The sequence below is a fragment of the Aotus nancymaae genome, unplaced genomic scaffold, assembly GCF_030222135.1.
Source record: "Aotus nancymaae isolate 86718 unplaced genomic scaffold, 86718_ANA_hifiasm-v0.15.2.pri h1tg000006l, whole genome shotgun sequence".
In the NCBI taxonomy this organism is placed as follows: Eukaryota; Metazoa; Chordata; class Mammalia; order Primates; family Aotidae; genus Aotus; species Aotus nancymaae.
The window spans coordinates 94,205,146-94,277,234 of NW_026988417.1; the positions used below are offsets into that span (position 1 = coordinate 94,205,146).

The 72,089-nt window shown below is 37.1% G+C and overlaps 2 long non-coding RNA genes across 3 annotated transcripts; both read left to right on the forward strand.

The window, feature by feature from the left end:
- The first annotated feature begins 23,749 nt into the window (after positions 1-23,749).
- On the forward strand, positions 23,750-47,558 carry LOC105717549 (uncharacterized). 2 transcript variants are annotated; one of them, XR_010338287.1, is made up of 4 exons: positions 23,750-24,808; positions 33,891-34,070; positions 46,865-46,911; positions 47,281-47,558. It is a non-coding gene; the product is annotated as an uncharacterized LOC105717549 (long non-coding RNA). The 2 variants fall into 2 exon arrangements; XR_001107547.3 differs by lacking the exons at positions 46,865-46,911; positions 47,281-47,558 and adding exons at positions 35,502-35,606; positions 37,112-38,080.
- A 7,820-nt stretch (positions 47,559-55,378) lies between these two features.
- Positions 55,379-60,234, forward strand: LOC105717550 (uncharacterized). Its single transcript, XR_001107548.1, has 3 exons — positions 55,379-55,436; positions 57,667-57,757; positions 60,041-60,234. It is a non-coding gene; the product is annotated as an uncharacterized LOC105717550 (long non-coding RNA).
- The last annotated feature ends 11,855 nt before the right edge of the window (positions 60,235-72,089 follow it).

Genomic DNA, 72,089 nt, shown 5'->3' on the forward strand with positions numbered 1-72,089 from the left:
GAACAACAGCATGCAGATTTCTCAGAGAACTAAAAATAGAACTACCATTCAATCTAGCAATCTTACTATTGGATATCTACCCAAAGGGAAAGAAATCATTAGATCGGAAAGATACCAGCACTCATATGTTTATCACAACACTATTCACAATAGCAAACATATGGAATGAAACTAAGTGTTCCTTAACAGAAGACTGGATAAAGAAGATGTGGCATATATATATATACCACATAATACTACTTGAACTTAACAAATAAAATTATGTTTTGCAGCACCATGGATGGAACTGGAGACCATTATCCTAAGTAAAATAACTCAGAAACAGGAAGTCAAATATAGCATGTTCTCACTTATTCGTGGGAACTAAACAATGTGTACACAAAAACATACAGAATGGAAAATTAAATATTGGAGACTACAAAAACTGAAAGGTGGGAGGGGAGTGGGGTTTGGAAATTCACTCTTGTGTTCGGTGTTTTCTTTTCAGCTGATGAGTACACTAAACACCCAGACTTCACCACCAAGCAATATACTCATGTAAGAAACCTGCACTTGTACACCTAAATCGATAAAAATAAAATCAGTAAGGACACTAATCTTGTCACGAGGGCTCTACCTTCATGACCTCATTAGCTCCGAAAGGTCCCTTTTCCAAATGCCATCATGTTGGAATGAGGCCCCAACATCTGGGTTTTAGGGAGTCACAGTCCAGCTGGTAGCATTTACCAAATATTGCTATTTATTGCTCTACATCTTACATTTTTCCTAACATCCTAAAACTGATTTCTTCAAGCTTTCCTGTTTATTTCTGCTCCCTAAATCTAGTCTTTACTTATTTCTCATTCTCTTCCATTTCTCTGTACAGTTCATCAATGTTTGTCATCTTTTTCTTTCCTTTTAAAATTTCTCCTCTTCTTGATTTTAAGAGAAAACCAATTTTATATCACTCTCTCGCCTTTCCAACATCCCCCTTTCTCCTCTTCACTTTCAATGAGAGTTTTACAATCCCTTTGTTTTCGCTATCTTCTCTTCCTCGGAGACCCCCCGCCTGCCCACTTTTACACATGGTCACCGCACCTCCATCCAGGGCTGACCTTCAGCAGGTGGACACTCCGTTGGCCACATCTTGCGTTTATGGCCGCTGTGACTCCAGGGTTGTCATGCTGTGCCCACTGGCCACTTTGAACATCTTCTTAATACCACCCCTGATTATGATCCCAACTTCTGCGACTCTCACAATTCCAGGGCCTATATGCTCACCTGCCTTGGAAACCTTTCCGTTTGACTTACTTCAGACATGTTAAACTGAATGTGCTCAAAGCTAAAATCACTATCTCCATCCTCATTTTCACCTCACGTTTTGCCCCAAATGTTCTTAATGATATCTACATACTTCTAAATAGTAGCACTTTTTTTCAGTCACGCAGGCATATCAAGAACATTTTTAGATTTTATTATTTCTATTGACAATTTGTTTCTTTTATCCTTTGCATACTTCTCTGAAACCTTTCCTCTTTCTTTCCATTACCATTGGCATAACTGAATCCAAGCATGTTGTAACATGGACTTCACACTGATCTCCACTCATCTCATCTGTCCGACGTGCCAGAGCCACGCTGATGTTAAAGCAGCACTACTTTCAAAACACTGTTTTCTAGTCACGAATGCCACTGTGGCATGGAGTGATGACGCTTCTTAGATTATCTGTGTTAAAAGCCCAGTTTTGTTTTTGTTTTTAATTTCCAATTCTCATCTAACAATATCTTTGTAAAATACAATAAGATGAATTGTGCAAGAATGAAGAAAGCACATATAAAATACATTGCCATTTTTAAGTTCTGTGTCTCAACAGATATAAAATTACTTCATCAAACTGCTATGGAGTTTTTTACACTTTCACTCTCAATTTCTCATCATGGGCACTAATCCTTTGAAAACCAACACAGTCTGCAGACCACACGTCGAGTGGGCCACACTTCAATCACCATGACGCTGATTCTCCACCACACCTACAGTGCAGGATCAATAGAGGAATCTTAAAATATGCAGATGTCCATGCCCCTGAGAGCTAATGAATAGGATCTCTGGAAGTGCTGCCAGGCCGTGGGCATTTCAGAAAAGCTGTAAAATCGATTCTGGCTCTTAGCCAGGGCTGAGTACTACTGGCTTTGGAAAAGAGTGAAAGCTTACGATTCTCTACAATCTAGTGCCAATCTATATTTTAAATGCTATCAAAATCACTTCTTTCACATACCCCATGTTCTAGTCAGCCAGGACAGTTGGCCTTCCTAAAATATGATCGGTTCTTTCCCACCTTTGTTGTTCACTTCCTGTTTTTTTCTCTAGTTTGGAGTGTCCTTTTCACTATCTCCACCTGTTAAAATCCCGTTCTTAAGTGCCCATGTGTTGAAATGCCCTGTGTATGAAACCATTACTAATTAATTACAAACATTAATTTTACTCTCATCTAAATGTATTACTACTTTGGTACTTATGATACTTATCATAGTTTATTTGGATTATGGTTGTATAGGCATTGTGGCATGGGGGAAAAATAATTGTATTCAGGAGAACTGCATATGAGCATAGATTTTTCCTCTTTCTAACTGTGTCACCTTGGGCAAGTCCAATTCCATCTCCAGACCTGAACATTGGGAATAAAATTCTTAACCTTCCTCACAAGATAGTTATTATAAGTAAATGAAGTAATATGTGTAAAACAATATTAATACAAGGTATTATTGTATGCTTTGTTAGATTATGAGCATGTTTGAGGATAAAAGTAAGTAATATAAATCTCTACATTTCTACACACCCAGCAAAATATTTCCCATAGCAAGAATTCAGTACCAATTTTTCAACTCAGTGAATAAATGAATAAATAGCTTCCTTACATAATAAGTTTTGTAGGATGTTTCCCATGGGCCATCCCCTTCAGAATTACTTCCAGAGTTTATTTGTTGTTAATGCCTGACATGCCAGCATTAAATTTCTCCTTTGGATTAGCAGTGACTATGTTATCTAAGATAATTTTTTAAGTCATTCTGACTTATGCCTTTGTGTAAATGTCCTCATTGGAGTATTTAATCTCCTGACAAAGAAGTGTCTAGAGTCACAAAAAGACACAGAAAAGTTACTGGAGAGATGGGAAAGTGGTTTTGGGCATATCAAAGACACATTTAATTAATTTCACCTTTTTTAATGAAAGGAAGCTGACCTGATCAAATTACAACAGCTTGTCTTTATTGATAACTTACTACGTAATAGATACTTTATTAATGAATTTCCTAGAAATAGTTACCAATAACATTTGTTGATATTAGAAAGTTGACTAAGTTTAAATGACATAACCATAGAGTTATTCAACTAGTAGGTAATAGAGAAATAATTAGAACTCACGTTTGATACTAGAGTTCAAGCAGTTGATCATTAAACTCAACAGCATTTAAAGCAGACTTCAGTGAAATCCAAGGAATATTTACTGACATTCAGTAATTACTTGCCCAATAGCTAACTGGGGCTAAGGCCAAGTGTAAAAGTGTCTAGCACACAGAGTCCCTGACCTCAAAGGCTCTATATTCCAGTGACAGAAAAAGTCAAATAATCACAGGATCCAAACCAGAGTATGATGGACTTGTGCAAGAAGACTTGAGCGTGGCATTGGCTGGGAGAGGTGAGGGATGTCAGGCTTCCAGGAGAAGGCCTCATCACTGCTTGTCTTGGACAAAAGGCATCAAGAAGCCTCTTCAGCATGAGCAGAGAATTGCCAGAACAAGAGACTAAGGTGGAAAGTGTGGAGTATTCCATACCAGAAGGAATCTACAAAGGCATGGAAATGAGAGTGTCGGCTGCCTGGAGACACGTATTCAGAGATTGTGGCTGGAGGGTGTAGTTAGAGGATGTAAGAGACAGAAGACATAAGTAGAGACCAGGGAAGATTCAGAACTCACAATTATTTTAGGGCTTATTTACCCTGTGGTTTAGAAGAAAAGAGAAAGGTACAATATTATAGGTCTTGAATTAAGATAATCTGGAAAAAAAGAATGCATGCTTAATTCTTATTTGAAAGAAAGTGTAATCCAGAACTTCACTCATACTTCTCTACGCCTTTATTTTTGCAATCGCTTTCAACAAGAGCCATCTAGTCAGATACACGTTAACATTTACCGAAAAATAGATACTGGAAGCCAAGGAAAAAGTGTCATGATTAAGTTTCCTAACAAAGCTATGAAACTTGCTTTAGTTAAATTCAATCTACACCAAGATTATTGCACTAAATATTAAAAACAAAAGGATTCTAGAGATATAGCAGTTAGAACACATTTCAACTGAGCTTCCCTCCTAACTTCAATCAACTGATCAACCAATACTCCTGGGCCCATCAGCTAATTGTTCTTTAGGTGTTCATGCCCGGGAGGTATGAGCAAGGCCTCTGGGAATGGCTGAGGCTGCTTGTTGGTGTTGTCCCCCAAAATCAATGTGGGGCAAAATGCAGATACAAGGGGAAAGATGCCAGGAAGAGAGAGAGACAGACAGAAATAAACAGACAGAGGGAGGTAGATCAAAAGTCTTGTAGGGTTGAGAAATCTTTGACAAAACATGTGGACTTAACAGCCTCCCTTAGTCATTCACTCTTCTAGCCTCTCACAGCACTCAGGGCTGGTGGACCGGATCCTGGACAGGCTACCCCTTCCCGGTGGGGCTTCATCTTAAGAGTTCAAAGTACAGCCCCTATCAAAAGGACTGTCTGGAGGAATGCCATTGGATGAGAGGGATCTTACAGTGCCTGCGCTCTGTGCATTTTATCTTATCCCTACTTTTTTCCTTAAACTTACCCAAGACTGGCACAAATTCATCCCTTACACCTTTATGACCTGAAATAAAGAAACAAGATGAAATAGTCACTGTGTATCCTATAAATGAGAATTATCAGAGCAGGTAGACTAAGAATTTTATAAATGAATGATAAGTATAGTTAAGACAATAATCTAAGTAATCATAAAATAGAGTATAGGGAAAATATTACATAAGAAAATGTAATTTTTGATATAAAGAATACAATAGATGGAATAAATATTTTGATGGTTACAGCTGAAGAGTAAATAAGTGAGTTAAAGATTGAATTAAGGAATTCCTTGAGGGAATAAAGAAAGAGAAAACATAATAGAAAAACTGAAAGATATAGAGAGTAGAATAAATATCAATACCTGGATGAGTCCCAAAAGGAGAGAAAAGTAAAAAGATAAGGGAAAAAATGTGGAGAATTAATAGACATTTTTTAGGATTAAAGAAACTTAAAAGACTTCAAATTGACAGAGTTTATGAGGGAAAACAGGAAAGAATAAGAAAAATTTGCGTTTAACTATTATAATGGGAATTGAGATTTCAAAGGCAAAAAATTTAAAGAATGTCAGCAAGAAATATCATCTGCAAATAAACAATCAGATTAGCAGACTTCTCAGTGGTAAACTAATTATACTAAGAAAATTTAGGATTTTTTTAATGCATTAAAAGAAAAGAACTATGAATCTCAACCATTATAACCAGACAAGTTGACTCATAAAAATGATGGCTTTATGAAAGTATTTTCATACATAAAAGACCTCAGAACTTTTACTGTAAATGGCCCTCATTTAAAACACATTTAGAAGAAAAAAACATGTTAAGAATAAATATCTTAGTAAAACTTATTTTTATGCTAGATAAGTAAAAGATGAAAAAATGTGAAAGTCTATCCACAGCAATCTAAAACTTAAGCCCTAGAAAATAATAACATAAGCACAATAATATTAGAAACAATTTAGTTGTTATTGTTAGGAAGAAGATGTAAGTACATATAAATTTAGGAAATCAATAAGGACAGAATAAAAAGTATGGGCCATAAGTGTAACAATCATAATTATAAAAATAGAAAGGTGTTACTTTTAAATCAGAAAAAGAAAATGTTATCTTACTGAAAGGAGGAAAGAAAGAGGGTGGAAAATTCTAAAGAGAGAGAATAAATAAAAAAAATTAAGATGGCAGAAAACAAGTCTTAATTAATTAATTAATTAATATTATTATTATTATTTGAGAGGAAGTCTTGCTCTGTTGCCCAGGCTGGAGTGCAGTGGTGTAATCTTGGCTCACTGCAACCTCCACCTCCCAGGTTCAAGCAATTCTCCAGCCTCACCTCCTAAGTAGCTGGGATTACAGGCACCCACCACCACACCTGGCTTATTTTCATATTTTTAGTAGAGATGGAGTTTTACCATGTTGGCCAGGCTGATCTTTAACTACTGACCTCAAGTGATCCCCCTGCCTTGGCCTCCCAAAGTGCTGGGATTACAGATGTGAGCTACCGCACCCAGCCCTTAATTTAATAATAATTATAATTTATGCTTAAATTGAAAATGTGAATTAAGTTGTCAGAAATAAGATCTAATTTAATACTAATTAACAAATTAAAACCCAGAGTAAACAGAAGAACATGACTCCCTGGATTGGATGAGAAAATATCTTGTTTGGAAGAGAAACTGAAAACAAGAATACTCAGAAAGACTGCAAATAAGAGGATGGAGAAAATATATCAAGCATTTTCTCCTAAAATTCAAGGAGTGCTGACAGACGGGAGTCAACACCACAGCAGAGCTGGGCGAGGTCAGCCGTGTTAGGGAAGGATTTAGCAGCAGCCGAAGGAGACACCTTGAGGCCAGGTCAGGGGTCCGGGACCATCCGCAGGGACAGCTTCAGCTCCATGCAAGCCGCTGGATTGGAGGGTACCAGCCCTCAGCAGCAGGAGGCCTTGAAGGCAGAGCGCTAAGAAACAAACGTGGAGGGGTTTGGAGAGGGATTGTTGTGGGTTGCGTGGGGCCCTCAGAAGTGGTCTGCTGCAGAATAACTAACACCTATTGTAACAGAGGAGTACAGATTTATAAAGTACATGACAAATGCTTAATAAAAAAAGTGGAATGAAAAATGAAGATCAGAGTGGTAGACAAAGGAAGAAAGGAGGGAAGTGGAAGGGAGGAGGGAGGAGGAAAATAAAGGCAAGAATAGGGTATCAGTAAAAATAAAATGCTTAGAATGAATTTTAAAAGAATGTATTACAATCTGTATTAATTTCTTGCTCCATCATCTGAAAGTGCCCATTTTCATGCCTTGTACAGCTGTCATCATTCCTTTCTCCTTCACATGCATTTTTGTTCTCTTACATTTGTTGAAATGCAATGTTTCATGTATTGAGTTCAATAATAAAAGCATTGTCTTGTAAGAAAAAAATCAATAAAAATAAAAATAAAATAAATAAAAGGCAAAAATCCAATGCCGTTCTGTTAGAACTATGTGTTTTGCTTTGCCTATTAAAGAACTTTATCTCTGCTTTAGAAGAGCAACCAGATTGTCTTGCCTGTTGCCAAAATATTTAAATATTTAAATTTCATGTGTAGGTAGATCTGAGATCTGAGGTGATAGGCGACTCCATTAAAAGCAAAAGAAACCAAACAAACAAAAATACTTTTATTGGATAAACAGAGCTGCTACCACGTAGCAGCTACCATGGGGTCAGTCTTAAAAAAGAAACACAAGCTTCTACTACGTACAGCCTTTCTCTTACTTCTGACAGCTCCTAGGTAGTGGCATTTTGTATGACTGGGTATTACTCTTGGCAGAAGTGACTCTGGCCTCCTTTTGCAATGGCATCTGTAGCTGAGAACCAGAGAAGAAAAAATTCATGCAGCTTTTTCTTTTCTAAGAGATAGAGCAGAGGAAAACAGATGTAAAAATTCATTCTACAGAAGTTGTCTTCCAGCAGGGGATTTCTAGAGCGTATGTTATCTTTCCTTGTTGTGAGAAATTTCCATTTGAATTCTGAAGGCGGAAGCTTATTCTGAAAGAAAACTTAAAATGTTAATACAAGAAGTCCATTCACATGGAGATACATTACTCCCTATCATTTGTGTTATTACTTTAATATTATTTTAAAGTAAACCTCTCATTTGGTATGTGGAGAAGATACTAATCTCTATCTTGTGTTGTCTTTTTGCAGCTAACATCAAGGAAATAATTAGAAATTCTGCCTTAATCAGGTTTTCATCATTGACTTTGTTAATTGAATTTTCCTTTTTTAAGAGTCCTCAAATGTTTTCAGACTAGCAACTCTGAAATCATTATTTGTATTACTGGGAGTTATTAATACTTACTTTACTGTATAATATTGCATCCAAGAATTAAGTTGCTCATCTAAAGTGAAACTTGAAAGCTAATTTAATTGCTAAGGGTTTTAATTTTTCAAAGGGAGTTGCTTCACAGCTCTATCTCATGCATGGTAGGTAGATATTCAAGTGATATTTGATAAAGACAAATGGACACAGGGAAGGAGCTTTGTCAGTCATGCGGTGCTAGGCTCTGGCCTTTTTTTAAATGAGCTAATGACTTTTGATTCGTGACCTATTTCTAATGGTAACTTGGTCTTTTCAAAGAGGATGCCACTGTCATAGTTCAGCAATATTAAGCCATCACATCATTGTGGCATGTTAAAAGCAGGTGACTCAGACTTAAATGTTAAATACCTCACAGAACGAAAGGCCAACAACTAGTTAAATAAAGAAGTTACTGCCACACAGTGCAATATAAAGATAGCATTTAGTAAGAAAATGTCTTGATGGTCAAATTCTAAAGCCCAGTTACAATATCTAGGCTAAGAATTATGAAGTGCATAGCTTTTCTAATTCAAATACCATCTCATTATGGATCACGTATTTTAATACAGATGGTGTTTTATTTGTATAAAGGCAGTGTTTTAACTCTTTATTCTAAAAGTAACCATTTTGCTTCATCTGATTTTGCAACAGCTGTCGCTGACTTCAAGGGTAGAAATGGATGTGATCTTTTTTCTGCATCTATCTGAAACGCAGGGTTTTATTAATGAGGAAGAAGTAAAAAGAAGAAAATCTGATGTTTTTGGGTTGTAAAACATCAGTGAAGAAATATGGTTATTTTTCATTTATGAAAACAGAATATTCCTGTATGATCCAGGCTATAAGTCAAGTAGACAAAATCATTTCTTTCACTTTATAAAGTTATCTTTTGGGTCTGGTGGACCAAATCTGATAGACTAAGGAATTTGATCTAAGAATGAAAATCCTTCATGATCTAGCCCCATCACCAATGTGGATTCAAGAATTATTTAACACCTCTAATCAAGGAGTTACTCTTCAAAAAATATATTTTGCATCTTCATCAATTACAAAATAACTCAATTAAGCTTATTCATTTAATGTTTTTAAAAAGTGTGATATTACATTGTGGGTTGTTACGGAGAAGTACAGAATTGTTCAAGTAGGTTCAATTGTTCAATAGATAAAATTCACCATGTGCACAATCTAATGAACAATTCATGGTAATAACTGAGAAAATCTATGATTATTCTCATGCAAAATTTATAGTGAGAGAATGATTTTCACAGGTGAATGTTAGTCAGGGATGATTTTAGGCAGGAAGTGTTTTTGACTTCTTGGAAATGTCACTTACTTCTCATCGCCTGCGCTCATTCTTAGTGGCTGCTCATTCACAGCAATTCCAGGTTGTGTAAAAACTGCTTCAGATATGATGCTAAATATAAAGGTCAAAAGGAAACAATGGCGAGCAATAACTCACCCATGACCTAGATGCAGGGAACGTACCCGTCATTCTTTTCCAGCATTCTTAGCCCTTGCATACCTTCAATCTGTCATTTGAGTTTAACATGTACCCTTTTTTAAGTCGAATTTCTCCTTTTTCCCAGCTAGCCACAATGTGTCTATTATTTCTAGCTCTGTATCAAGACAGACACGAGATAGAATTCTGACTCTGTTATGTATTTTCTATGATCAGACTTGTACATTATAAATTGTATTTTGGGAACAGCAGGCAGGAAAATAGGGGAGAGAGAACTGGAGAGAGAAAGAACAATTTTGAGATCAGTACCAAACCCTAGATAGGAGCTTAAGAGGACCTGAATTTAGACACGAGAAGTAAAGTGGAGATGGACCCAATAAATGTTGATGGAGTAGCCCACCCACACTGGGTGAACACTTAGATGTGAAGTGAGCCCCGTGTGGGTGTAAAAGCCTTACAGGCATCAGGAACCTCCACGCTTGCTGCATGCAGGCTGGGAGCATGCAGCTTCCACTTTGTAGTTCAAGGGGGCGGGAGCTGCTCCATCTCTGCCACCGTGTGTGTGTGTGCGTGTGTGTGTGTATTTACACGTGTGTGTGTGTGTGTGTTCCTGCCAACAGAAAACAGCAAAAGAAGAGTAGGCACCCTTTGTAGAGAACAGGTACAGGAAGTTGTATGCATTACTGTCGCTGACTTCAAGGGGAGAAATGGATGTGATCTTTATTCTGCGACCATCTGAAATGCAGGGTTTTATTAATGAGGAAGAAGTAGAGAACAGATATTGACAATAAGTCTCTGTTGTGAGAAGAGAGGACAATTCCCCTCACCCCCAGCTGCCTAGCAGAGCAGAAGAATGAAAAAAAATTGGATGTTTTTCATGTTCTATTGGCCAATAGTAGATGAACCTATAGATAAAGTTCACACTTTTACATATATACACAGGCATATGTAGGTAAACATAGGTGTATTTGTGTGTGTTTGTGTGTGTGAGTTTGGGGGCAATAATGTTTGCGCAAACAACCCTACACCCTACCCTCATATAGACTTGAATCACACTTTTAGAGGAAGCTATAAAGGAAGCCGAGCATTTAGGGTGTGTTACAAGTACCCAGTCAGAAAGATAATTCTCAAACCAAATGGTGCTTAAATTCTCTTTTATTTAAGCTACAATACTATTTTCTTTAAGTTGAATAGAAATGTAAAGATTTGAGAAGGAGTGCAGAACTGCCAGGGCATTACTATGAACATGAAGTGCTCCTAAGTAATATTATTTCAATAATTAAATTACTATTGAAGATATAGTTACTTATATATCTTAAAATTATTTTGACATATACCTTTTATCATTTCACAGTTTTTTTATGCTGCCCTCATTACCATTTGAAAATGCAATTTTCAAACTCATAATTAGTATACTAAATGTTCTACAAGTAAAATTATAATCTGCCAATTCTCTACTTGCAAAAATCAATTTCATATCTATTGAAACACTGGAATAAACCAAGACCTCTTATCTGTAGCTGTACCCTGTTGCATACCCTAAGATTGAGTGTTACTGTTCTAGAATTTTATGGCTTTGTTGTTTTTTGAAAAACAAATCAAATTTAGTGCTTTGAGCCATTTCCTGTACGGGGGATCATGAAGTGTGAAAAAGAAAATAGGTTTAGTGAATCTCTACTGTTAGAATCCAGCACACTTGGGGACATAGCTGAGACACATAAGTTTAGATATTTCAAGGTAGCTGTATTTGGAAATTATAGTGAAGCTTTAAGTCTTACATGGCAGTGGTAATAACCAGACAGGACTCCTGTAACATTCTTTTTCTGGGAGATAAGAATGTTAGTGAGGTCAGAGGGCAGTTCAACGATGGCATAATAAGTCATGCAGATTTTACACCAAAGCAAAGATGAAAAAAAGTGTAAAAAAGGAAGTAAGATTTTAACCCCTGGGTTTGAAAGGACTTCACCATTACTCACACTGGGGTTGCCTATTTTAGCATAAATAGCAGGTCCAATAGCATTTTTTTTTTATTATTGCATTTTAGGTTTTGGGGTACATGTGAAAAACATGCAAGGTTGTTGCATAGGTACATATGTGGCAGTGTGATTTGCTGCCTTCCTCCCCTTCACCTATATCTGGCATTTCTCCCCATGCTATCCCTCCCCAACTCCCCACCCCCCTCTATCCCCCCTCGCCCCCCCAACAGACCCCAGTGTATAGTGCTCCCCTCCCTGTGTCCATGTGTTCTCATTGTTCAACACCCACCTATGAGTGAGAATATGTGGTGTTTGATTTTCTGTTCTTGTGTCAGTTTGCTGAGAATGATGGTTTCCAGGTTCATCCATGTCCCTACAAAGGACGCGAACTCATCGTTTTTGATGGCTGCATAATATTCCATGGTGTATATGTGCCACATTTTTCCTGTCCAGTCTATCATCGATGGGCATTTGGGTTGGTTCCAGGTCTTTGCTATTGTAAACTGTGCTGCAATGAACATTCGTGTGCATGTGTCCTTATAGTAGAACGATTTATAATCCTTTGGATATATACCCAGTAATGGGATTGCTGGGTCAAATGCTATGTCTATTTCTAGGTCCTTGAGGAATCGCCACACTGTTTTCCACAATGGTTGAACTAATTTACACTCCCACCAACAGTGTAAAAGTGTTCCTATTTCTCCACATCCTCTCCAGCATCTGTTGTCTCCAGATTTTTTAATGATCGCCATTCTAACTGGCGTGAGATGGTATCTCAACGTAGTTTTGATTTGCATTTCCCTAATGACCAGTGATGATGAGCATTTTTTCATATGTTTGTTGGCCTCATGTATGTCTTCTTTTGTAAAGTACCTGTTCATATCCTTTGCTCATTTTTGAATGGGCTTGTTTGTTTTTTTCTTGTAAATCTTTTTTAGCTCGTTGTAAATTCTGGATATCAGCCCTTTGTCTGACGGGTAGGCTGCAAAAATTTTTTCCCATTCTGTTGGTTGCCGATTCACTCTATTGACTGTTTCTTTCGCCGTGCAGAAGCTGTGGAGTTTGATCAGGTCCCATTTGTCTATTTTGACTTTTGTTGCCAATGCTTTTGGTGTTTTGGTCATAAAGTCCTTGCCTACGCCTATGTCCTGAATGGTTTTGCCTAGGTTTTCTTCTAGGGTTTTTATGGTGTTAGGTCTTATGTTTAAGTCTTTAATCCATCTGGAGTCAATTTTAGTGTAAGGTGTCAGGAAGGGGTCGAGTTTCTGCTTTCTGTATATGGCTAGCCAGTTTTCCCAACACCACTTATCGAACAGGGATTCCTTTCCCCATTGCTTGTTTTTGTAGGGTTTGTCAAAGATCAGGTGGTTGTAGATATGTTGTGTCGCCTCCGATGCCTCTGTTCTGTTCCATTGGTCTATATCTCTGTTTTGGTACCAGTACCATGCTGTTTTGATTACTGTAGCCTTGTAGTAGAGTTTGATGTCCGGTAGTGTGATGCCTCCTGCTTTGTTCTTTTTGCTTAGAATTGACTTGGCTATGCGGGCTCTCTTTTGGTTCCATATGAAGTTTAAGGTGTTTTTTTCCAGTTCTGTGAAGAAGGTCATTGGTAGCTTGATGGGGATAGCGTTGAATCTGTAAATTACTTTGGGCAGTATGGCCATTTTCACAATATTGATTCTTCCTAACCTTGAACATGGAATGTTTCTCCATCTGTTTGTGTCCTCTCTTATTTCGTTGAGCAGTGGTTTGTAGTTCTCCTTGAACAGGTCCTTTACATTCCTTGTTAGTTGTATTCCTAGGTATTTTATTCTCTTTGTAGCAATTGTGAATGGCAGTTCGTTCTTGATTTGGCTCTCTTTAAGTCTGTTATTAGTGTATAGGAATGCTTGTGATTTTTGCACATTGATTTTGTATCCTGAGACTTTGCTAAAGTTGCTTATCAGTTTCAGGAGATTTTGGGCTGAGACGATGGGGTCTTCTAGATATATAATCATGTCGTCTGCAAATAGAGACAATTTGACTTCCTCCTTTCCTAATTGAATACCCTTTATTTCCTTTTCTTGCCTGATTGCTCTGGCTAGAACTTCCAGTACTATATTGAATAGGAGTGGTGAGAGAGGGCATCCTTGTCTAGTGCCTGATTTCAAAGGGAATGCTTCCAGTTTTTGCCCATTCAGTATGATATTGGCTGTTGGTTTGTCGTAAATAGCTTTTATTATTTTGAGATACGTTCCGTCGATACCTAGTTTATTGAGAGTTTTTAGCATAAAGGGCTGTTGAATTTTGTCGAAGGCCTTCTCTGCATCAATTGAGATAATCATGTGGTTTTTGTCTTTGGTTCTGTTTATGTGGTGAATTACATTTATAGATTTGCGTATACTGAACCAGCCTTGCATCCCCGGGATGAATCCTACTTGATCATGGTGGATAAGCTTTTTGATGTGCTGTTGTAATCGGCTTGCCAGTATTTTATTGAAGATTTTTGCATCTATGTTCATCATGGATATTGGCCTGTAGTTTTCTTTTCTTGTTGAGTCTCTGCCGGGTTTTGGTATTAGGATGATGTTGGTCTCATAAAATGATTTGGGAAGGATTCCCTCTTTTTGGATTATTTGGAATACTTTCAGTAGGAATGGTACCAGTTCCTCTTTGTATGTCTGGTAGAATTCGGCTGTGAACCCATCTAGGTCCAATAGCATTTGATTCTGTGGCTTATATTCCATCAATACTGGTATTAAATTACCACATTTTAAACTTCAGCAATTGCATACAAATACATGCTCTGGGTCTCTTTGGTACAAACAGTCTCAGAAAGTTTATGACTTACTATGGGGAGGAAAAGAGGAGACTTATGTTGGCTTCTAGTATCCACAGCTCTGAAGCAGAATGACTTTGTCAGCACAGATATGCTTCTTTATTGTCATCAAGACTGTTGTGGTTTCTATAGCTGCTGTGTTTATGGATTGTAAGAACAGAAAGTCACCATATTTAGAATTTACTAAGTAGTCAACGAGACCATGCAAACATTTTACATTGTCATTTCAAAAGGCAATCTGAAGGGTCTTTTTAAGATATGTCTATTTTTAAATTATCTGGATGATTTTGGTCAATAATTATATGTTAAGCTTCAAATATATAGTTCTCTTTTACCTATTTACCAATACAAATTTTGGAGGAGAGCATGAGTTCCTAGATAAGGAAGCATTTTATGAACTGTGAAATGTTATCTGGAGGAGAATAACTACCACTTTGGAGTTGATATCGGAGGAAGCCAGTGCTGTACAGTCAGAGGGCAGGGTCTGGCCCTGTGTCCTCCTGCACACAGGAAAGCGTTTGACTCTGGAACCTCAAACAATTTAGACTTTCCTATTTCAAGATTAAAAGGGAGTTGAATTCATAACATCCAAAGACTCCTTTGATCTTAAATATGATTAGAACAGGTAAATTAAGTGGAAGAACAAATAACAGTGAAGCGGGATGCTTGAACAAATATAGGAAATATTATGTAGCTATAAAAAGAAATAAAGTACTGACACATGCTACAACATGGTCAACCTCAAAAACATTATGTTAACTGAAGTAAGCCAGATGCAAAACACTACATATTGTATAATTCCTTTTATCTGAATATGTCCAGAATAAGCAAGTCTATAGAGACAGAAAGTAAATTAGGAGCTTCCCAGGACTGGGGGAATTTCTCGAAGGGTAATGGCTAAGGGACCCAGGAAGGGTCCTTCTAGGGTACGGAAATATTTTAAAACTGATCATGGCAGTAGATGCACAACTCTGTGTATACAGTAAAAGCCATTGGATGGTGCTCTTAAACAGGTGAATTGCCTGGTCTGTGAATTACATCTCAATAAAGCTGTTAAAAAATCACTTGGATTTAACTGTGCCAAGGATAGACACTGGAAGAATCAAAATTGTCCCCTTTTACTGTGATGCCAGCCTCTGGTTTAAATTGATTGGATTGTCTTTATTAACGAAGATGGCCATTAGCACAGGAAATGCAAAATAGGTAGATTCATCTCAGTTGCTTTTTTACTGCCTCTTACCAACTTTTTCAGTGCCTTTACGTGCTATAAGTGTTATTATTCTCACTAGATCTCATGTGACAATGAAGTCTGGATTGTTGGGTCTCTTCTGCTGCAGCCGTGCCCACCCATCACAACTATCAGCTGGGCTCTATGTCCACAATGAGTATCAGTAATAAAAGCTGATCTGGAGAGAAGGCGACTCACAGCTAAGCGATTGTAACAAATGTATTTGCATAACATATGCATCATCTAATGTCATTCTTACAGTTATGTGACATGATAAGAGAAGATGTTATCCCAGTACACAGAAGAAGGAATCAAGGACCAGAAAAGTTAAGTGTTTTGTCTAATGTCCAGTTGCTATTTGTTGCAAATCCTAGATCAGAATGTAGTACTATGTGGTATCAAAAACCATGCTGTTTCTTTCACATTATGCTGACTCTTTTATCAAAATGAGAGCCCTTTCAGAATGCTCTGTTCTTTTAAAATAGAGTTGTTATGTAAAACCTCCTAGTAAAAGAAATAGTCCAGAAGGCTTGAAGAGAAACTGAAACTTGAAAAATCTACCTAACAAAAGTGATAAAGCATTTTTAGTTTTGCAGAAAATCCAATACAGAGAATACAAAGTCTTTGGAAAGAAAGTTCTCATATGGATTTAAAATATGATTCAGTTTACAGAAGTCAGATGCAATTGCTATGTTGAAATATGAAATAGTGAGCCTAAATTTAAGTCTGAGTTCTTCCATTAACCACCTAAGTAAATTGTGAAGCCCATAGGAGCTTCCATTTTCTCAATAATAAAACATGAGTTTAGTTATATTTCATTCATTCATTCATTCATCAAATATATGCCCAGGTGTTCTTCTAGATGGTATGAATCTCACAGTGAAGAAGTCAGAATACATTGCTCTTGTGAGGGGCAGCTGCTGATTTTCTCTGAGCTCTGTTTCCAGCCTTCATATGCTCTGCTGTTCCTCACAGGGATGGACTTTTCTTTAGTCTCTCTTGGCCAGTGGCAGCAGGGTAAATTCTGACTATAGGAGGTACTGAGAGAAGATTAGGCAAAAGCAGGAATGGAAAAACCAAGATACTTCTCCCAGTCAACCCACCTTCATGAACCCTGCTTCTGTCAGGAAACCCACCATGACTGTCCATCTGGAAGCCCTACCTCCTTCCACTGTGTCTGTAGCCATAGGAGCAGGAACAGCTTCCCAAGCATGGTTCATGTCTGGATAACTCATGATCCCCTTTCTAATAAAAAATACACCTGTAGATCAAAAATCTTGACAAATCCTAAGCGAGAAAAACACTAAGAAAAACATATCAAGGCACATTATAATAAGATTGTTGAAAATATATTAAGAGAAACTCTTAAAAGCAGTCAGAGATAAAGAGAAACAAAAATGAGATATCCTGCTGACGTTTTATCGTAAATAATGAAAGCAAGACTGTGCCAAAAGCAACAAGAGCCAAAGTCCCTCCCAACCTAGAATTCTGTGTTCAACAAAAATATCTTTCAAAACTGAAACCATTTACTCTCATGTGATTATTAGGCATTGCATGCCTATATCAAAATATCTCATGTACCCCGTAAATATTTACACCTACTATGTACCCATAAAATTAAAAAGTAAATAAAAACATCACCTGATGTGTTATTCAGAAATTTGATTCTTTTATAATTCAAGGATAAAATTGTGGCATATATAATTTTTAATTCTAGTTGGGGAAGAAAAACTAGAAGAAACATATTAGAGCAACTTCAGTACTCTTTAGGGATTTACCCCTGTCATCTCAAAGAGTCCAGGACATTTGACCATTTCGTCTCTTCATGGAGGCGCTTCTTTTAGCACATTATAACCTTGGCATTCTCATAGTTCTTGTGTGGTACTGGGTTGTCAACACTGGATATGTTAGCTTTTCAAAGGCCTTTGATGTTTTCATGGTTGTGTAGGTACAATATTTAGGTGCTTTTTCATTGGATAGCTTTCATTTTACTCAGGTAGAGATCTGATTAATTCCAGGTTCAGCATTTAATGTCCAGTGCACACTACAACTTTGGTTCCATCTGGTGCACTGTGACAGCTTGGAGAGTTTCTGTGTTTTTGGAAAGAACTTAAGACTAGAAAAGCAAGATGGATAGTCTCAAATACTTAACAGAGACACAAGTAAAAACTTTAAAATTAGAAGTTATTTGGCCATCATTCAAAAAGAAAAACAGAAATTTTTGTTAGAATTCTTATTTAATTTTTCTGTTGTTATAAAGTTGAAGACTACATGTACATACAAAGACACTGAGATTTCTTTGTGAAGCACAATAGTATTCCTGTCAATCTTGGCATATTTCATCCTGGAATTTTACTATTATAACACCTTAAAAAGTAAAAGCTATAGTTTTAGATATGACACCTCACAATTTTGGCAATATTTGACACTATCATGTTTTCAAAGCATTTGTGAATAGTAAAGGATTAACCTCGATAACACAAAGATTTTCAACATGAATGGCCATGCTAGGTCAGTTTGTGTATCAGACAACTTTGGTTTAGAGTAGGGTGAGCACCTGTCACAAATCCTCATGCTAAGTGCTGTGAGAGGCTCTGTCCTGGACTAAAAGCTCAAATCTCCCTGCATATATTACAGTTTGTATCCTGGTATATTTAAGAAAGAATATCTTAGGTGAAAAAATTGAATATTGTAGGGGAGAGAAGAGGGAAAAAGAGATTCAGTGCAAAGTGATTTAAAACTAATTCTACTTTCATTTAACTTTTGGATTTGGGCCTTAAATCATTAGACCAAAAGAACACAGATCAGGTCGTTGTAACAAATTTAATTTGCTTCTTTGATATCTCCTCAGAGGGCTAAATGTTTATTGACTTCTTAAAAAATGCTATGTGGTTTGCCAGACTTAGCTTACAAGTTTGGTTAAAGAGAGATTGAGATGAGCATAGGAAGGGACATTGAAAGAGGCAGGGATGAAGGAAGGAATTGTAACTTACTCCTTTTATCCCAGCCATCAAAGGAAAGACACGTTGACATTATATTTTCTTTAAAAAAAATTAACCGCTGTATAGTCATTTGCATTATTGATAATTTTCAGATGATTTTAGTTGATACTTTAAATATTAAATAAAAATTGTTTGCTTACTTATTTGTATGAATATGTGCTGAAGATATCGAGTGAAGAAATTCATTAGATTCCAAATATACTTCCTTAAAGGAAATATTTCAGTGAGTAGAATAAATGTAAGTAAATATATCATTGCAAAATCATTTATATTATTTCAGACAATATGGAAATTGAGCTTACTATGTTTTTATTAGTGTGAGGCAGAGCATTACAAATTTTCCGGCTGGGCGCACTGGCTCATGCCTATAATCCCAGCACTTGGGAGGCTGAAGCAGGCAAATCATGAGGTCAAGAGATCGAGACCATCCTGGCTAACATGGTGAAACTCTGACTCCACAAAAAATATAAAAAATTTGGTGGGCGTGGTGGCATGCACCTGTAGTCCCAGCTACTCGGGAGGATGAGGCAGGAGGATCGCTTGAACCTGGGAGGCAAAGGTTGCAGTGAGCAGAGATTGCGCCACTGCACTCCAGCCTGGTGACATAGCGAGACTCCATCTCAGAAAACAGAAAACAAACAAACAAAATTTCCTCTTCTGCCATTGGATTTATTAGTTTATTCAGTTACATATGTACTGTATCTTGAGACTGATTATGACTTCATATATTTACTTTTTTTTCTGTAGACCTCCTCTGTGGACAGTATTTACTCTTGGAAGACAGAAGTTTAGCATGCTCTGTTCATACCAAAAACATGATTTCTACAGAGGTCTGGGAAATGGAAAAGGCCACAATTTTGAGATTAGTTACTTTTATTAATTACCTGTTGCCACCCCCCCCCCACACACACACGTGTGCATGCCAAACTCAATGACTTCAAACTACAGTCACTCACTATTTCTTAATTTCACAGGGTGGATGGATCTGGGCAGGACAGGGTCAGAAGCTACAGTCTTAATTGGATCAGCTCACACATGTCACCAGCTGAGTGTTAGCCGTCTGGGTTGGGTTGGGTTCCTAGGGTGTAGGTCTGTCTGTCCCGTGTGCCTTTTATCTTCCTCTGAGACCCAAAAAGTGTCTGAAGCTGAGACACAGGAGGGCAAGCAGAGATACTGTGAACCTTGTGAAGCCCACACTGTCAGTCTCATCTCATCCTGTTGGCTAAAGCAAGTCAGATTACTGGACCCAGAGTCACCTATTCTGGAAAGAATAGCAGAGACTCATGGCAAGATACAGACACAGAGAAGGATGACTAAGTGGAGTGATTGATGCAGTCTACGGAATGCCTGAAGCACTTGTAAGGCACATGTGAGGATGTATCAGCCATGAAGAGTCCTCTAATATTAAGAAAATCTACTTCCCAAACCTTTGTAACTAGATCCCAGCACTCAAGGCCTTCACTGGGCATGTCTTTGTATTTTGTCTATTTTTTTCATGCCATGTTTGGAAACAAATGTCCTATAAGCAGACTAGTCACAATATTGGATATGCCTACAGAATACATGTTATTGGGATCCTATTTGAACACTGCATTTTATCACTGTATTATAAATCTATGCATCTTATGTCCCAGTTGCTGTACTGCCATCATTTCTATACTGCCATCATTTCTATACTGCTCTCTTCACTCTCCTTACCAATTCTGCTGTAAATAGGAAGACTGAGACAGACCCAAGTGGGTGTGGTGGCTCATGTCTGTAATCCCAGCACCTTGGGAGGCTGAGTCAGGAGGATCACCTGAGGTCAGGAGTTCGAGACCAGTCTGGCCAACATGGTGAAACCTGGTGTCTACTAAAAATACAAAAATTAGCCAGACTTGGTGGTGCTTTCCTGTAGTTCCAGCTACTCAGGAGGATGATGCAGGAGAATCGCTTGAACCCAGGAGGCGGAGGTTGCAGTGGGCCAAGATCACACCATTGCACTCCAACCTGGGCAACAGAGCCAGACTCTGTCTTAAAACAAAACAAAACAGATCCAACAGTCCCATAGACGGTTGTTTTTGGATAAACATAGAAATCGAGTAGTCATTTTGTTTTCTAGACATTTCCAACAATTCATTATTTGTTCTGTTGATCTAAAGCTCCTATACACCTTTGTGAAACATCCAAACATTGATAGAGGACATCAGCACTTTAAAATTTAATTGGTTTTGCTTACCTCTGATAATCTGGAGACCTATGAGAGCTTTAAGGTTCCTGGCAAAAAACTGCATAAAAGACTTTTTTATAAGTTCTGAACAGAAATAATGCATTATTTATTATTTGAAAAACTAGGTGAGAATAAAAATGTTTAAATGATATTTATTTCCAAGGTAATTTAATTCAGTCAATAATTTGAGTAGGTTTCAGATCTTTTCTTTTAATGAGGAAAACCTGATACACATACAAAATTAATGTTCAGAAAATATTGGCCTTTTCCTTAAGGAAATTCTATTGATTGGGATTTTTCTCAAACTATTTTAGTTGTGTTTACCATTATTAACATTAAGTGACATTCACTTGGATTGAGCAGTAATAATATTTTAAAAATGTGAGACTTTTTGGTGATTTCTGATCCCAAACTTTTTATCACAGGTAGGCCTTCATGTGCTTACCTGAAAACAAAATATGCACAACTGTTGCACTGGTTTGAAAATGTTGGTGATGAAAGTTACCTAATCAGTTGTCAGTACTGTATGGAGAAACAAATCTCAGAAGAGTGTGATGATTCTCTTTTAAAATAGCTGAAAATGAATTACTATCTGCTTTTTCTTACTTTGTCCCTGTTTTGTTGTATAGTATTTTTAAAATTATTATTATTATACTTTAAGTTTTGGGGTACATGTGGAGAACGTGCAGGTTTGTTACATAGGTATACACGTGCCATGGTGATTTGCTGCACCCATCAACCCATCATCTACATTAGGTGTTTCTCCTAATGCTCTCCCTCCCCTTGCCCCCTCTATCCCCCAGTAGGCCTTGGTGTGTGATGTTCCCCTTCCTGTGTGCATGTGTTCTCATTGTTTAATTCCCACTTCGGAATGAGAACACGTGGTGTTTGGTTTTCTGTTCTTGTGTTAGTTTCCTGAGAATGATGGTTTCCAGATTCATCCATGTCCCTACAAAGAACATGAACTCATCCATTTTTATGGCTGCATAGTATTCTATGGTGTATATATGCCACATATTCTTTATCCAGTCTATCATTGATGGATATTTGGGTTGGTTCCAAGTCTTTGCTATTGTGAATAGTGCTGCAATAAACATACATGTGCATGTGTCTTTATAGTAGAATGGTTTATAATCCTTTGGTTATATACCCAGTAATGGGATTGCAGGGTTGAATGGTATTTCTGGATCTAGATCCTTGAGGAATTGCCACACTGTCTTCCACAATGGTTGAACTAATTTACATTCCCACCAGGGTGTAAAAGTGTTTCTATTTCTCCACATCCTCTCCAGCATCTGTTGTTTCCTGACTTTTTAATGATCGCCACTCTAACTGGCATGAGATGGTATCTCATTGTGATTTTGATTTGCATTTCTCTAATGACCAGTGATGATGAACTTTTTTTCATACGTCTGTTGACTGCATAAGTGTCTTCTTTTGAGAAATGTCTGTTTTTATTCTTCACCCACTTTTTGATGGGGTTGTTCTTTTTCTTGTAAATTTGTTTAAGTTCTTTGTAGATGCCAAATATTAGCCCTTTGTTAGATGGATAGATTGAAAAAATTTTCTGTCATTTTTTGGCTTCCCTGTTCACCCTGATGATAGTTTCCTTTGCTGTGCAGAAGCTGTTTAGTGTAATTAAATCCCATTTGTCAGTTTTGGCCTTTGTTTTTAGCGTTTTAGTCATGAAGTCTTTGCCCTGCCTATGTCCTGAATGGTATTGTCCTTTTCTTCTAGGGTTTTTATAGTTTTAGGCCTTACATTTAAGTCTTTAATCCATCTTGAGTTAATTTTTATATATGATGCAAGGAAGGGGTCCAGTTTCATATTTCTGCATATGGCTATCCAGTTTTCCCAAAACCATTAATAGGGAATCCTTTCCCCATTGCTTGTTTTTATCAGGTTTGTCAAAGATCAGATGGTTGTAGATGTGTGGTGTTATTTCTGAGGACTCTGTTCTGTTCCATTGGTCTATGTATCTGTTTTGATACTAGTTCCATGCTGTTTTGGTTGCTGTAGCCTTGTAGTATAGTTTGAAGTCAGGTAGTGTGATGCCTCCAGCTTTGTTCTTTTTGCTTAGGATTGTCCTGGCTATGTGGGCTCTTTTTGGTTCCATATGAAGTTTAAAGTAGCTTTTTCTAATTCTGTGAAGAAAGTCAATGGTAGTTTGATGGGTATGGCATTGAATCTATAAATTACTTTGGGCATTATGGCCATTTTCATGATATTTATTCTTCCTAACCATGACCATGGAATGTTTCTCTATCTGTTTGTGTCCTCTCTTATTTCCTTGAGGAGTGGTTTGTAGTTATCCATGAAAAGGTCCTTCACGTCCTTTGTTAGTTTTATTCCTAGCTATTTAATTCTCTTTGTAGCAGTTCTGAATGGGCGTTCACTCATATTTTGGCTCTCTGTCTCTTATTGGTGTATAGGAATGATTGTAATTTTTGCACATTGATTTTGTATACTGAGACTTTGCTGAAGTTGCTTATCAGCTTTAGGAGATTTTTGGCTGAGATGATGGGGTTTTCTAAATATATAATCATGTCATCTGCAAACAGAGACAATTTGTTTTCTTCTTTTCTTATCTGAATACCCTTTATTTCATTCTCTTGACTGATTGCCCTGGCCAGAACTTTCAATACTATGTTGAATAGGAATGGTGAGAGAGGAGCTCTTTGTCTTGTGATGGTTTTTAAAGGGAATGCTTCCAACTTTTGTCCATTCAGTATGATACTGGCTGTGGGTTTGTCATAAATAACTCTTATTATTTTGAGATACATTCCATCAATATCTAGTTTGTTGAGAGTTTTTAGCATGAAGGGCTATTGAATTTTGTTGAAGGCCTTTTCTGTACCTATTGAGAGAATCACATGGTTTTTGTCATTTGTTCTGTGTATGTGATGGAATACGTTTATTGATTTCTGTATGTTGAACCTTTGCATCCCAGGAATGAAGCCAACTTGATTGTGATGGATAAGCTTTTTGATGCGCTGCTGGGTTCTGTTTGCCAGTATTTTATTGAGGATTTTTACATCAATGTTCAGGGATATTGGACTGAAATTTTCTTTTTTTGTTGTGTCACTCACTGTCAGGTTTTGGTATCAGGATGATGCTGGCCTCATAGAAAGAGTTAGGGAGAATTCTCTCTTTTTCTATTGTTTGGAATAGTTTCAGAAGGAATGGTACCTCTTTGTACCTCTAGAAGAATTCAGCTGTGAATATTTGTGGTCCTGGACTTTTTTTGGTTGGTAGGCTATTAATTGCTGCCTCAATTTCAGACTTTGCCATTGGTCTATTCAGGGATTTGACTTCTTCCTCATTTAAACTTGGGAGGGTGTATGTGTCCAGGAATTTATCCATTTCTTCTAGATTTTCTAGTTTATTTGTGTAGAGGTGTTTATAGTATTCTCTGATGGTAGTTTATATTTCTGAGGGATCAGTGTGATATCCCCGTTATCATTTTTTACTGCATCTATTTGATTCTTCTCTCTTTACTTCTTTATTAGTCTGGCTAGCAGTCTACATATTTTGTTGATCTTTTCAAAAAACCAGCTCCTTTATTTATTGATTTTTGAAGGATTTTTTTTGTGTCTCTATCTCCTTCAGTCCTGCTTTGATCTTAGTTATTTCTTGTCTTCTGCTAGTTTTTGAATTTGCTTACTCTTTCTTCTCTAGTTTTTTTAATTGTGACGTTAGGATGTTGATTTTAGATCATTCTTGCTTTCTTCTCCTGTGGGCATTTAGTGCTACAAATTTCCCTCTACACACACTTTAAATGTGTCCCCCAGAGATTCTGGTATGTTGTGTCTTTGTTCTCACTGTTTTCAACGAACTTATTTATTTCTGCCTTAATTGGGGAGAGACATATTTAGTTGGCCTCATGCTTCTTTATTAGATCTTATTGTTTGGGAAACTGAGTGTCCTCTCTATCAAAAGGTAAGTGTTTCTGATTTATCACTTTGGCTAAGTGAATGACTATTTTATAATGTCTTGTGATCCTATTTTGTGATATTAAGTGTCTTAAAACTTTGATATTTCGTTAACTTTCTAAGAGTAAAATTTTAAGTTCTGAATTTGGTTAACTTTTCCAATATTAGGTTCCCTGATATCCAAGAGAGACATAGTAGGCTTATTCATTATGTTAGAATTATGCAGGAAGCCTTGTCAAATCTGAGGTTGTATTTAGCTTCCTTTGGGTTATATTTATATAATTGTGGTGTTAATATGTGTTCCAGGATTGTATGAGATTCTTAAAATTCTGATATTTTTAAATATGTGCTGTCAATACTAATTATAATTGTTAAGTTTTTGTATGCCACAGAAATAACCAAATTTTCTTGTCAACTGTGTCTCTACCTATGGCTGTCTCAAGACCTTTGTTATCCACAATAGTTGTTTTGCTTTCATTCTTCTCAAAAAGTGACTTACAGTCAGCCACAGGCCAAGCCTTGCTTCTTTGGAGTTCGTAAAAATGACTGTTGAATGCAGGTTTCTGGTAACTTTGGAGATTGTGCCATTGGATTACGGGGAAAATTTCTAGATCTCTAATTGAAAGACTGATGGGTTCCTAAAGATTGCTAACCCAATAGGAAGCAGAGCAGGATTTGATAGCATAGACTGAACTAATAAGGACTGAAATAATCTTTTATGATTTTTATGTTTAAAATATTGCTGATTCTTTTTGTTTTGTTTTTCAGAGTCTGGAGAATTTTTTCCTTTTGAGCTATTTATAGCCTTCAAGTATACTTTAAGTGTATTGAATAGAATATAGTTTTATAAACTGAATTTGAGGTCTATTTCTCTCTTTGCTTAATTTCTCCAGAATTTGTAAACTATTTGGGAATATTCTTAACTCGTGGCAATGTGTTTGTTTGCATAATAGCGACATGTTTTCTTTTATAATGGACCCCAGTTGGAGGAAGTGGTTATTTCTCAGGGCTTTGACTGAAATAGCCTTGTGAGAGGCTCCAGCAAAGCCAATATAGGAGGCTGTGGTGAGCTGAGATTATGCCATTGCACTCCAGCCTGGGCAACAAGAGCGAAACTTCATCTCAAAAAACAAAAAAAAAAAAAAAAGAAAAGAAAAAGAAAAAGTCTAACTGAAAAGCTGTAGGGCAGACCCTAGTTCTCTCTTATTCACAAATACTCTGCACTAAGTGTGCTAATAAAAAGTTGTAAGAATCCTATTGAATACATATATTTTTACCCTATATTTTTATGTGTTTTTTCATAAAAGGGAAACTAAAACTGTGCATACAACAGCAAAAAATATTTTGTTGCTGAGTACTGCTTCCTAGACTGTAAAAATTTTCTACTGTAATAATTTTCAATAGATTAAAATATCATCTTCTTTGACAGCTAAACAGTTTTATATTTAATTTGTTTTTAAGCAACCAGAAATGAGTGTTAAAGTTTTGGGGGTTTATTTCAATTACAAAAATAAGGCAATAACATGATGAGTCTAGTTAGCAATATTTCTCCACTTTTTAAAAAAATCATTATCTTAAAATTACTGACTTTGGAATAGTATGTGAATTAGAATGTTTTATAAACATTTCAAAAAAATGTTAGCATTAAAGACATAGTTATATGTTTGTAATTCATTCACAAAGTAGGGTTTTCTGCTTATACCCACAGAAGTCATCCTGAATAATAAGTAATATTTAAGCAACCCTCTACTGTTTTCAAAGAACTTTCAGCTTCATTTCACTGAGATTTAAAGAGGTGACTTGTTCAAAGTTACCTAAAGAACAGAATGCGGAGCCCACACTTACACCCGTATTTAAAACTCATGTTCTAAAAAAATGGTGTACAAGCTCCATAACTTTGCAAAACCTCTCCATTCTTGTGATCTTCCTCTCAAATTTTTATAAACTCAGGTTATGCCACATACATGGCAAGATTGTCCTCAGCTGTCATACATGACATGTTCTGTCTTTACTACTAAATTGGCACTTCATTACAGGTCAAGATCTCATGTGCGGGCTAGGCTGTTTCTTCAGTATCTCTCTTCTGTACCCCAAAGCCCTTAACGTCTTCAAGCTTATCATTGGCTCAATAACATTTGGCAACTGAACATAAAGAAGTGATTTATCATTCATGTAACTTATAGCATTTCAAAGTTCAAGCTAATTTGAAGTTTCTTTGATTTAGTACACAGGACTTAATGTGTGTGGGTATGTGCTTCTAAATCATCGAGGATCTCGTAACAATAAATGGTACTGAGTTTTCAGAATATATGAGAATCTGATCTAAGGAGGGTTTTCAGAGTTTTGTTGAATCAATTATCTTTCCTGAGGTTTAAATTAATGCTTTCTCTTCCCATTCACTAAAGTTCCTAAATCTGCTTCTTAAAAAATAAATGTATGTTTTTCTGCTCTAAATGTTGAAAGGCGTCCAGTATGTCCTGAAAGCACAGCATTTCATATCCTGGAGTTTCAATGACCTTTTTTTTTTCTTAATAGCTCAGTGAGACTGGAGAACAGTTACTTTTTTGGTTAATGTTAAACCGATAGCATTTTTAAACAAGAAGCTGGCAGCAAATATTATGTCAAGCTATAGTGCATTGAAGAGTGGTTTGGCCGCTTTGCAGCTCACCTCTGAAATACCAGACTTCCTTTGTCGGGCCAAGGACAGCATTAAGAAATCACACCCTAGAGGTGGAGGGGGTGCTGGGAATTTTTGCTTCAGACATAGAGTCTATTTCTCTGCACACTGCTACTTGAGCCTGACTTTCCAATCTGTTTTACAACCCGGCAGTTCTTTTGCAAAGACCTGAAGTTCCATTTTCTCATAGGCTGACAAATATGTAGATATAAATAGGTTAACATTAGAAAGCCATTTAAATGCTTTAGTGTCTCTCTGACTTTTTAAAAATTGGGACAAATTCGGGGTCTTTTCCCATACATTTTGCAATGCCTTAAGAAGACAGGAAGGTAATATTTTCCAGCAGCAACTGAAGCATCTGTGCGTACTATACTGATAACTGTGATAAACTGTAGCAGAGCCAACCCTTTCACTTAAACTCTACAGATATTTCAGTCAATCAGGACACTTCTGAAAACATTCTGTCTTGTGAGCAAAGCTCTGTATTCCATACTTTGAAAGATATGAAGTAAAGATGAGACAGTTGAGGTTATGACAACTACATACATAACTATATTTCATACATAGTGGAAAGTATTAAATTTCCTAATAGATGTACAGATAGCAGGCTTTATATGTGGAAAAGAAAAAGAGACGGCTTCCTCTTTGAAGGGGTTAAGAGATGGTGGGGGAGGGGCGAGGGCAGAGGCAGAAGATCTGGTTCAGAATTGGTTTAGATGTGGCCAGAGTAGAGGGTTTATCCCAGAGACAGACACGCAGGAGACAAACTGTGCAGAGAGAGAGATCAATTCAAAGCGATAAATCTATGGTCAGTGATCAACACTGGGGTCACAGAGTTGGGAGTTCAGAGCTGGGAAGATCAAAATGAGACCTGAGAGGATTAGAATTAGAATAATTTGGGAACGAGCAAAGACAGATACGTAACCACAAGCACTGAAAACAGTTCTTGGGACACTGGACTTGAGTACTTGGTTTGGGCTGACTCCTTGATGGGGCAGGAGGATCGTGTGGAGAAGATGTTATGTGAGCAATGAAAGCTTATGTCTAATTTTGCTCGCGCTAGTAGCTGTTTATGCCCAATTCTGCTCGCGCTAGTAGCTGTTTATGCCCAATTCTGCTCGCGCTAGTAGCTGTGTGTGTGTGTGTGTGTGTGTGTATCTATCTGTGTGAAGAAGAACTGTGTCATTTGTGCTACAGTTTATGTTTGGAATAAAGTTTTATGTGATCCAGAAAACAGCTGAAAAATTTTACATCATTCTGAATCTAAAACTCACGTTAAGTCCTACATTACCTATGTAGTTAAGTTTCAGGTTATCAACTGGATAACACAATTTCTTAATCTCACCTTTAACTGAATAAATGCGATTTTAGTGAACATAGATTTTCTAAATATATGAAGGCTATAAAGGAGGCAACTGAATAATTGGTGCACTTTGACCTTGTCCTTAGTTCTATTATCTTCCCTGTAGAAACTTTATGAGGTATATTTTACATATCATAAAAGTTCAGCCATTGCAGGTATACAGTTCAACGACCGTTTTGTAATTCTGGGAGCATTTTCTCATGCCCCATCTGAAATCCCAACTGTTTATTTACAGTTAATCCCTTTACACACTTTAATCCCCAGGCAACTATTAATCTAATATTGGTCACTAAAAGCCGAATCTACAGTCTGTGGTCTCTTCTGTCTGGCTTCTTTCACTTAGTGAATGTTGTTGTGTTCATCTGTGATACGGCATGTGCCAGCAGTTTATCCTTTTTATTATCCGATCCTATCTTATCATAGGAATATACCATAATTTTATTTATTTACCAATTGTTGGGTATTTAGGTTGTTTTCAGGTCCTGGCTGTTATGAATAATGCTGCTATAAATATTTATGTGCAAGTCTTTATGTAGATATATGTTTCTTTTCACTTGGACGGATACTTAGGAGTGGAATTGCTTGGTGATATAGTAGTTTTGTCTATAACATTTTGAGGAAATGCCAGATTATTTTCCAAGGGGGCTGAATTGGTTCTATTATCTTGAGGATGATGAAGACAATATCTGACGGATACTTAGGGGTGGAATTGCTTGGTGATATGGTAGTTTTGTCTATAACATTTTGAGGAAATGCCAGATTATTTTCCAAAGGGGCTGAATTGGTTCTATTATCTTGAGGATGATGAAGACAATATCTGCCACTGCTGCTTCTGTGTGATGTGTGCCAGGATTGAAAGTTACATATTATTCCCCATAGGTGCATCTTGAATACTTTCACTATGTTTGTGATTTCAGTTGCTGACTAGACTGGTAGTCTGCTCTTTAACAAATATACCTAATACATTTAGGGAGAAGACATCATGTGATCTACTATAAAACAGGGAAGTATCAATATTTGTTGGTATTTGGAAGCTGGGCAATTTTTGAACAATTCTAAAATCATGTATGGAGGAACTGAATTAGATGAGTGAGAAGGCATATGTCTTCCTTGGGTGGCCGATTTATTCCAGAAATGTACTGTATTTTAGAAGATGAGGAATCAACCTGATGCCTGAGAAGTATCTATGATTGGTCCCGTTCTAAGCCAATTGTAATGCAAACTTGGCAAACATCAGCTCAGTAGAACGAGTAGATGAATTCTTTGAGGTCAGAGATTGGTCCTGTTTATTGTTGTATCATTGGTGACTAGATCAAAATAAGGACACAGTGTATATTTGGTTGATTATATGCGGCATCAAATGAATAGGCACCCTACAGGCATGTTCTCAGCAGTGTCAGAGTTACATCATGGTAAGTCCAAATCAAATGGAAAGTTGCGACAACCATGTGTATCCAGATTATGGGACTGATGCTTTACAATCGCTAAAACTCTAAATGCATTCTAGCAAGGTGGACTCAGCTTTGTGCTTTAAATTAGCCATTATGGACTTTTGTCCCAAGGCTAACCTAAAGCTCTGCAGGTACTTCTATTGCAAGCAGTCACATATACTTCTCATAGAGAAACGTAAGTTAAAGATGACTCAGCAATGTGGAACTTAGAGTGCCACATATCTCTGTTGAAAGGGAAAGAAAAGAACATCCTACCTGTGTGTGTTGTATTAAATGAAACTAAATCACATTTGGATAAAGTCAGCATTTTTTTTCATGCCAGTTAAGATTTAGGCTTGGATCCTCATATCTTCTCCTTTATTAATTTTTTTAAATATTAAGGAGCTTTAATTTAATAAATATTTAATAATTTTCTCTCTTTTTCTAATTGACTTTGAAAGAAGACAGGTAAACAATGGTGAATAATTAGGGCAAAAATTTGTTATGACATTGATTTACTTCATGATTAAATCTATAAGAAATGTTAGAAAGACAGCTCATATATATACGTATATATGGGCTATATATAGGTTTTATAGATATATGGGCTATATATATATATAATATATATGAGAGAGAGAAAGAGAGAAAGTAAAAAAATGCAACCAGGAAAAATGCTGGGAAAATTGTACCAAAATGCTAACAGAAGTTGTTAGGGTCTTGCAGTTAGGAACATCTCTCTCTCTTTTTTCTTCAAATTTTATTTTAAGTTCAGGGGTACATGTGTAGGATGTGCAGGTTTGTTGCACAGGTGTGTCACGGTGGTTTGCTGCACAGATCATCCCATCTCCTAGGTATGAAGCCTGGCATCATTAGCTATCCTTCCTGCTGCTCTTCCTTTCCCCATACCCCTCCCCAGGCATTAGTATGTGTTGTTTCCCCCACGTGTCCATGTGTTCTCATCATTCAGCTCCCACTTATGAGTGACAACATGTGGTGTTTGGTTTTCTGATCCTGCATTACTTTGCTGAGGATAATGCTTCCAACTCCATCCATGTCCCTGCAAAGGACATAATCTTGTTCCTTTTTATGGCTTATGGTATTCCATGGTGTCTATGTACCATAGTTTCTTTATCTAGTCTATCACTGATGGACATTTAGGTTGATTCCATGTCTTTGCTATTGTGAATAGTGCTGCAATGAACAAACGCTTGGGTGTATCTTTATAATAGAATGATTTATATCCCTTTGAGTATATATCCAGTAGTAGGACTCCTGAGTCAAATGATATTTCTTCCTCCAGGTCTTCGAGGAGGAGTTGATACACTGTCTTCCCCTATGGTTGAACTAATTTGCACTCTAATCTACACTGTAAAAGCATTCCTTTTTCTCCACAACCTTGTCAGAATCTGTTGTTTTTTGACTTTATAATAATAATGCCATTCATTCTGACATGCATGAGATGATATCTCATTGTGGTTTTTCTCTAATGATCAGTGATGTTAAGCTTTTTTCATGTTTGTTGGCCACATGTATGTCTTCTATTGAGAAGTGTCTGTTCATGCCCTTTGCCCACTTATTTATTTATTTTTCTTGTAAATTAGTTTAAGTTCCTTATAGACTCTTGATATTAGACCTTTGTCAGATGTATATATTGCAAAATTTTTCTCCCATTCTGTAGGTTGTCTGTTCACTCTGATAACAGTTTCTTTTGCTGCACAGAAACTTTTTAATTTAATTAGATCCCATTTGTCAATTTTTGCTTTTGTTGCAATTGCTTTTGGTATTGTCTTCATGAAATCTTTGCCCATGTCTAGGTCCTGAATGGTATTCCCTAGATTTTCTTCCAGGGTTTTTATTGTTTTAGGTTTTACATTTAAGTCTTTAATTCATCTTGCATTAACTTTTGTGTATGTTGTAAGGAGGGGGTCTAGTTTCAATTTTCTGCATACGATTAACCAGCTTTCTCAGCACCATTTATTATATAGGGAGCCATTTTCCCATTGCATTTTTTTGTAAGATTTGTCAAAGATCAGATGCTTGTAGGTGTACAGTCTCATTTCTGAGTTCTCTGTTCTGCACCATTGGTTTGTGTGTCTAAGAACATCTTGTTTTCTGTTTTCCAGTTTCTGTATGTGGTTACATAAATGAAACAATAAATAATGATGAAATTAATTATTAACCCCCTAGGCTGAAAAGAAATCTTTGGAGTGTAGTGGTGTAATCATAGCTCACTGAAACACTGGCCTCAAGCAATCCTTCCATCTTGACCTTCCAAAATACTTGGATTACAAGCATGAGCCACTGTGCCTGGCCCTAGATTTTTCTTTTAGTTGTAAGTAGTATTCATTGATTGTAAAGCATGTGCCATATAGGATGCTTCCATATATCACATAATTTAATTGTATTACTATTTCCATAGCATAGATATTACTATTACTTTCATTTTAAAGAGTAGGAAATGGTGGCTTACATAATTAATTGTGCTAAGTCAGGTTAAGTAAGGAGTTAAGTATATCATTGAGTAAAACTCCAGTTCTGACCAGTTCTTAATCAGGGCATAACCTCTTAGTTCTTGTTCAGGGCTCAAAATAGGAACCTCTAATAGGAACTAAGGACTGAATAATAAACTTGAGACCTAACAAATTCAGTGTCTTGGGGAAAAATGTATTCTTTCTAGATTTTGGCTTTGAATAAACAATTTTTATATGTCTAACTGAGTTTTAGTTTAAGTTTCACATGTCTAACTGACTTGTAATTAGAATATTTAGCAACATGAAGTTAGCTTCATGGGATCAGAAGTCAGAGAAGGCAAATGTTTTTGACATGTTTCCTCATGTCTAATTTTACTTTTCTACCCCACCCAATTCTAAACTGCTATCCCATTCTTGCCTGACCTCGGAGATCACTCAGGTTTCTTGGAGACAAAATTTGCTGGCCGTATTTGTTAGTCCTGGGCAATTGTCCATCTTCCAAGTAGGAGAGTTTGGGGATATGTGCACCCTCTGTAAACAAGGAAACAGGAGAACCCTTTCCTGCTCAGTGAATTGTAAGGCCAAGTGCTCCTGTAGCCCGAATTCAAGGGCAATGGCAGCCGGATCATATGCAGCCTTTCCAGTGGGACCTTCACAGAGTGTGTGGGTAGAATTTTCTCTCTCTTTCCTGGGGACCATCTGATGCACCATGTCTGATCGTCTGAGGCCGTCCTCTAGAGCAACTCTGAATGACAGCAACAGCCTTTGTCTGACAGCAAAGAGGTTTCTCTGCACCAATGTGTTTGGCCTGGATATGAGCCCAAAACAGTTTTACACTAGAACAGTTGAATTTGTCTCAAAAAAAAAATTTGTTTGTACTGACTGATTGGAACTTGAGTGGGGGTTAGGTGAATCTTGCTAGTGGCTACGAAGTACGACAGTGGTAATATGAGTTCGATGGGTAAACAGGGAGCATAATTTAGGGAAAAAACATCTTTTCACGTGAAAGGTTAGTACTTTCCATCCTGATGAGTCCCTCCCGCTCTTTCCTTTTGAATTGATTGAGATGTTTGCTTTGGTTTTAAAACAAAAACAAAGATAAAGAGAAGAAGGCCATATAGTGTCTTTATCTCCTTATTACACAGTAGACTAGCGAAGACTGCTGAAGGAATTGAAGAAAGAACAGTGCAACTTCCATGATGCTGAAAACCATGTGTAACACAGCCCAGAGGAACCTGGACACGTTCAGCCTTGTCTAATTTAGAAAGATGAAGAGCCAAGTTGGGAGGAATAATGGCCATCGGGTCACAGTGTGGCATTGTGCGGTGAGTAGAGCACAGCCTGTCTTTCTTTCATGGGCCACACTCAGTTTTCTCCTTGAATTGTCAGAATTTCACCGAGTAAAAGGCACTCACGACCTCAATCTCCAAATTCATATTCCCTGTTTCTACTGCCCCAAAGATGTGCAATTTGTAACAATTTGCCCAATAATAAACAAATGATCTTATTGTGATGAAACAAATGGCCTTTAATCATGGAATTTTCATTGTATCTTTAATGAACATTGATTACCATCGTGATTATAATGATTGTGATTTTTTACAGAAAATTTTTAAGTAAATAGTGCTACACCTGCAGGCAGCCAGGGAAGATGTGAAATCAATCCAGCAACAAAAGTTATCTTTCTAACCTTCCGTGTTCTCAACTGCTATTTGTTTTGAAAGGGATTTTAAATGAACATTAAACATGTCACAAAACTTGCTTTTCGTGCTCAATAATTTATTTCTTGTTAGAACAGTCTTTCAGGCTAATTAAGATGAATTGTTTGTAATTAACAGAAGCCTGGCATTCATAGATTGGCTTGAAGTCTGAATTTTAAATGACTAAAAGAATAAGAACCTTGAAATTAGAAAATGATTACTCGTTCTATAGTTTGCTGCCCAAGTGAGTACCTATTCAGGAAGTAGATTACCACACATATTTAGCTTCTGTTTTCTAAAGCAATACCAATATTGAAAAGCAAATCTTAAGGGTTTAAAAAAAAATAAGTTTTTAAAGAAGATCACAGATCCAAGTTGAGTACATCTTGAACAATTAGAACATTTCTCTGAAACTGGTTAGCTGACTTCTTCCAGATATGTGTTTCTTTCCTTTTCCATCCTTTCAGATTTTCTTCATTTCTCTTCATTTCTGCACTAATGATGTTTTAGATGGGAAAGAATGTCAACGGACTGAACTTGGAGACCTGGGTTAAATCACATATTTTTTTTTTATAAAGACATAGTGTTGAGCTAGATGATCTTTTAAGGCTCCTTACAGCCCCTAAATTACAAAATTTCAACTAGTTTTTCTTCATCCTTTTGTGTTCCCTTTGTACTCTGAGTGATTCTTAGGGCCAGGTTTGCTATCTGTGAAGATCCAACCCAGTGGTTCAGAGACCAGTAACATTCAGATTCCTTGGCTCCGTCCCGGGTTCTCAAGATTAATAGGTCCAGGGCAGCCTTAGGAATCAGCATGTTGAAAGCCCATCTGTGTTGATTCTGGGGCAGATATTCTGTGGACCCATCCCTATGGACCAAACAGCTTGCTTCCTTGTTTACAAGTTTTCTGTAATAACATATCATTAAATTGCAGATTTTGCAAAACCCAGCTGGCCTTGTATTGAGCGTCATCTATTATAAGCAAAGTTTACTAAATATCATGAAAGGCAATTTTTAAAGAATTCTATTTAAGGAAGATGTCTATTTTTCTTACAGTTTTTAAATAAAGTAACATAAAAGAGTGAAGATACTGAAACAATGAATAAAGCTTCAGTTCTAACTACCAGAAAAAGTCATTTATCCATCTCTGTCTGGAGAAAGGTATGGTTCAAGACGAAGATTCTATGTGGCCTGGCCATGTTTAAGTGGAAACAGCTGAAGAACTTAATGTATAGTTAGTTAAAGCCATCAAAATTGAGAGGGAACACTTTGTTTACATCTGATCATATTATATGCTAAAGGGTTTCAGGTATCTGGAGTTGAGCTTCTTGGGTTAACTTGAGTTAGCAGAATTCTTGCTGGTAGGGGCAGCTGAGTGGTCTCACTGGCAGGAGTCCGGGGCCCGCAGTGACCTTATGTGCCTTGTCCAAGCAGACTGTCCCTTGTCCATGTGGCCGCCTTGTGTGCTGGTCTGTCCATCACTGTTTTATGTAGGAAATCCAGTACTGTCCACTTTCCTCATCTTGCCGACGTTTACTGATGGCCTAAGGAAGGGTGGTGTCCTGCGCCCTTCTCTTCTGACTTCTTTATCCATGTCTCCATTGTCTTCTTGCCCACACTTTTATTATTTATTTATAATTTTATTTATTTATTTTTTGAGATGGAGTCTCACTCTATCACCCAGACTGGAGTTCAATGGCATGATCTTGGCTCACTGCAACCTCCGCCTCCTGGGTTTAAAGTAGTTCTCCTGCCTCAGCCTCCCGAGTAGCTTGGATTACAGGTGCCTGCCAACACAGCTGGCTCATTTTTGTAGAGACTATGTTTCCCCATGTTGGCCAGGCTGGTCTTGAACTCCTGACCTCAGGTGATCCGCCTGCCTCGGCCTCCCGAAGAGTTGGGATTAAAAGCCTGAGTCACCGTGCCCAGCCATTTTCACCCTTTAAAAATCTTTACAGTAGAAATCGCTCCCTTGTTTTAGAAAGGACAGTGTCTGAGATCCACAATTTCTTCTGATCACGATGTTTTCTAGGTAATTATGGTGCTGCCTGAAAAAAAATTCTGATGAATTTCTCTCTCTCCACCTGCTACCCATGGGCCTCTTGACGTGAGAATATAAATAGTTTGGAATCCTACTTTATTAATTGTTATAATTCTAATACTTCTCAAACCCTTTAATGGGCTGTTAAATATTGTGCATCTCCATGTGTGGAAAGAGGGAGAAGTGTCATGAGTTGTATTAAAGAGATAGAATCTTTGTTTCATGGAACCTTTAGTGACATCTTGCGTAATACCAGGATCTTGTGGGGCACAGTTTTAGAAAGTTTCTCTTGGGAAAGAGAAAGAGAAAGAGAAAGAGAAATTTTCCCTTGTGTGCTTTGAGTGAATGTAAAATTGGGAAGAAAGAGGAGGCACAGGCGGAACTGGGAGGTCGTACCAGAGTATCCGGCAGAGGAATGGAGTGTGGCCAGAAAGGAAAACGGGACACTTTGGCACAAGTACTTCCAAATTTACAGTTTTCTCATCAAAATCTTTTTACATAATGGTTGCTAACCTCTTTAAATATGAGAGTCCCTCTTCCACAATAAACTTTTGAGTTTCCCCTTATGATTAAGTAATTATACTTTTTCTATGTTTTTATTGCGATACTATGTCATGATGAAAAGCTACTGTGATAAGCAGCAAGGAAATGTCACTACATACTTCCTAAGATGGCTGAAATCTACAACAGGAACACCACCAGATGCTGCTGAGGATGTGGAGCAACAGGGACTCCATTCACTACTGGTGGGAATGCAAAATGGTTCGGCCACTTGGGAAGACAGTTTGGCAATTTCTTTAAAAATGAAACGTACCCTTACAGGATTCAGCAATTGCACTCTTTGATAGTTACCCAGATGCATTAAAAACTTATGTCCACGTGAAAACCTTCACATGATGCTTACAGCAGCTTTATTCATAATTGCTCAAACTTGGAAGCAAGCGAGATGCTCCCCAGCAGGTGAATATATGAACAAACTGTGCTACGTTGGACGACGGACTAGTATTCATCAGTAAAAGGAACCTGACTATCAAGGATGACAAAATGCAGAGGATCCTTAAATAAACCTTACTTAGTGAAATCAACCAATCTGAAAAGGCTACATACTGTGTCATTGCAACTAAATGATCTTCTGAAAAAGGCAGAAAGATGATCAGTGAGTGCCGTGAATTGTAGAAGGGCAGGTTGAGTAGACAGAACACAAGGTTTTTAGGGCAATGAAAATTTCTGGATGGTACTAAAATGGTGGATATGTATCTTTATACATTTGCCAAAACTCATAGAATATACAACACCAAGAATGAACCTTAATGTGTACCACAGACACTTTGGGTAATAATGATGTGTCTCTGCAAGTTCATGGATCTAGCAAGTGTTCTGCTCTGGTTCAGCATGTTGATAATGGGGGAAGCTGCGCATGTGTGGAGGCAAAGGGTCTGTATGAACTCTCTTCACTTGCTCTAAAACTGCTCTAAAAATCAAATCTATTATATTTTAAATCATTGAAAATGGACTTACCCTATGAATCAGCAGTCACATTATTGGCCTTTTACCTGAGAGAAAGAAAATCTTCTGTACACACACAAAAAAGACACACACACACACACACACACACACGCATGCTGTACTGTGATGTTAACAATCCATTTGAGTTAATTTGTAGTCTTATTAATAGGAATAGTAGCTTGTGATTACTTTGCAAATAGTGCTTGGTGCAATTGTAGTTTGGGGGAACTCTTATGGGGTGGTGCTAGGAACCAGCAGATTGGGACCATTGTCTTATGGTTAAATGGCCTACTTTCAAGCATCGGAGATTCTACTACCAAAGTCTCTGTCTTACATAGATCAGTTTCATGCTATATAAACATTTGGAGTTGCTATACACATCTGCTGTTTGCATATTGATATTTTCAGCCAAACCCTTTAATGTGGGAGAATGATCATTGAAACTCAGCATAGACATCAGCCCCAAGCAAATATTAAACACCTTCCCTGGACACCCTATTTTTAAAACTGAGGGTGTGAAATCTGGACCGAGGCCTTTCCTTCTGCGCTTAGTTATATGTAAGTGATACACAACAGTAAAACACTAGATCTAGAAAGTTCTTTTTAATGACCCAACACATTTTTTGAAATGTTTTATTGAGATGTTTGCTGAATTTATACTTTTATTGATATTCAGACTTATATCTGCTTAATCACGTTGCAAGCAGTTAATGTATGCAGCATGCCATTTATCACTTCCCTTATCATATTTATAATAAAAGTACCCTTTTTTGAATACCTGCTATGTGGCAGGAAGTTGTGTTGGTGGTTTACATACATTCATAACAATCTCGCACTAACCCTGAAAGACAGCTGTTGTACTATTTTACAGAGGTTAAGAAATATGATGGTAATGACAGAGTTCATAAGTAACAGAACCAAAATGTGCTTTAAACCCAGGCAGATCCAATATTTAAGTTAAGGTGGTGAGCACAATGTTAAGATTACTTTTCATAGTTTTAGATAAGGGCTGTTCTTTCTGCAAATGTTTGCTTACCATTATGCCTAGTGGATAAGAGCCTAGGCTCCAGCCCAAACTGTTAGAGTTAAAATCTTATTTACAGAATTTATGTGCCTATGATCTTTGGCAAGATATCGACTTCTTTGTGTTTCTATTTCCCCATTTTAAAATGGAGATCATAATATGCTCACAGAAATGTAAGAGCCAAATGAATTAATATATATAAAGATGTTTAGATGTTTAGAACAGTCCGTGGCACATTGTAAGCACTTAATCTATATTAGCTAATATTATTGTTAAAGATTTTTTAAAATTTAGGTGGCATTACTGCAACATTTTTATTGTAGAGTGTTTATGAGTTTTCTGTGCCATTGGCTGCTGCTTGAAATTCTTGATTACTCAGTATTTTCCATTCTGTGTGAAATTCCCTGGAACTGGCAGGTCCCTGCCCTTAACTGGTTTGATTGGGTTCATCCCTGAACACCTCTAATCAGCACCTTCAGATTGCTGTCCAGCCACCATCTCTCTGATTGCAGAAATGGCACACATTTAGAAGATGCTTGAAATGAAGGCTGTGGAGCCCAAAATTTGTATTTTTGAAAATGTTATGGAGTACAAGCTACATAGCATCCTTTTATTGCAAAAATATGAGATTATTCTTATTTGCTTATTTGTAATATGGATACCTGGGATAATTTAGTGTCAGGGTTGATAAGAACTCAAAGTATTACAAAGTAGATTTAGAAGTGTATTTGCGAGTCCTATTATTCTATAAGAAAAATGCTTTAAAACCTCATGATTACTCTATGTTAGGCTATGTGCAGTGGTTTGGAATTACATTAGTTGTAGAAACATCAACTTTGTTGATATAAGATACTTTTCTTCTGAGAGGAAGACTGAAAACAGCATATGAGCGGTTAATTAGAATGAGCTGCTCTGTCTGTGATGTGCCCTGATGTTCATTCACTAGAATTGATATGATTGTATTCAGCATCTCACATGCAAAATGTAGGTACTCATTTGTGGCAAAGTCTAGTACACAAACCCATTCCTTCATTGATCTTTTAAGATCAAAATGTAAATTTCTAAAACTATGTTTTCAAGCCATGACTGTATTCTGGGTTGGAGTTTTTCTTTGATCTTAAACGCACCTTTTTGTTTTTCTAACAGTGACGTGAGAACATAAACAATGGTTGAGCTCCAACTCTATTGAGGGGGGATCAGTTATACCCAGTCTAGGTTTAATGCGACTGAAGTAAGACAAGTATATGAAATATACTTATTTTATGTCAGGCCATTAGTAGCAATATGTATGAGAGAAATTAGGATATTGGAAGTTACAAACCAGAATACTGTTTTATAGTTAAATTATACTTTATTTTAAAGAATAGAAACATACAAGTAATTTGGAGAAAATTGTTCACTGAATAGATTCCAGATACTTAGGTAAAGAGTTGCCATAAACAGGCCTTAGCCTTTTCATCTCTGTTGTATGGTGCAAAACAAATATGCCGTTAAGAGGTGTGTTTAATGGGGAAAACGATATGAAAAAAGATAATTCTTAAGCAGAAGAACAATCCACAAAACTTATCCAGTGAGGACCATCAGGAGATGCAGACGAAAATTGCTTCCCTCTGCGCTCCCCGGCCCCCTGAGGTGAGGCTTACATGAGAAAAGGAATGTGTATCTCATTAAAAATTGTAGTTTCGAACATGTTGTAAATCTTTCATTTCCCACTCAAGAATGTAGTCCTTCTGCAGCCTGACACAGAGACAGAGAAAGGAAGCAAGGTTTTTTTCTTCTTTTTCTTAAGTTAATTAAGAGTCTGCTCTAGCTCTAAAGCATTTTTATTCTTACAAAGAAAGAAAATGATGGCAAGTGTGTTTTAAAATGTAATAGATGCTTCTTCAAAGAAATGAACATAATACAGTTGCAGATAGTGTCACTACAAAATGAAAACTTTAGCTATTGCTCATCTGAGATGAGCATGGCTGGAAAATGTGAATTTAAATAAATATTCTCTTAGTACCTACAGTGTTTGTGGAAACTTTTGAATGTAGTAATTGAGTAATTTAGATAGAGTGTATTTCTATTCCATTGAACTCTAAGTTGGATAAACATGAAATGGAGATGTGTGAGGAAATGCAATGGTAGTTTTACTTAGGACTTAGTAGATGAAAGTCATCAGTAATAAACGCATCTTATAACAGCAAAATACTGTGAGACAACTGGTATAAAATATTGTGTAATAAATTCAGGAAATTAAGGTTTGTCTTTCTGAAGGTAGTTGATTGCTCTATCTGGTCATTAATGCTCATTTTAAGGTTGTCCAGCAAATGAATGAATTCACAAAGGACTGAAGGGCCCTGAAAAGAGCAATCAGCGGATTTATCCACTTTTCCTCAATTCCTCTAGGGTATCTGTAGTCTAGGCCTGCAAAGGAAAGAAACACATGTGTGGTCCAATGGGAGGAGTCAGAAGTCACTAATGATGCAAAAAGCACATTCCAATCTTTGTCAATGCCATATAAGTTAGTAATTATACTACAGTGCAATTGGAACATGTATTTTTAAAAAGTCCAAAATAATGAATGAACTCTCTGGCATCAGGCTGCAAAACTCTTCGTTATCTTTTTCCACTAGATAAACATGGAAATTGCAAACCTAAGTGTTCAGAAACTCCTGTAGTAATTTAGCAGAATAATTTTGTTTATTGATTCTAATTATTAAATGTTGGGGGCTGTATTTTGTGTGTCTTGTTTTTTAAAAATGTCATTTTTATAGTAACTCAGGTTTTTTTGTTTGTTTGTTTAACAAAGTATTGATTCTGGAACAAACTGGGAAAAAAAAACTGGCGATTCACCATAGATAGCTGGGAAACCAAAGTCTGGATTCCAGCTAAATAGGAGCAGACTAAATAGAGAACAGCCGGCGAACTACAGCCCATGAGCAAGACCCGGTCCACCGCCTAATGAATCTGTCTTTACAGATGAATGTCTGTGACTGATTTGACAACAGGGAACACTCACTTTGAACCCCAACTAAGCAAGATGTTATCACCTTTCCCTTCAAGAAAAGTTTTTGTTCTTCTCATTAGTAAATTTGCATTATGACAAAATCATAGTTAGTTTTTTCATATTCTAAATTTTGACAATACAAATTGTGAGTTTTTTTCTCCTTGTTATATATGTACACACTATCCTCAATTGTTTCTCATGACCCACAAAGCCCTAAATATTTACTGTCTGGCCTTTATGGAAAGAAACTGTCAACTTCTAGCATAGAAAAAATACTTTCCAACTCTTAACAGTTCTTACAAGTACAAAAATATGTGTATTTCCCAAGCTTACACAATAAACATTTTAGGTATATACATAGTAATACCATTCAAATGTTTACAGATATTAGTCTAAGATTATCCAAATTAAAGTTTTCTAGAACCATAGCTTTATAATTAGATATTTTACTCATGTGTTTATGCACACTTTTTTTTTTTTGAGACAGAGTTTTGTTCTTGTTGCCCAGGCTGGAGGGCAATGGCACAATCTAGGCTCACTGCAACCTCCGCCTCCCAGGTTCAAGCAATTCTCCTGTCTCAGCCTCTCAAGTAGTTGGAATTACAGGTGCATGCCACCACGCCCAGCTAATTTTTGTGTTTTTAGTAGAGTTGAGGTTTCATCATATTGGTCAGGCTGGTCTCGAACTCCCGACCTCAGGTGATCTGCCCGTTTTGGCTTCCCAACGTGCTGGAATTGCAGGCGTGAGCCACCGCGCCTGGCCTATGCACACATTTTTATCACAAAATAATATAATTGTCCCTGGGCATCCACGGTGGACTGGTTCCAGGACACCTGAAGGCACCAAATCCTGGGATGCTGAAGTCCCTGAAAGAGAAAATGATGTAATGTTTGCATTTAACCCATGCACATCCTCCTTATACTTTAAATCATCTCTAGATTACTTATAATACCAATACAATGTAAATGCTATGTAAATAGTTGTTATACTGTGTCATTTAGGAAATGACAAGAAAAAACGTCTGTACATGTTCAGTGCAGTTGCAATATTTTTCCCTCTGAATATTTTCTATACACAGTTGGTTGAATCTATGGATGTGGAGACCACAGGCACAGAGGACTGACTGCACATGCAAATTGCCTTTTAAAAAATAGAGAAGAATATAAAATAAAAGCTAATAGAGATTCCCTCAATTCCTTTTGAAACCAAATCCAACTCTCCAGAGAGACCTTCTAATAATTTCTCTTTTAAATTCTCCTGGTGTTCCCTACCATAATTGTAAATAACATACTGCTTCAGTTTATCAGCTTTAGGTACTAATTGTTGATTCTCTTCTACATAAGAGGAGAGATTTAGCTTACCTGACAGTCCCTCTTCTTAAATTAAGGAAAGCTATTTTAGTTATTATGTTAATATTATAGTAGCTTTAAATAATGTACATAAATGGTTCTTTTTTTTGACAATTTTTTTTTTTTGTCCCTTATCAGAGCTCAAGTGCTGTGCTGGGATTTTTTTTTGACAATTTTAAACATCACTTGAAGCATCAATTTAAGGGGGCCTATTCTCTACACATAACTTACATAGTTCTTTTTCTTATCTTATGTAAACTGTACCTTTACATAGGCAAGACTGATAACATTTGCATTCAGATCCATAAATTTTTGCATCCTTGTTGTGTCTTTAAGCCATCTTACCATTTAAAAATGAATATGTCACCTTCACTTTTTCTCCATATCTCTGATACAGTAATTATTTAAGGATATGGTTACAATTGAAGTTAGTCCAGTGAGACTCAATCCCAGGACTTACGTTTTGATTATTGGAGAAGAGAAGCTTTTCAGTTGTCACAGGTCTGGACTTCCAAAACCTGTATTAGATATTTATTGGACCATCTGGATCCAGCCTCCGTTTCTCTTACTGTTTGTTTCATATTATCTTTTTGCCTTTTTATTTTGTATTTGGTGAAATTTCCTGTGCTGCTTTTTTATGTATTTTTATTTTTCCAGCTGACTAGTGTGGAATTCAGCTTCAGTTACCTGACAACCTTATTTTAATTTCCAAGAATTGTTTCTTAGTCTCTGATGACTCCTTCCTCATTGCAACCTCTATTTTATGGTAACGTGTGTTCTCACATCGCTTAAGAAATTAGAATTGTTTAAGGTTCTTCATTTCTCACTTCATTGTTTCTGTGTCCAGCAGACTCCGTGGTTCTCACTGCAGTGTTGTTTCTCTTTCGTAAGCTTAGTGTTCCACAAACGTCCAATATCCTCAGAGTTGGATAGTGGGGGTCTCTCCCCGGATTCCCGCTCCGGATCATGGAGCATCACAGATAGCTCAGGGTTCAAGGTTTGCAGTACTGGAGTAGAGGCCATGCGGGGAAAGGGAAGTGAAGATGACACTTTACACAAAGAGAAGGTTCTTTTGGAGCATCCACAAGTCAGAGGGGCATTGCTGAGACAGTGGGAGCAAAGAAATTTCTCACTCTGATGTCACCTAGACCATTGGTTCCCAACCTTTTTGGCATCAGAGACCAGTTTGATGAAAGACAATTTTTCCATGAATGGGATGAGGGATGATTTCAGGATGAAAGTATTTCACCTCAGATCATCAGGCTTTAGATTCTCATAAGGAGCATACAACCTAGGTCCCTCGCATGCACAGTTCAAAAGAGGGCTCACACTCCTGTGAGAATCTAATACCGCAGCCGATCTGACAGGAACGGCGTTTAGGTGGGAATGCGCCGTTGTTCACCGCTCACCTGCTGTGTGTACCGGTCCGCCACCCAGGGAGTTGAGGACCCTTGACCTAGAAAAGGGCCTCCATTTTGATGCATTTCATATGGGGGAAGATGTGGGAGAGGATGTGGGTGTTTATGCTTCATGTGCATCTTCCAGTGGGCCAAGCTGTAGTGACAGCCAGATAGGCTGAGCTTCTAGATAGACTGTCTGCTCTCAACAGAATGACATGTTCAGGCACAATGGAATAGCTGGGCTGCACAGACCATCTTTATATACTCACAGCAGAGGGGCAGTGATTACTTTAGATAGGCCGATCCACACTATGGAGAGGCTCGATTTACTCATCCCGTAATACAAAATGACACTTCTCAATACAAAAGAAAACCAGACCACTCCAGTATACTTCAGAACCCTTGGAGTCCTGCGGCCACACTGCCCTGGCCATCTTGCTGGGGAGGAGGCCAGACTGAGGTCATTAGGATCCCTCTGTGGACCAGCTTTCATAGACTTTATACTTACAAAATACTTTGAAACATTTCCCTAACTTTCAACTTGGTGGGGATTTCCCATGCTCATTCCAGCTAAAGTGCATTTATGCATTCAGAGACCATGGCGAGTCATGTCAATTTGGAGATACCAGCAGTGACAGATGAAAGGTCAGTAAGTTCAAGATTCCAAAGTTCCAACAGCTTAACAGTTCCAAAGATTTACATACAGCTATAGTGTTCACTTAACTTTCTGGAAATTAATCTAACAATTTATACTGGTATGCACTGTTAACATTTGTCATTATTTTGACCCCAGTAAAGCATTCAGCAGTAATTTTATATACCTCATTCTCAGTCTGCAGTCAAGCCTACCTCAGCAGAATGCTGATTCTTTCCAAAACCTGTTTTAGTCATTGACATAATGGTGCTACCAAATATTATATTAAGAAGAACAAAATGGTTAATTGTATTACCAATGAAATATGTAAATAAATACACAAATGCATTAATATAATACTAATAACAATGTTTAAAATGTTAGATGAAAAATAATGGCTATGAAGGCCTTAACAACTGGCCTGATGAAGATCCTAAGATCATTCTTACATGCCGGAGAGCAAGAATCTGTAATAGAGATGACTAACTTTTATAAATAAAATATTATCCATCCCAATGTACTCAGTTAAAACACTATTTATTAAAACCAACACTAAAAAGGAATAATACCTTTAAAACAATACATACGCTGTCTAAAATGAAGTTGAAGAGAAGCTGAATAGGCCATTCATTGCATTTACTGTTCTCCCTTTTACCACATGTTTTAAAAGATAAGATTTTTCATTGAAGTCTCAGATAGTTACAGTATAGACACTATGCATAATGAAATGACCCTTGGTTTGAAAACGCATGGACAGGCTGGGCGCCGTGGCTCACGCCTATAATCCCAGCACTTTGGGAGGCCAAGGTGGGTGGATCACCTGAGGTCAGGAGCTCGAGACCAGCCTGGTCAACATGGTGAAACCCCGTCTCTACTAAAAATACAAAAATTAGCTGGGTGTGGTGGCATTCACCTGTAGTCCCAGCTACTAAGGAGGCTGAGGCACGGGAATTGCTGGAACTCAGGAGGCAGACGTTGCAATGAGCCAAGATCATTCCACTGCACTACAGCCTGGGTGACAGAATGAGACTCTGTCTCAAAAAAAAAAAAAAAAAGAAAAAAGAAAAAAAGAGAAAGAAAATGCGTGAATAAATGTGCAGCTCACCAAAAACGTATTTTGTGCTTCTCACTTAATATGTGAAATCTGACACATTCATGATACTTACTTCTTATTTTCTTTCACATCTCTAGCAGCTGTCCAGATTCCAAAACATCCTGTATTTTGTCATTTGTATGATGCCTTAAAATCTCTATAATCACTTAAAATTTTTCTTGTATATCCAGTTTTTTTTGTGCACTATTTATGACACTAATTAGACCGAGCAACATACTATGGCTTATTATTTTAAATTATGAATGCATGTTGTCTTCTGCGATTGAGTGACTTACTTTCAGGACGTTAAAATTGTTATAATCTAAGTTTGAAAGGAAAGGGAATGCTCTAATGATTATTTTCATTTTTTTCTTGACAGACTGTCAAATCATCAGGAGCCAGCATGATGACTATAAGTATATAGCAGTTGAGTATCATATGAATGCTTTCATTTTAAACATGTAATTTGTTTGGTTATATTTTGAAATTTATCTGGACAATAAAATAAAAAATAAAATCAAGACAATTTCCTGCATTTATGAGACTCTTTAAATTAAATGAATATATTTATTTTGTAATATACAATCAAATAAAATTTAGAAATGATATATTCATGATGCGATATGATCTTAAATTCCATGAGAATTATGTGATAATATTATAGAAATTATATCTTCTTCAATGAGCATTTAAAATCAATGAATATTTTCATTTATTTTGTACTTTTGCTTGGTTCTTAAAAGATCATTTAGGTATTATGCTTACTTGTTTATTTATTTTCAACTTTTATTTTAGATCCGGGGTGCTATATATGCATGGCTGTTACATGGGTATATTGAGTGATGCTGCGGTTTGATGTGCAGATGATTCCATCACCCACGTGTTGAACCTCGTATCCAAAAGTTAGTTTTTCAACCCTTCCCTCTCCTTTCCCGTCTATTAGTCCCCATTGTCTGTTGTTACCATCTTTATTTCCATGAGTATTCGATGTTTAGCTTTCACTTATAAATAAGAATATTTATAAGTGAACTGTATTTGTTTTTCTTTTCCTGCATTAATTTGCTTAGGATAATGGCCTCCAGCTGCATCTATGTTGCTGCAAAGGACACAGTTTCATTCTCTTTTATGGCTGTGTAGTATTCCATGGTGTATATGTGCCACATTTTCTTTATTAAATCCACTGTTGATTGGCACCTATGTTGACTCAATCTCTTTGCTATAAATAGTGACTCAATTAACATGCAATGTGGCTTTCTGGTAGAATAATTTATTTTCCCTTGGGTATATACTCAGTTAATGGTAGTTCTAGGGAGAATAGTAATAGTAGGTCTGCTTCAAATTCTTTGAGAACTCTCCAAATTGCTTTTCACAGTAACTGAACTAGGTTAAATTCCCACCAACCATTTATAGGTATTCCCCTTTCTTTGCAGCTTGCCCAGAATCTAGTTTTCTTTTCTTTTCTTTTTTTTTTTTTTTTAACATTTTTTTAAAAGAATACTTTAAGTTCTGGGATACATGTGCAGAATGTGCAGGTTTGTTACATAGGTATACATGTGCCATGGTGGTTTGCTGCACCCATCAACCTGTTATCTACATTAGATATTTCTCCTAATGCTCTCCCTCCCCTAGGCCCCCACCCCATTACAGGCTCTGGTGTGTGATGTTCCCCTCCCTGTGTCCATGTGTTCTCGTCGTTCAACTCCCACTTATGAGTGAGAACATGTGGTGTTTGGTTTTCTGTTTCTGTGTCAGTTTACTGAGAATGATGGTTTCCAGTTTTATCCATGTCTCTGCAAAGGACATGAACTCATGCTTTTTATGGCTGCATAATATTCTGTGGTGTATATGTGCCACATTTTCTTTATCCAGTCTATCATTGATGGACATGTGGGTTGGTTCCAAGTCTTTGTTATTGTGAACAGTGCTGCAATAAACATACGTGTGCATGTGTCTTTACAGGAGAATGATTTATATTGCATTGGCTATATATCCAGTAATGGAATTGCTGGGTCAAATGGTATTTCTGCTTCTAGATCCTTGAGGAATCGCCACACTGTCTTCCACAATGGTTGAACTAATTTTCACTCCCACCAACAGTGTAAAAGCCTTCCTGTTTCTCCACATCCTCTCCAGCTCTGTTGTTTCCTGACTTTTTAATGATCGCCATTCTAACTGGCATGAGATGGTATCTCAATGAGGTTTTCACTTGCATTTCTTTAATGACCAGTGATGATGAGTTCTTTTTCGTATGTTTGTTGGCCAAATAAATGTCTTCTTTTGAGAAATGTCTATTCATATCCTTCACCCACTGTTTGATGGCATTGTTTGTGTTTTCCTTATAATTTTTTTTTAAGTTCCTTATAGATTCTGGATATTAACCCTTTGTCTGATGGATAGGTTGCAAAAATTTTCTCCTGTTCTATAGGTTGCCTGTTCACTCTGACGATAGTTTCTTTTGTTGTGCAGAAGCTGTTTGGTTTAATTAGATCCCATTTGTCAATTTTGGCTTTTGTTGCCACTGTTTTTGGTGTTTTAGTCATGAGGACTTTGCTGATGCCTATGTCCTGAATGGTATTGCCTAGGTTTTCTTCTAGGGTTTTTATGGCTTTAGGTCTTAAGTATTTAATCTATCTTTAGTCAATTTTTGGGTAAAGTGTAAGAAAGGGGTTCAGTTTCAGTTTTCTGCATATGGCTAGCCAGTTTTCCCAACGTCATTTATTAAATAGGGAATCCTTTCCCCAATGCTTGTTTTTGTCAGGTTTGTCAAAGATCAGATGTTTGTTGATGTGTGACGCTGTTTCTGAGGCCTCTGTTCTGTTCCATTGGTCTATATATCTGTTTTGGTATCAATACACTGCTGTTTTGGTTACTGTAGACTTGTACTATAGTTTGAAGTCAAGTAGTGTTATGCCTCCAGCTTTGTTCTTTTTGCTTAAGATTGTCTTGGCTATATGGGCTCTTTTTTGGTTCCATATGAAATTTAAAGCAGTTTTTTTCTAATTCTGTGAAGAAAGTCAGTTGTAGCTTGATGGGGATAGCACTGAATCTATAAATTACTTTGGACAATATGGCCATTTTCACGATATTGATTTTTCCTATCCATTAGCATGAAATATTTTTCCATCTGTTTGTGTCCTCTCTTATTTGCTTCAGCAGTGGTTTGTAGTTCTCCTTGAAGCAGTCCTTCACATTCATTTTAAGTTGTATTCCTAGATATTTTATTCTCTTTGTAGCAATTGTGAATGGGAGTTCACTCATGATTTCGCTCTCTGTCTGTTATTGGTGTATAGAAATGCTTGTGATTTCTGCACATTGATTTTGTATCCTGAGACTTTGCTGAAGTTGCTTATCAGCTTTAGGAGATTTTGGGCTGAAATGATGGGGTTTTCTAAATATACAATGATGTCGCCTGCAAACAGAGACAATTTCACTTCCTCTCTTCCTATTCGAATACCATTTCTTTCTTTCTCTTACCTGTTTGCCCTGGCCAGAACTTCCAGTACTGTGTTGAATAGGAGTGCTGAGAGAGGGCATCCTTGTCTTCTGCTGGTTTTCAAAGGGAATGCTTCCAGTTGTTGCCCATTCAGTATGATATTGGCTGTGGGTTTGTCATAAACAGCTCTTACTATTTTGAGATACGTTCCATCAATACCTAGTTTATTGAGCATTTTTAGAGTGAATGGGTGTTGAACTTTATTGAAGGACTTCTCTGCATCTATTGAGATAATCATGTGGTTTTTGTCATCTGTTTATGTGATGGATTATGTTTATTGATTTGTATATGTTGAACCAGCCTTGCATTCCAAGAATGAATCTGACTTGATCGTGGTGGATAAGCTTTATGATGTACTCCTGGATTTGGTTTGCCAGTATTTTATTGAGGATTTTCTCATTGATGTTTATCAGGGATATTGACCTGAAATTTTCTTTTTTTGTTGTGTCTGTGCCAGGTTTTGGTATCAGGATGATGCTGGCCCCATAAAATGACTTACAGAGGAGTCCCTCTTTCTATCATTTGGAGTAGTTTCAGAAGGAATGGTACGAGCTTCTCTTTGCACCTCTGGTTTTGGCTGTGAATCAGGGCTTTTGTTGGTTAATAGGCTATTAATTACTACTTCAATTTCAGAACTTGTATTGGTCTATTCAGGGATTCTACTGCTTTCTGGTTTAGTCTTGGGAAGGTGTATCTGTCCAGGAATTTGTCCATTTCTTCTAGATTTTCTGGTTCATTTGAATAGAGGTGTTCGTAGTATTCTCTGATGGTAGTTTGTATTTCTGTGGGATCAGTGGTGATATCTCCTTTATCATGTTTTATTGTGTCTATTTGATTCTTCTCTCTTTTCTTCTTTATTAGTCTGGCTAGCTATGTATTTTGTTGATCTTTTCAAAAAACCAGCTCCTGGATTCATTGATTTTTTGAAAGGTTTTTTTCTTTTCTGTCTCTATCTCCTTCAGTCCTGCTCTGATCTTAGTTATTTCTTGTCTTCTGCTAGCTTTTGAATTTGTTTGCTCTTGTTTCTCTAGTTTTTTTTTTTTTTTTTTGAGATGGAGTTTTGCTCTTTCACCAGGCTGTAGTGCAGTGGTGAGACCTTGGCTCGCTGAAACCTCTGTATCCTGGGTTCAAGCGATTCTTCTACCTCAGCCTCTGGAGTAGCTGAGATTACAGGTGTGCACCACCATGCCCAGCTAATTTTTTTGTGATTTTTTTCAGGGTTTCACCATGTTGGCCAGGATCTCTAGTTCTTTTAATTGTGATGTTAGGGTGTCAATTTTAGATCTTTGCCACTTTCTCCTGTGGGCATTTAGTGACATAAATTTCCCTCAAAACATTGCTTTAGCTGTGTTCCAGAGATTCTGGTATGTTGTGTCTTTGTTCTCATTGATTTTAAGAACTTACTTATTTCTGTCTTAATTTTGTCATTTACCCTGTAGTCATTAAGGAGCAGGTCATTCAGTTTCCATGCAGCTGTGCAGTTTTGAGTGAGTTTCTTAATCCTGAGTTCTAATTTGATTGTTCTGTGGTCTGAGAGACTGTTTGTTATGATTTTCATTGTTTTGCATTTGCTGAGGAGTGTTTTACTTCCAATTATGTGGTCAATTTTAGAGTAAGTCCAGTCTGGTGCTGAGAAGAATGTATATTCTGTTGATTTGTGGTGGAGAGTTCTGTAGATGTCTATTAGGTCTGCTTGGTCAGAACTGAGTTCAAGTTAGTATCCTTGTTTATTTTCTGTCTTGTTGATCTGTCTAATATTGACAGTAGGGTTTTAAAATCTCTCACTATTATTGCATGGTAGTCTAAGTCTCTTTGTAGTTCTCTAAGAACTTGCTTTACAAAGCTGGATGCTCCTGTAATGGGTTCATATATATTTAGTATAGTTAGCTCTTCTTGTTGTGTAGATCCCTTTACCATTATGTGATGCCCTTCTTTGTCTTTTTCAGTCTTTTTTGGTTTAAAGTCTTTTATCATAGTACAGGATTGCATCCCCTCCTTTATTATTTTTGCTTTCCATTTGTTTGATAAATCTTCCTCCATCCATTTATTTTGAGCCTATGTGTGTCTTTGCACATGAGGTGGGCGTCCTGAATACAGCACACTGATAGGTCTTGACTCTTTATCCAATTTGCCAGTCTGTGTCTTTTAACTGTGGCGTTTAGCCCATTTACATTTAAGGTTAATATTTTTATGTGTGAATTTGATCCTGTCATTGTGATTCTAGCTGGTTATTTTGCCCGTTAGTTGATGCAGTTTCTTCAAAGTGTCAATGGTCTTTACAACTTAGTATGTTTTTGAAGTGTCTGGTACCAGTTTTTCCTTTACATTTTAGTGCTTCCTTCAGGAGCTCTTGTAAGGCAGGCCTGGTAGTAACAAAATTCTCAGCATTTGCTTGTTTGTAAAGAATTTTATTTCTCCTTCACTTATGAAGCTTAGTTTGGCTGGATATGAAATTCTGCATTGAAAATTCTATTCTTTAAGGATGAAGAATATTGGCCCCCACTCTCTTCTGGCTTGTAGGGATTCTGAAGAGAGATCCACTGTGAGTCTGATGGGCTTCCCTTTGTGGGTAACCTGACCTTTCTCTCTGGTTGTCCTTAACATGTTTCCTTCATTTCAATTTTGGTGAATTTGATGATAATATGTCTTGGGGTTGCTCTTCTCAAGGAGTATCTTTGTGGTGTGCTCTGTATTTCCTGAATTAGAATGTTAGCCTGTCTTGCTAGGTTAGGGAAGTTCTTCTGGATAATATCCTGAAAAATGTTTTCCAACTTGGTTTCATTCTCCCCGTCACTTTCAGGTACCTCAATCAAATGTAGGTTTGGTCTTTTCACATAGTCCCATATTTCTTGGGGGCTTTGTTCATTCCTTTTCATTCTTTTTTCTTTAGTCTTGCCTTTACAGTTTATTTCACTAAGTTAATCTTAAATCTCTGATATTCTTTCTTCTGCTTGATTGATTTGGCTATTGATACTTGTGTAGACTTCACAAAGTTCTCATGATGTGTTTTTCAGCTCCAACAGGTCATTTATTTTCCTCTCTACACTGATTATTCTAGTTAGCAATTCCTCTAACCTTTTATCAAGATTCTTAGCATACTTGCATTGGGTTAGAACATGCTCCTTTAGCTTGGAGGAGTTTGTTATAACCCACCTTCTAAAGCCTAGTTCTGTCAGTTTGTCAAACTCATTCTTCATCTAGCTTTGCTCCCTGGCTGGTAAGGCATTGTGACTTAGGAAGAGAAGAGGCATTCTGGTTTCTCGAATTTTTAGCCTTTTGGCACTGTTTTTTTTCTCACCTTCCTGGATTTATCTACCTTTGGTTTTTTGATGTTGGTGACCTTTGGATGGGGTTTCTTGTGGACTATTTTTTGTTGTTGTTGATGTTGATACTCTTCCTTTCTGTTTGTTAGTTTTCTTTTTAATAGTCAGGTCCCTCTATTGCAAGTTTGCTTGAGTTTGCTAAAGGTCCACTCTGTTTATCTGGGTGTCAGCAACGGAGCTTGCAGAACAGCAAAGATTGCTACCTGTTTTTCCCTCTGGAAGCTTTGTCCCAGAAGGGCACCTGCCACATGCCACCTGGAGCTCTCCTGTATGAGGAGTCTGTTGATCCCTGCTGTGAGGTGGCGGTCAGGAGGCACGGGGGTGACATGAACCCACTTGAGGAGGCGGTCCGTATCTTAGTCAAGCTCGAGCACTGTACTGGGAGATCTGCTGTTCTCTTCAAAGCTGGCAGCCAGGAATGTTTAAATCTGCTGAAGCTGACCCATAGCCACCCCTTTCTCCAGGTGCTCTGTCGCAGGGAGATGGGAATTTTATCTATAAGTCCCTGACTGGGTTTGCTGCATCCTTTCAGAGATGCCCTGCCAGAGAGATGGAATCTTGAGATGTTTTTACCTTTTTAGTAATAACTGTTGTGACTATTGTAAGATGGTGTCTCACTGTGGTTCTGATTTGCATTTCTCTGATGATTAGTGATGTTGAGCATTTTTTCATGTTTGTTGGTCACTTGTATGTCTTCTTTGAGAAGTATCCATTCATGTTCTTTGTCTACTTTTTAATTGGGTGGTATTTTTACTTGTTGAATTAAGTGATGGACATTTTAAAAACATTTCAGAGGTGGTACATTTGTCTCCAAAGAAAGAAAACTATTAATTAGATCTCATTTAATTTGAAATTAAGGAGAAGCCCAGTGATATTTCTTACATAATTTTACCTTGTAAATTAGTATTTCAATTATGTTTTTAGAGTCTAAGTTGTGACTTTCTATAACATTTATGAACAAAACAAGATGTTTTCAAATGGTCATGTATACATACAGTTTATTTTCATACCATGAAGAAAAATATATTAGGATAAGTTGGAATGAAAATACTGTAAATTACCAACTTATTTGTTCACAGGACACTTATTATTAATATAGTTGGGCCTTTATGAGGAACAAAGCTTTCAGTCAATCATCATGCAGAAGACCTTGTGCTAATGAAGACTTGCATGGGAAATTAGGCATGCTTACCAAATTAAGGGACTACATCACATAGTAGGGAAAAAGTTTGTTGAAGATCAAACAACACATTGCTGAAAGAGTTAGCTTTTCAAAAGCAGACTGTAATTTTCCATATTTAGAGGCTATGTCACTCTGCTCCTATATATTTGGAGTTAGACCTACAAGTAGACAGAAAACAGAAACTCACCCTGACCAACTTAAGCAAATAATAATAAAGTGAAAGCATTGGCAAGGTGAAGGAAGCAAGGTGAATCCTGAAAACTCAGGCTCCGAAGCAGGCAAGAACCAAAGGTGTTGCAAACTCAGCCAAGACGAAGCCATCTGAAAATTGTGGTTACAATGGTTCTGTAGGATGCTTGATATTCTTGCCAACGAATGCAAGACTCCAGGGTTACTCCTGAGATTTGTAAAAAATTAGCTTTATTGCTGTCTAATTTACACAGACTATCATACACAATTTTAATGTATAATTTGATGACTTTTGATAAGCATGTGCACCTCTGTAACTACCGTCAGGGTAAAGACACAAAACATTTTCTTCCCCCAGAATATTCTCTTTAGAATCCTTAGTCTCCCACTCCTGGCAACTACTGATCTAGTAGTCCTATTTTCACTTAGCATTACATTTTGAGATTGATCCATGTTGTTGAGTATATCGGTTGGTTGTTCTTTGGTGCTGAATAGTATTCAATCATATAAATATTGCATAATTTGTTTACGCATCCATCAGTTGATGGACATTTGGATTGGTTTCCATTTTGAGGCTATTAAGAATAATGCTGCTGTCAACATTCTTGTACAGGCCTTTGTATGGATATATATTTTTTTTCTCTGAGGTAAATATGTAAAAGTTGAATTGCTGTGCAATGTTTAAATGTATGTTTAACTTTATAGGAAACCAACAAGGAGTTTCGGGCATTTCAGTTTCACTTGAAGTGTATGAGAACTCCAGGTACTCCACATTCTCACCAATATTTCATATTGTGACAGTTTTTTTTTTTTTTTTTTTTTTTTTTGAGACAGAGTTTCGTTCTTGTTACCCAGGCTGGAGTGCAATGGCGCGATCTCGGCTCACCGCAACCTCTGCCTCCTGGGTTCAGGCAATTCTCCTGCCTCAGCCTCCTGAGTAGCTGGGATTACAGGCACGCGCCACCATGCCCAGCTAATTTTTTGTGTTTTTAGTAGAGACGGGGTTTCACCATGTTGACCAGGATGGTCTCGATCTCTTGACCTTGTGATCCACCCGCCTCGGCCTCCCAAAGTGCTGGGATTACAGGCGTGAGCCTCCGCGCCCGGCCTTGTGACAGTTTTTAACTTTATCCTTTCTAGTGGGTAAGTAGTATGGCATTTTATTATAATTTGTATTTTACTGATAACATGATATTGAGCATATTTTCATGTGTTTATTGATCTTTATCTTCTCTTTTGTTGGATCTGTTTTAAGACCTTTGACAATTTTGTAGTTGAGCTGTTTATTTCACTATTGAGTTATAAAAATTCTCTTTATATTCTGGACATTAGTACTTTGTCTGATGCATATTGGCAGATATTTTTCAATCTGGCTGGATTTTTCATTTTCTTCATGGTATTTTTTTGAAGAGCAGAATTAATTTAAAGTCTATTTCATCATTTAAAAAGCATTTCATGCTTTTAAAGTATTCTCTAAGAAATCTGCCTATATCCAGGTCAAAAACATTTTTCCTCTATGTTTCCTTTTTAAAGCTTTCTAGTTTTGGCATTTACATTGAATTCTATGATCCATTTTAAATTAATTACTGTGTTAGTGTAAGGAAGTATGCTACTTTGTTCAGGGTTCATTTTTGTTGATATGCATACAGATGTCTGACTTCTCTATCACTATTTTTTGAAAATAGTCTATTTTTCTCTTATTAAGTTAGTTTGGTGCTTTTATTAAAAAAATCAATTGCTCATATGTGTGGGCACACTTTGGACTCTGGTGTTTTTAATTGATCCTGTGTAACATAAACCATCTTGTTTACTGTAGCCCTATGATAAATTTTGAAGTCAAGTAGATTAAATCTTCCAACTTTTTAGTTATTTCTTTTTTTTCAGAATTGCTCAATTTTCTAGGTCATTTGATTTCATATAACATTTAGAATCAATTTACCAATTTTTAAAAAGTCAGTTGGAATTTTGATTGAAATTGCATTGAATGTATAGATTTTTGGAGAACAGACATTATGTCAATATTGAATCTCTCCAGTCTGTTGTCCTGCAGATAGTAGCCCATTCAGCAGTCTTAGATTCTGATCTGCACTTTTCATCCTATTGAGACCATAGTTATCTGCTTGGACTTCAACTCCTTGTGTTTGGATTAGGAAATTGTTCTAGACTGAGAGTGAGTGTCCATGCATCTCATCTCCTAGAGGTCCCTTTTCTCAGAGATAACGTAAAGCATGTGATCCTATTGTCCAATGCCAGAAAACCATTTCTCCATATATGTTTTTAGAGTTTAGTTTTAGAGTTGCTTACAGAGAGTTACTCCAGCACGGTTGGAGGCAGAGATGCACTTCCTGGATCTTGGGTCATACTGCCCTTCTTCTTAGGAGATTTTTAAAGCTTATTGCCATTACTAATACCGTATTAACTGTTCTTTCATCTTTGAGCTTCGGTTTCTACATCTTAAAAATGTGGAAAATAGAAGTCTCTGTTATATAGGGTTGTTGTAAGAATTAAATAAGACCATTTAGAACATAGTCTGCAACATAATCAGAAGTATATGTGTATTAATTATCTGATTATATTTAAATCACCAAATTAGTGTTCAAACGTGTAAAATAGAAACATGCACTGGCAGAGCCTAGTTGATGTGCTCTGCTGATTCCCTTGATACCAAGGAGTGTCTAGTTCTTTCAACCCCATAATTAGAGATTCTTTCAAAACAAGAAGGGTTTGAGCCAGATACCAGAAAACATAAATGCCCTTTAGTACGTTGAAGAAGGTGTTTGCAAATAGAATCACTGAAAGGTGAAAACAATGAAGATCCCTTTGAAGATTCTATTCAGCATTATCACTGCATCATAAGAAAATCATAAAAAATATATATTTTAAAATATATATTTTAAAAATATATAGAAATAATACCAAAAGAATTGTGTGGATTCAGAAATGTCATGCCATGTTATTCCTCTACTTTTGATTTGTTCTCCAATTATGCATAGGTGTCTGAGGGCAAGGGCTGAATGAGAAGAAAAGGAAACAATGAAGAAGAAGATAGTGAAGTTAGCTTTAAAGATATCAGACCATTTGACTGTAAGTATTATTGACACATTTACCATTCTCTCTCAACTTAAGGTAGGCCACTTGTGCTGAGTAATCTTAGCAATGGAATTTTCCCTGAGTTTACAGGGTTGGCAGCAAAACCCAGGATGAATCTCATTGAATAACCTCCCACTGGTGGATATTTGTCAAATGGGATTGCCCAAGATCCCTTTCTCTTGCATCTTACTAACTTTAAGCCCCCGTTGCATGATATCCTTTGTCCATGAAACACCTATACTTCACGGAAACTGACTGCTGCCTCAATCCTCCCCTCCACCACTGGAAATGTAAAACCGTTTTGGGCAATGCAAATTGTAGTGACATTTTCTGTGGACTTTTCCAATAAAAGTTGGATTGTGTTTTCAAGAATCATAGTGGAAGAAACAATCTTGCTTTCTATTATTGAGCATAATTATGGAGGCATGGCTCTCCTGCTAACAACTGGCCTCCGTCTTATTACCAGAAACAGAGCTTTAGATGAAAGCTAAAGCCAGTTTTGGATTGAAGCAATACTGTAGAAGACAGAGATGGAAGAAATCTGTCTTCAGTAATATTGCGCCACTTGATCAAGTCTTTGTAGACATCTTCCAAGCCAGTGATATGTCTTCATTATTTAAGACAGTTTGAGTTTTATCATTATGTGCAACAGATTCCTGAACAATGCACTCACGTGGAATGACAGCTTTTATTCACTATCTATCTGAAAACATTTCTCAACAGATAATTCCCATTTCCTTTTTCCCATTATTTTGAAGAAAAAAATCTGTAATTTCAAATCATAGCTCATTGTCTATTCAAGTTCAAGATCAACCATTTTCTCACCAGATATTGTAATCTCAGTTCTTTCAAAGAGATCCCACATGTCTATTACTAAATTTTAATTTAATTTTTTACCTTGTTTTTGATATTTTTATATCAAAAATATTCAATCATTGAATATTTTTTGTTAACACTGGTCATTTCTTCTCTCCCCATCTCATTATTCATGGACCTTCCATTTCATTCTCCTCAGTTAGCAATGTTTCAATCTAAACTATCGAATACCTAAGAAGGAACCAGATAGATTACTAAGCGTATCATTTATCTTAAAAGAATAAGAGACTTAAAGACCAGTGAAAATAAATGTATATAATGGAGGTGGTTAATATTAAAATATGAGAATGTAAGAGCCTCTGTTAAATAGAAAATAAAAGCAACCACATTATAGCTATTACTGTCTACATTACAGGTAGTATAGCTACATCATGAAATAAGATGTATTCATTTACAAATGGATTCTAATTTCCCAAGCCTTCTGCAATCACTTTTTAATCATTAGTTTCTCAATTTCTAAAATTTGAGTGTATTATTGGAATATAAAATTTAATCTGTGTGTTTTTGTTAGAAATATTTCATGAGAAGTTTTGATAGAAGAATGGAACTGAAAATTTTGACCAAAGACAAAGGGAAAAACTGTGAGAAATTCACATGAAACAATTACTAGTAGTGACTTTCCTAATGCAGTGGTCTGTGGGTTCACTGGGGTCCATGAGTGTCTTCCAAGTTCTGGGAACTGATCACTTATTAATGTCATAATAGCTTATCCTTATGCCTCTATTGTGAATACTTAATTTGTGATATTTAGTAAAAAACAGTTTAACATTATATTTCATTGAAGGTAATTTTATTCTTCATCAAAGCTATCTCTATTATTCACATAATTCAGAGTTTTTCTTTATTCAGTGGACTCAGGGATAGGTAGAAAATGTGATCTGTAATTTGGTAGCTCCAATAAAATATAAAACTAGTGAGAAAAAGGTGGAGGTCCTCTGCTGTAGAGGCAGCTGATGCCTGCCTAAGTAAACAGTAAGCTGGAAAGAAACCGGGGCTGATGCTGCATCATGCTGTGTGTCTATGTGTTTGCATGTGTGGATTTCATGTAACAAGCCAGAGAAAGGGACCATTTTATAAATGCATAAGAAAAGCTAAAATACCTTAGGAAACAAAAGAAAATGTTTGCTTTTTATGTGTCTATATCTTATAACTTTATCTCATCCGTAGAGATTCATGGGAAAATATTAAATGATGGAATGTATTCACAAATTCTTAAGCTAGACTTCATTTATGGCATTGGACATTTGTATGATAATAACAAAGAGGTCTTTATTACAAATGGAAAAAAAGCTGAAACTTAATGGAAAAATGCACAGAATACTTTTCCACTCATATGGATGGATTTGTGTTAAACAGTTTCTCTGTGCTTGGTCCCTAAGCACTACATTGTATGCATTTTAGAGCAGGTGGTCAAAATGGAAGAAGGCTCAAAGAACCAGCAGAAATGCCTTGAAGAGTGGAAATACATGAAATGCATGGGCATCTCACTTGCAGTGCTCCCTTGGATGCAGCTTCGGAGGAATGTTTGTAAGTGTAATGAGACACTCCCTAGCCAAAAACACCTCTTCCAGAATGCTATTGCTTCTGTTCCCTCATTGTTCTCCTCACTTCCTTCAGTTTCTATATTTTGCAATTAAAATAAAAAGGTTAGCCATTACAGATAGGAATTTATTTTAATAATAATAAAGAACATTAGTGTAAAATCTCATAATGCATCGTGGACTCGCAGATAATAAAAAGAACAGCACTTTTTCAATCAAGTTAAAATATTTCTTTATTAGGGACGGGAACAATACTCACTGGGCTAGGTAGGGAGGTGTAGGGGAGGGGAGGGGAGGGACAGCAGGGGGCGGGGCGGATGGTGGGGGATAACACCAGGAGAAATGCCTGATGTAGGCTATGAGGGAGGGAGGAGATGTGGCATGCATGTACTTATGCAACAATCCTGCAGGATGCAGGATGTGCACGTGTACCCCAAAGTGCAAGTAAAATAAAAAATCATGCTTAGGTTAGGATGTCCTTTTCTGCCCATGTTTATGCACCCAATCATGATTGATCTTATATTTATTGCCAGTAGTAGAACCTTATACATACTTGTAAGGGGTTCTTAATGCTGATGAAGATTTGCAAAAGAATGCATCCTGTTTGAAAGGGACAGAAGAATTGACCTCAGGACACGGACTGAAAAATGTTTCACAAAACCAAACAGGAGCCCAAAAAGTGAGTGAAGTATGGAGCCTGAGTAATTTAAAAAATGGGAAGAAAAGTGAGGCGATCAGAGGGAAGGGTTGATGACAGTGCCTCTTCACAGAAACAAATTACAATCAATCATTAGGCACCTGTGTGATTATAAAATGAGGAGGTAAATATTACTGTGAGGCTTGTGGAGATATCCTCTTACTTCAGAATCACACCATGCTTTTAAATCTGCTAACATTTGTCATGTGCTGATCCCCATAGCAACAAATATCCCATTAGGTAAAATTTGGAAATGCAAAAGGCCTACATGATGAATTTCTCAAGGACAAGAACGGTGTCATTCACAATTGAATATTCAGTTCTCAACACAGTGTGTGGCACACAGGGTACATCAATACATGTTTAATGAACAAATATATTAATAAAAAGAAATTTAAATATAATTGAAATGATAATCACATTTAAAATTAATATCTAGACATTATCTCAATTTCTATTTCTTCTGAATTTTAGCTAATGAATTCCACAATTGATTTATCTTACTTTGAAGCTACTTATTAAATATAGGCATAACATTAAGTAGTTTTACAGAAAACATAATTATTTTTAATAACTATCAAGCTGTAGCCTTTTTTCTAACACTGAATATTGTGGCAGAAAGGGCTTGACTTTGCATTTACATCTCTGGGCGTGAATTTCAGATCCACTATTTACTGTGTCAAGTTGGGCATGTTATCTAACTTGTCTGAGTCTTGAAACGGGTATAAAGTAACCTAAAAGTAATATTGTTCAATTGAATGAGATAGTGTGTGAACTGACATATAAATATCAATTTATTTCTTCTTCCCTTCTGAATTTTGATGGGATTGACTGGTAGGCAGGAATTGGCCTTATAATATTCTAAACAGGAATTTGTTTCTATTCTGTTGGAAATCAGTATATTTCTCTACTCCTCTGAGTAAAGGAGAACAAAAAATATGTTCTCCTTTACTCAATTCATCTCCATTGGTCAAAATGCTATTACTGTGTGTCTTTTTTCCCTTTATAGAATTCCAATGCCTACTAATTTGCTGAAAGTTATGTATCTAATTGAATAGTTTTTTGAGTTTATATTCCTGTAGAGAAGTATTTAAACAGTTTCCCAGAAGTAAAAAGAAAAAGTTTTTAAACCTAAATTTTATAATTTTTCCTTGTCATTACCTATTTGCCTTTCAATGCCCAACTCATTGTCACAAAGAAGGCTCCATCTCTCCCTTCAAAACTTCTTTGTTTCCTGGATTCTTCGAGTTCCTATTCAGCTTTATTCTACCATATGCAGTAATAATTTTATCTAATTAACTAACATTTATTAAAGGCCAATAATGAGTCAGAATAAAAATATACATAAATTTGACAAAGGAGACACAAATATAACTATAATATAATGAGATATTTATAATGAATATGCATTTATTCTAGCTACATTTTATAATTTAAACATCTTTATTACATTTAGAGAACATTGGGAAAAATCTTTGCTATATACAATCTTCCCATTATATTTGGTAATGAGAAAACCCCAGAAACTAAATTTAAATGCTTTGAACAATACTACTTAGAAGGAATCTAACATTTTAATGATTAACATTCTTCTAAATGAGATTTGTGTGCAGTCTAGCAGTTACATAGAATTGAAATCAAAATTTTCACAAATAGAACAAAATCTTGCCAAGGTCAAAACTAAAATGCTCAATAGCACATCAGCTGGTTACAAACCATATGTTACTCTTTTCAGATGTCATTAATTACTTGGCTACTCATCCTCTCTGTTCATATAAAATAAATTTTCCAGTTCAAAATGGAACCAGCATCATTTCCCATGGACTGTATTATAGCAGAGTCCCTCTGATTAGTCCTAAGAACTTTGAAAAACACTCAAAATTCTATCAGTGACTTAGATGTCAACCTCCTCCCCATTTCAGTCTCGATCTCAATAAAGAGAAATGCAATATATTTAATGTACATTGTAAAGTTGGTCTTCTCATGTGTTATCATTTCTTTATACCTGTGCTTTTAGTGAACACAAAATATGTTTCTCTCCTATGCATTACCCTCAATTTCATAACAAACATATAGTAACTATTAGGGGATGTTGACAGTGAAGAATCCAGTAATTCTTTGGTCATGCCCATCTGATACACATTTTGTGGAAGGATAAGTACAATACTGATTTTCAGAAGGAGATTTTTTATTTTATTTTATTTTGTACTGTCATATTTTGTTATGTATGAATTGCTTTAATGCACTAGCAATCAACCCCGGGCAGAGTTTGTGAAATCTCTGCTACACTGGTTACCCTATTACAGTTGGCTAAGAGAGTAAGCAAGCTTCTGCATTGTGAAACACGGTGACAGAAGTATTTAACGAGTGGAAACTAAATGCGGCGTGGGGGTTCTTCGATTGCCTTGCAAAGTGGTGCGCTGGTGAAATCTTACCAGCATTATCATCGCCATAAGAAATTAAACCTGTCTCTTCCTGTGGTAACTGGAAGAGAAATGATCTAAACTTGAACACCTAATTGCATCTCTTGCTCAGGAAGGGTCTGAGCCAGAAACTCAGGTAGGGAAATTCTGCACTAGGCTCTCATTTTGTCATTGGCAATGCATTCCATTTTTGGCAGTAAATCCTGGACAGCGAGTAGAATCCTGAGAGGAGATAGCCAGGCTTCCTTCTGCGCCTCACAAGGGCCTTCCAGATGTTTGCTTTTGCCATTCAGATTGAATGGCTAAACACCTATCATACCTACATGTTCTAAAGTAAAATACAAAATGGATTTTGGTGCTCTCAGTAACTTAAACGATCTGCTCGATCACGCCCATCTATTAGTGCGGGTAATAGAGAATTGACTGAGCATCTATTCCATGCAGGAACAATCGAACATACCCTTCATCTGCAAGAGTGACTGTTGGAATTACCGAATGTGTTCAAAACCCACCCTGAATTCTTACTGAAAGTAGGTAGAAAATAAATGACTCCTTGAGGTATTTAATGGCTGGGGAAAGGGAAATTAAATACTATAATCATTTGAAGTGAAAATTATTTTAAGAAACAATCTGTGGGATACTCAAACTCTAAGAGCCAGAGGCTTGCATTATTAAACAAACATAGTAGAATTTTCTAAGCAACTGCAGTTCAGCTACCACATAAAACCTTACCTCCTAAATATTTATGAAACATTTTCGAAGGGGGCATGATAGATATAATCTACACACACACACACACACACACACACACACACACACACACACGAATGTAGAAAACACCCATAACAGCATATGCTCGAAAGGCCATCTTTTTAGATGGGACTGTAAACCGAGCTTCTGTAAACCAGTAAGGCAGAGCAATCCCATACTTCTTGGGAGCATTTTAGCTGTGTGATAAGAAAAAGCCAATGCTCTATCAACATATGTAGTTTTAGTTGAAGACTCTCTTCTAAAAAAAAAAGAAAAAAGAAAAAAGAGTAGAATAAAATAGCTTCAGTTTATCACTCCCTCTCTTTCTCTGTGTCTGTGTGTGTGTGTTTCAGCAATCTAAGATTGTCTCCTGCAGCTATATTAAAACTACTGCAGGCTGGGCACAGTGGCTCACGCCTGTAATCCCTGCACTTTGGGAGGCTGAAGTGGGCAGATCACGAGGTCAGGAGATCAAGACCATCCTGATTAACATGGTGAGACCCCCTTTCTACTAAAAATGCAAAAACTTAGCCAGACATGGTGGCGCGCACCTGTGATCCCAGCTGCTCAGGAGGCTGAGGCTTAAGAATCGCTTGAACCTGGGAGGTGGAGGTTGCAGTGAACTGAGATCGTGCCACTGCAGTCCAGCCGGGGTGACAAGAGTGAGACTCCTCCTCAAAAAAAGAGAAAAAATACTAGTGCAAAGACTAAGACATAGAGGTGGTATCAGCATTTCTTCCACATCTCTAGATTAATATTTAAAAGACAAGCTAACTATGTGTTAAATTAAAGATATTGTGGGAAAAAAATCTCTAAGAGTTTTATTTCCAGAATCTGATAGCAGTAAAGGTGCTTATAGGTCGTTGGCCCTGCTCCTTGTTTTACAGGCGGAAACGCTGCAGCTCTTAGAGAACCATTTGAGTTGTCTAACATTACACAGTGAGACAGGAGAGGGGTCTAGCCTGGAACACAAAACGCATCTCTGACACAGAATTATTTGTAGGAAAATATAAAATATTGGGAAGACAAATTACTTGATCAAAAACATATTTATTTTGTGGAATTGTTTAACATGTTTGTTGATAATGATTTGTCTTGCTGTCTTGAGTCTCTGAATCAATTTTTGCTCATATAAATTTGTTTTATAGAGCTTGACATTCTGCTGTATTGCCGGTTTGTTAAGCTCCTATGTGATGAGGAATGTTATACTCGCTGATTCAATAAACCTCTCAATAGACAGTGCAGGATGTTGTCAGTACAAGCACCCTGGAATGTGATATCCCAAAGGTCAGGGCTGCATTTTATTCGTAAGTGTATCCTAGCCACTAGCCGTATTGGCTACTTAAATTTAGATTAATGACAATTAAGTAGTTAAAATTCATTTTCTCAGTTGCACTAGCTGCATTTAAAGTGCTGAACAGCTTGAAATGCCTCAAGAGCTCAAGTGGGGCTCCTGCAAACCATATTGGATGGACAGTGCAGGTGTGGAATGCCATCGACATCACAGAAGGTTCTATGGGACAGTGCTGGTGCCGAGTAATAAAATAGAAACCAATTTAGGAAGAGAGTGGAGGAAGAGATAGAGGAAGAAAGGTGACAGAGGAAGGGAAGAAGAAAGAGATTTTTAAAAGAGAGTAGAGGAAGGGAGATAACTAGCTGATATTCTGAGTGTTTTCAGACGTGTTCTGCTGCTGGGAAACTGTACAAGTTGGCTCCACAGCACTTTTCTAAGCCTTGTAAACTGAGTCTAACCCACGATGCACAGGGCAGAGGAGCCATGACTTGTTAGAGGAAGCGCCTTACCTCAATTAAAGCACCATGCCCACCATGAGGTCCGTGCTTTGAAGCGGAGGCAAACATAGTGGCTTTTAAATTCTTCAGGCCAAAAGGAGACAAAAACAGCAGTAATAATAATTTAGGATGTGGTGCCTCTGACATTTATATCAGTGGTACCGGGATACGAAAATGAATAAAACTGTCTGTATACCTGTGGTTTAAACCCATATTTATAACTTTTCCTTGAAAGTTGTATGCTGCATTTTCACTGTTCTCATTTTTCTGTCATTTCCTACTTGTTTTAAGATTGTATGATTATATTATCCTCAGAACTAATGTTAATATCTCACAAGCCATTTACCAAAGCCAGTACGCATCTGTTATTAGCCATTAAATATCACCAATGAGGATTATGATCCTTGTCTAATGGCTGCATGCAGGAATTAAAAAAAAAATTTCTTAGAAATATATCAAATGGAATGTAAAAAGTGAACCTCTCAGGTTACGTAGTACGTTCCCAGAGCTGAATGTTTCTCCAAAGAATTATCTCAGTGGCTTCTTATCAGCGCAGGTGGAAGTGGCATGTGGGGTTGCATGGCAGCCTGCTCGCTGGGAAAGCTTCTGGTTCTGGAGTGAGGCCTGGCGTCCTCACAGGTTCCCGTGGCAGCAGAGCAGTGTTTCCCATCATGAAAGATCATGCGTGAACTAGAGGCCCTAACACGTAAAAACATTTCATTAAATATTCTACTAAATCTATATAGACTTTTCACTTTGATCTTATAAATTTTTGTGATTCAGAATATAAACCATTCGAACGGGAAGGCATCGCGCCTTTTCTTTTTCCCGAAGGCATACTCACCAGAAAACATAACCCACTTCAGATGAACGTTGACATTTTGATACGTCAGTATGTTGAAATATTTTAAAAAGTCAACAATATGACCCACAAGGCAAATCATACCAATATTTATTGAATATCATCCAGCCTGAAGATCCATTCTCCTTCACAGCGAAGGCTGCTCTTAGTCCAAGGAAACCTTCCAACTGATCTCTTCTGTAAATACGCAAAACGTGTTTTAGTTTCCATCACCCATGTTCTTTTCCGTACAGCTTGTATGTTGGAATATTTTATCCAATTATTCAGTTAACACTATACCAACAATCTGCTAATTCTGGAGATGTGGCAGTGGATAAAAATTTTATAGTTTTTGATTTTACAATTTTTGATTTTACAAATTACAACTGCATATGCTTCAAGCTAATACTCTTCTCAATAGTCCTATGTAGTAGATACCATTTTTATCTCAATTTTAAAATGGGAAAGTGAGGCACAGTGGGTTAAATAACTTGACAAGGCTGCTGAGCTCCTACGTGGCACTGCCACACGTCAGATGCATGCAGTCTGCACTGGAGTCCCCTTTGAAACTGCTTGCTATGCTGCCTCAATCTCATAGCTACAGACCTCAGGAGAGCAAAAGGATGGAAACAAAATAAATGTCCATTAACAGAGGAATTGACTAATACCTTGATGTACATTCACACAACAGAATGTGACAAATAGCAAGTTCAAGAAACTGGACTTACTCGTATTAATCCACATTAGGTAAGAAAAGAGAGATTCCAGGAAAACATATATAGCAGTGGCGATTTGTATTGTGGTCAGGAACATACAAAGCAGTGCTACGTACTGTTTAGCACCAAGGATATGTGTGACACACATGAAAAGATCTGTGAGAACGCCAAACACCAAAGGAAGACGCTGGGTAAAGGCGGGTGCAGGAGGCCGCTGGGGAAGGGCTAGGAGGAATATCAGCTGTTTCGGTGATGGCTGATTTTTAATAAAGTCATGGGTACATGGATAATTGTTATCTCCTTCTTAAGGCAATTCTGCAGCCAGGGAGAGGAGAAGGAAAACACACCCATAGTAAACAACTTTGAATGAATGATATGAGGAATAAAGACATTAATACGCACACTTGTGGAGTGGGGAAAGCAAGAAAAGCACAACATTAAAACTTTAAAAGGTGTAAACAGAGAAATGATCCCTTTTATGAAAAATTAATTTATATTTGCATATTTTCAGAACAGGAAACAGATACCAAAATCTTAACACTGGTTGCCTCAGCATGATGAGATTTTGAAATGATTTATATGTTTTTTCTTATGTCTTTATGTAGTCTTCCAGTGTTTTACAGTGTAGTTACATGTAGTCAGGAAAATGCACAGCACTCTAGACACATGAAAAGAGTGAAAGACAGCAGTGTGAAGGGAACCCGAGTGTGAACTAGATCTTGAAGGATGGCAAATGCAGGTTTTTCTCCCTTTTAGGGATGACAGGCGGTTAGTATCTCTACCAAAATCATGCATCAGTTTCAAATTCTAGGTCTGGAGGGTCAGTCTAATAAATTATATGGCAAGACCCCTGGGAAAGTTTGGGCTGGGAAGCCATCTTCTTCCCGGATCTGCTTATGTCTTTGGCATGCATGGAAGTCATTGTGTTTAACTGGACAGGTTTTAACGAGGCAAGTTTGGGAGCTGGGAGAAAGGAAGAATTCTCAGTTCTAAGCTGGGAATAGACTTTAGGAGATAAATAACATGGGAGATGGATTATAGGAGGATGCACGGCGGCGGGGCGGGGGGGGGCGCGGTTCAAAGTGGGGATCGAATTTAGGAGGATAGCAGGAGGTTCTCTCCCTCAGGGGAAGAGATCTGTTTCACACACGCCCCTTGGGCTTAGAGTGAGCCTTGTATTGCCCCAGATCTGGCTGAAAAATGGCAGTTGTCTTTTTCACAAAAAACAGAGGTGCCCACAGAAGCAGAACGTGCCGTAGTCCAGCTGATGCAGTGTGGGAGATCCTGGAGAGGGGCATTCTCCCCACCTCTACCTGGACTCCAGAGATTCTTTGTCCTGACAGGGATGAGATTTCATTGGCATCCAGGGTCAGCATCTTGGCAGGGCCCGCGACCTACTCCAGAAGGGCAGATGGAGGCCATGCTGCACCAGATGGCTTCCCAGGAGCCAGAGCAGAAGCAGGTGGCATGTAAGCCAGGCCCAGAGTCTCCCACTGACAGACTAGGTTGGGAGCTGTTGCTTCCAGAACTCCAAAAAAATTACTGGAAGACGTGGGGAAGCTAGTTTCTGGTAACAGGGAAGATTGGTCATTTGTTCATTACAAGTGAATCTCATTTTGTGACACCATGGTAGAAAGTGAGAGTGTGTGTGGTCCTGATTTTGTTAAATGTTTGTATATTGTATTGTAAAAATATTAGCAGTGCTTTTTAGTGCTGTGGAGGATGTTTCAAGAAGTTAGTAGACATTTCCACATTGGGTTAGTGTTTTAAAGTTGTGGAGTGAGTGAGAGAGCAGTATAGTATGAAGAAGAATGAGAGCAAGATTGAGGGAAAGGGACAGCTAGAAACACAGCAAAGGAATGCGGAGGGTAATAAAGAGCTTTGGGAGACACAGACACTGGGGGGATGGGGAAGAGGGATGGAGGCTTAGCAAAGCTCTTCAATCTGGTTTTATAGGTGTAAACAATTCTTAATAGTGAAAATACAGAGCTGAAACTTTAGATCCGAAAGGCGCCATCACTTGCATAAATTCCAGAAAGCTCATTATACTGATTAGGAAACGTGTCTAGAGACTTCCTAATGGAAAAGTATCAGAGGGAACAGATTTCTGTTGAATGTCATGTGTTAAGGCTTAATATATGTATTGTTAGTATTTCCGGAATTGAGTTTTCAGCAAATTAGTAGCAAATGAATCATCCATAATTATCCACATTGGATTAAAGGAGAGTGTTTTCCTACTTAAAAGGTAGGCTGGGGTCAATTTCATGGCAGTGTTATTTATGCAGATGCATAAAGACATCTGGTGGTCTGAAATTTCCATTCCTTTTATGTTTTAACAAGTTTGTACAAGTTGAACAGGAATGTTGGTTTCCTGCTAAATCCATTAGAAACTGATATGAGGGCGAGAAGAAAGGATGTGATAGAAAACGTAAGGTATTAGAATTTAAAAGAATGTAGAATAACAGACCAGACTATGGAAAACGTGGGTGAAAACCTGTATTCTCATCTTCAGAATGGAAAAGCTAAACCACAAAAAGCGAAATCATATACGTATGTGCTGTGCTATTTAAGAACGCATGCCTCTGATGTGGATACGAAATGCTGTCTTATCATAGTTTTAATTTGCGTTTCTCTGATTACTAGTAAGATTGGATATTTTTCGTATCTCATGCATCAAGTATGCTGCTTATTTTGAAAAATTTCTATTTATAGCTTTTGCCAATTATCACATCGTTTATCATTTTTAAAATTCATTTGTAAGAATTTCTATGTTCTTTCTCGGTTCTGTGTTGTGCAAACACATTCTTCCTACTGGAGGTTTGTCCAGTCACTTTTTAATAGTGTCTTGTGACAATCAGAAGCTCTGTATTTAAATGTAGTAGAATTATCCATCTTTTTCATGGTTAGTTCTTTTACGTCTTTTAAAGAAGTCCTACCCTGAGGTAATTAAGATATTTGTGATATTGTCTTTTGAAAGATTGTGTTTTGCCTTAAACATTTAAGTCTGAACTCTACCTTAAAGCTATGCAGTTATGCATCCCTTAATGATGACAAGGATGCATTCTGAGAAGCACAGCAGGGATATGTTCTGAGAAGTGCACCATGAGGTAACTTAATCACTGTGCAAATATCACAGAGTGTACTTACACAAACCTAGGTGGTATAGCCTCCTACACATCTACACTGTATGGTATAGCATATTGCTGCTGGGCTACAAACCTGTACAGCAGGTTACTGCACTCAATACTGTAAGCAACTGTAACATAATTGTGTATATTTATGTATCAAACATAACTAAATGTAGAAAAGGTCATGCACTGTGTGACTATGTTCTGACAGCTGCTGCATCACCAGGCCACAGGGATATTTTAGCTCGCTGATTACCTTATGGGACCACCGTTGTGTATGCAGTCCACTGTCAATCAAAATATTATGTGGGAGCATGTGAACAACCTGTATAGGCTGTGAAGTAGGAATCCAGTTTCCAGAATTTTGCATCCGTAAGTAAATGTACCAGTACCTTTCATAAACAGCCCTTCTTTTCACCACGGAGCTTCGATCCCTGCTTTTGCAGTTAATACATTTCCATCTATGTGAGTTTATTTCTGGCATTTCTATTCTATTTCTTTGGCCTATTTGCCAATTTCTAGACAACTCTTGCTCTATCTTAATTACTTTGGATTTACCATGAGGTTTGATATATCCAATGGCTAACCTCCATTGGATATATCAAACCTTGGCCCTTTACTCTTCCATATAAATTTAAAGTCAGCTTGTCTAATTATATAGAAAAACTCTTAGGGGCTTTTTAGTGGAATTGCACTGAATCTGTAAATAAATCTGTGGACAATGGACATTTTTATGATATTGAATACTTAAAGTCTGGTTGTAGTCTCTGATAGGAAAGTCATTATTTTCTTAGACCAATAAGCATGACATTTTTTAAATTTTAAAAGTAATTTATATCGGGATCAACACTTAATAAACCAGGACAAGATTATTATTTATAAAAATCTGAAGTTCTTCTCTAATACTGGATGCTAAGGGGTAACTCACAAAACTGTGATACTTTCATAAAGCATGTATTACCCAAAACACTTTTTCTTCACAAAATGTATTGAAATATGAGAGCAGTCAACCAGCTTTTGGTATTTTAAGGAACTTAATTCATCTGCTTTGATATTAAAATAAGGCAAAATCTATCTCTACAGGTTACTAAGAAGTTTAATGTCTTTTGAGATTAATTATAATTCTTGTGTGGATTTTTTTTCTTAAAAAAAAACTCTTTTTTTACACCAACAAATCCATTTAGAGTGACAATCTCATCAAAATATTTTTATTTATGTATTTCTGATTTTATGTATTCTTCTCACAATAAAATTAACAAGCAACTGACCTAATAGGGTTTGGAAACTGCAGAGGACTTTTTTCTTGGATGTGGGATTCCAGATTCATTTGTAAAACCAGTCTGAAGTTCTTATTGCTCATATGGTGGTATAAATGGAGCTTCCAATTCCCTCCCCATGGATAGAGAGAAAGTCTTGCAGCTGGGGTGAGGTGGCCCAGCCACAGCATCTGCTGACTGGGCTTCTCCATTTGGTAGTGGGGAGACTCGTGTGCAGGGATGTGAGCAGCTTGGCCACGTGGGCTGTGTGGGAGCTGGCGCTGCTCATGCGAATGCAGGAGACGAA